Source organism: Eschscholzia californica, unplaced genomic scaffold, assembly GCF_041429995.1.
Source record: "Eschscholzia californica isolate CP2 unplaced genomic scaffold, dmEscCali1.0.p SCAF_4, whole genome shotgun sequence".
NCBI classification, from domain to species: domain Eukaryota; kingdom Viridiplantae; phylum Streptophyta; class Magnoliopsida; order Ranunculales; family Papaveraceae; genus Eschscholzia; species Eschscholzia californica.
In genome coordinates this window covers 45,852,123-45,919,828 of record NW_028238461.1, presented here as the reverse complement: position 1 = coordinate 45,919,828, position 67,706 = coordinate 45,852,123, and the positions used below count along the sequence as shown (strand labels likewise).

The window sequence follows — 67,706 nt, the reverse complement described above, 5'->3', positions numbered from 1 at the left end:
CGAGACTAGGGTACACAATAGGCAGATAAGACATAAGACAACAGATTTATAAGGATAACAAACCAGTTATGTGATTATATTTAAGATCGTTAAGCTCAAATTTTGTGTACATTTACATATACGGCCAACACGAAACGATCCGTAGTATGATTTCTTGGGAGGGTATTGCATTTTCCTCGCATTATTTCAATATGTTTGTGATTATTTCCTTTCTAATTAAATATTTCTAGAAAATGTTCCTCTTTTCAGCTGGACCAAAATTAAGTACCTTACAGTTGGTATTCATAAAGGAGCTACATCAAAAAGGTGGGGTGCCAATGATACAAAACATGCCTTTGAGTTTCGGTTGAGCCTTCGAAGATATACGATTATCAAGAAATGCCAACTAGTTGATTAAAAGGAAATGAGAACCAAGAAATATAAGAACTTTGATATACCTTGCACTTTGATATACCCAGCCAACAAGAATTGCAGGCCATGCTAAGCCTCGAATCTACGAAGAGGACAACAGGCAATTGGTCAATAAACTTCACCAAGTAAAAGAGAAAGCCACAAACTAAGATGTTTGGGTGCCAAAATGTTGAAGAACATAAATAAACTGCATCAGTAGTTTTTCGGTTTCCTTCAATTAATAAGGTAACAAGTACGCCCTCCAAAAGCCATGAGACAAATTTCAAAGTTTTACAGCTGTTTTAGGATATAATCCTTCGCATAAATCATTGGTATATAAGCATAGTACGTCAAAAGAAAATTCGCAACACATACAGTAAAATAAATAAGCAGAGGGTTTACTTGGAGATTAATAAACCTGGACATATGTGTTTGCAGCTGGTACGATATGTAAATTTGTTGGCCCAGTGAAAGCTGAACGGTAGCAACAAAGAAACTCTCAATTACTCATCAGATTTGCTTCTATTTCACAATTTTCTTCAATAACGTCACTAAATCAAGCATTAACGTTTAAGATACATTGTGTAACAAGTGATCGAGAACTCAATATGTATAATCATCTTACCAGCTAATGTCCATTCACCAAAGAGTCTTGTCATCAAAAGCATTCCCACACCACAAGTAAGACCAACAAAGAGCAATATAGATATTGTATGTTGTACTTCACTTTTGTTCTGCAAAAGTATAACCTAAGAAGTCAAAGAATGCCAACATAACATATATAAACGCAAATCTGCAAATATTAGCAGATTGCCAGAACAGACTCCTTATTGTTCCCTAAGACGGAAAAACAGATCAAAGTCAATGGAGCAAGAGATAACATCAAAAGAAGCACAAATTTAACTAATGACACAACTCAAGTTTGAAATCTTTATGGAATATGAGAATAAGATTAAGAAGATCCGCATAAAATCTCACTTTGGTGTTCATATTCTAGAAACTACATGTAAATTATATATATATATATATATATATATATATATATATATATATATATATATATATATAGCTTTTTCTACGTAACTTCTTTTCCTTTTTAAGTTGGTAATCATGGAACAGGTTCAGGGAAGCTAAACTTTAACTTGGAAAGAACTTATGACTTATCATGTGCTCTTAAGGCACAATGTAAAGGGCTCTATATATATATATATATATATATATATATATATAGGAAGTACTACTCTTACTTGATTTATGACTCGATTTGTGACTAAAAACTGATGTTATGACTAAGAACAAGCAAACCAAGAAAAACAACAATGGGAGTCAACAATCACACAAACACAAGAGCTTTAATTGGTTCGGTTGGTGAGACCCACTCCACGGCAAACAACAGCGCGATAATTTTCACTATGAGAGAAAAACAAGATTACAAAGATTTCTCAAGAGTTTTAGTGTTTGTAGCTAACTAAAACTCTCGCACTCAGCCACATCTTAACCCTCTCCCCAAAACCGACTTCTGGATAAACCCTTTAAATTGATAAAAAAAAACCCTTACAAGATTAGGGCAAACATAAGTGAACGAGTCAGGCCGAATTTGGGCCATTAAAACGGTTTTGCAGGTTGCAAAACCAGGTTAGACATCAACCCATATTCAAGACACTTTCAACAACTAATGTGACATTCTTATGTCCATCAATTGTTATTTAGAAATCTCAAAGATTTAAAATCGAAGGTATCAAGTACATATAGGACTTCCGATATATAGATAGAGTGGTAGAACCTGTGTTACAAGAGAAGTGGCAACCATATTGGAGGTAGCAATTGAGAGAAACATGAACACATAACTCATGTAATCACAAACAACAGTTGCTGGACCTGTCAATCAAACAACCAACATACAAACAACTACACTTACAAATACGAATCTAAAAAGAAAAAGAATCAACAACTAACAATTCAAAAAAAAAAAAAAATCTAACTCCCAGAATTCTGTAGTAACAAATGCAACAAGAATCAGTGAAGTTACCTAATGCAGCAAGCTCAACAGAACTCCCCTGTCCAATAATGGCAGTATCAATGAGACTCATAAGTGGAGCACATACCCATAGCCCCACAGCTGGTCCTGCAAATAAAGCAATCTCCTTCATTTGTTTCCAAATGTTACTATACTCCACTTTTCCAGTACTAACAATCTCCACATTTACTTCTTCAATCAAATCCTCACTTTCTAACACTTCCAAACAAGTGGTAGAAACAACTTCTTCGTCATTGTCACTAATCAAATTAGGGTTTTGGTAGAGATTTTGATCGATGGGACTGATGCAAGCTAGTTTAGATAGTCGATTTGTTATCAAAGAAGTAGTTAGAAATGAAGGAGGAACACGAGAAGTAATGATTACATGAGGAAGAAAGGATTGTGGACTGTTAATGTTGTTATTAGGGTTTTGGAAACGGAAGTGAGAAGAGAGGTTTAAGGTTTTGGCATTCATGATGACAATGGTGGACTGAAGAAGGAAATGAGAGGAAGAGAATTAAGAAAGGACTGTTGGTTGACCTGTTAGTTTTCTCAGTTTTTGTGTTACCCAGCAATTTAACATTTTAACCAAAAGAAAAAATAGTGTTACTAGTAAAAAAACAGTTCTATTGAACATAAATACGGTTTTATTTAGCATTTTTGTTTTTTTGTAGCAACACCATTTGAAAGTTTCACAAAATCGGCTTAACTGTAGCATTTATATGATTGCAACTCGAATAGTAGGTTGAGCACGGCTCTTGATTCCAACTCGAATAGTAGGCGGAGTACACCTGAACGGCGACCATTGATTGCAATTGGAATAGTAGGTTGAGTACGCCTGAACGGCGACCATTGATTGCAATTGGAATAGTAGGTTGAGTACGCCTGAACAGCGACCATTGATTGCAATTGGAATAGTAGGTTGAGTACGCCTGAACGGCGACCATTGATTGCAATTGGAATAGTAGGTTGAGTACGCCTGAATGGCGACCATTGATTGCAATTGGAATAGTAGGTTGAGTACGCCTGAATGGCAACCATTGATTGCAATTGGAATAGTAGGTTGAGTACGCCTGAATGGCAACCCTTGGAAGACATTGACTGCAACTCGAATAGTAGGTTGAGTAACGCCTGAATGGAAACCTTTGGAGGAAACAATATCATAATGCTGATGTCTTTATCTAACTTGTAACGAACGGCTTTTGGTGATCTGCACGTGTATGCTCCAGACACATTTTAGGAGTCAGACTAAGTCAGACCAATTGACAATGAGTTGAGAAGTACTAAATTATATTATTGGTCATGGTTTTCTTTGTCTAGGTAGGCAATTATCACATAAAGCAGCCAGAGCCTCTCAGATCTCGTACCACTCGTATCTCGTTCACATATTCTGGAAGCTCTTCGTATCACAAAAGTGAAGCAATAAAAATAATCTGAAATTTTTCTTTGCGATCCAGCCTATCCAATTTCCAACAACTGTGATGAAGAAAACACCAAGAAAATAAACAAAATGTGAACCCACCAAAAAGGGTTTTCTCGTATGTCATCTACCAACAGTACAAGGGGAAAACACCAGTTTTCATCACTCCGAAACCAAATCAATAAATCGAATGTATAACTCACAATGTGACAATCACAAAACCGAAGTGGAAAAAGTATATATATTTTTTTTCTCTCGTAAAACTATAGCAGAAAACACTGCATACCCTCTACTATATAAAGAGAGAAAGTACAAACATACAATTTGCAGGCCTCTTTTACTCCAAACATTCAAACCTCAAAATCTATTGTTAAAACGCCATAGCCATCTTGCTCGCAAGAACACGTTCACGTTTTTCAATGAACCCAACAGGGAACCAACCTGCTTTCCCCTTGCATTCACCTTCTGCCCATCCATTGTTTGCTACCTGCCGTATAAAATACCGAGAAAGATATTAAAATCCAGCTGAAATTACCTTGGGCTTGCCAGGTGTATGAGCAAATAACTAAAATATAACCTCGTGAATGGGAGGAACCAATTATAATAGGTATTATTTTTTTAGTAGCACGGGACATGAGTCAAGGATATGGGTTTCGACACTGAAGTCTGAAAGTGCCATTGATTTCAGGTTTTTTATGCAGCAGTGTCAAAGCCAAGTTGCCAATATCGCGTGAAATAAGAGATTTTAACTTTTAAACAAGACGAATTTAAAGTCCGTAACAACTTAAATCATTAAAGGGGTGGGAAATAAGAGTATATAAAGGAAACAAGAAAAGGAGAACTTCACAAAAGCTAGTATAGTGAGGTGGGAAAGAAAATTATACATAAAGAAATTTAACTAGGTAGTCGTGACATATTGATATAACCCAGAAGATGGACAACTAGGTAAGTTTAACCATGGGGAGGAGAGAAATGTGACATAGAAAGCAATAACCATGTATTTAAAATGACCAGTATGTCGTTTTGAGCAGGATCTTCTAGCTTTACGGGGTAGTACTATTTCAGGAAATTAGATTAGGGTATCCAAGTGAATGCCACTTGGTTGAGTATAACATGCCTCTGCACTAGACATCAGGGTTCAAGTCCTACTGATTCCAACAAAAAATTAGGGTATTCCATTATAAAATGTACACTACCATGGCTTATTAAAAGTGATAAACAGAAAATAAAAAGGAAAGCACCAAAAATATTTATGAAAGCTGCAACCAACCCAAGAAAAAAGAGAAGGGATAATCGGACCTTTCGAACAACCACGTAGTCGCCCACTGACAAATTCAACTCCACATTGGACTCGGCGAGATACGAAAACACAGCCTACAAATTTTAAAGCAAAACCAGTCACGAGAGTTACAAAAAATGAAAAAGAATAAAAAAGCACAAAAAAGAAAAGAAAAGAAAGGAAAAAAGCATGTTTGTGTGAAGAGAAAAGTGGCAGGGGAGGAGCAATTACCTCTCCTAAAAAGTACCCAATGCGGTCTGTTAATCCATCATGAGCGGAAGAAGCAAATGCACCATTTACTTCTTCATACGATGGAGGTGAAGATGTAGTCTTCTCCATCGCCGGGATTGGAGACGCTTCAATTCTTTGTCGCTCAGCTACCATCTGTTCTTCAACAAAAGCGGCAGTTTACCAAGTTAAATCGTCACATAATTGTATTAAATCAAGCTGCCAAAATAATAGTATGGCGTCGTCATAGATATAGAAAGAGAAACTATGACATAGCTCATACCTCGCCTTCAAGTTCATCAAGTATCTGGAGAATTCTGTGATGATAAGTACGCTCAGATTCAACCTTCAAGGAAGGAATATTAGACATAAAAACATATTTCAGGTTAGATTTCCCCAATCTGTGCTATCTTTGACTTAAACTTTTGAGAGATACTATCTCCTTGCAAATGCATTACCATTGAAATAAGTCGCTGGAGTGTTAGCCTTTGTTGCTGAGCCTCCACAGCAGCCATTGCTGCTCCAGCTTCCTTTCCCAATATTGCCACGTTTGCCTTCAAATCTTGCAGCTTCGATTCAGCAGCTTCAAGCTTTAACATACTATCACCACCAACTCCAGACTCCCTCACTTTCGCTTGCCGTTTAGAGACCTCGATAGCCTATCTAGGTCCAAAGTTAAATGTGAAAAGAAAACATAGGAGGTTAAAAAGAAAAGAAATTTATAACAGCAAAATTGGTTATCAAATTTTGTCAAAAGACCAAAGAAAAGATGAATAATTTGATTTGCACATTGAACTTGTGACTCGATGAATACAGTAAAGTCCTTTTACATAAGAGAAAATACAGAAGTATTACCTGGGCTTCAGCTTCTTGTCGCATTCTATCGTATCGTTGAGCCAGATGCCGTGCCTCTTCCAAAGGAGCACCCAACACCATTGTTCTTAATGGTTCAGCAACCTGCAGATTTAATTCATTGGGATTTGAGCATATCACATGATTTTACTATTATAATTGTATGCCAATATTGTGATTTGATTTGGAAGAATGCAACTGAAAACAACTACTAAATTATGATAAATCGATACCGACTTGGAATATGAACAGTTAAAATCACAAAATCAGACAAGCTGGCAAGATGGAAAGAAGAAAAAAAGACCATAAAAGGTATCATACTTGTGTACCAAGGGCCTTTAATAGATTGCCGTGCTCCTTTTCCATTTGACCACGAGCTCGTGAATAACTTAATGCAGCTTTTGACAATGTATTCCCACTGGTACATGTATTTTCAGAACCATATTTCCTGCTATCCTCCGATAACTTAGTACCTGTGAGAAATCATGATTTAAGTAAATTGCATATTTCAACATTCATTTTTTAAACTGGAACATTAAGAAACGGCATCAAATCACCACTTTCTGACCTATTTCAACTTGTTTAGACCCAGTAACAATATAACCTTCCACACCACGAACAATATCCCTTTGAAAATGCTGCAAAACGTAAAAAAACAACAATTATAGACCGAAACAAGAAAATGGCATGATCCCATCATTCCACTAGTAAACTACAGGGAGAAAAATAAGTCCATGAGTAACCTTGGCTGCCCGTGTTGATATATAAAGCTTCTCGAGTTTTTGATGTTGCAGAAGTTCTCCTTCATCAACTAAATTATCAGACCCTCCATAGCCCCCAAATTGCTTGAGGACAGCCTGGAGTAAAATCAAGTAAGAAATAGCTTTAATAAGCACACGAAAAAAAAAATCTCATTACAAAATCTCACCATATGTTATATTTATAGAAGTTAAGGTTAGGGCAGCGAAACTGTCCTACCCAAAACTTGATATGGTTCAAGTTCTTATACCAAAGAAATCAGAGGATATGTCCTTGGGGTGAATATCAAAACCAACTTCAAGCTAATCAAATAGAACAATCTACTTTGAAGTTGATTCATAATCAAATCTTGTCCTAATACTACTTATTAATGAAGCTTTATATCTACTCAGAAAACCCCAATTTTTCCATTGAAGGCATAATGAAACTTCAGCAATATCCAGAATCCAAGTGAAATTGTTCATATGATGGTATAAACGAAACCCAAATGTATGTCAAATCAGCTCGAGGGCTAAGTTGATTAAAAAAAACTTGTAAATTAACGAAACCCTAGATAATATTTGGGCACAAAACAGAACAAAAACTCACACTAGATCAAGTACTATCATCAAGTGATCAATTGACAGAAAAGTTGGGGGAGGCAATATCTATGATACTGTGATTTGACAAATAGCAACGGATCTCTGGGTAGGATTAGAGCAGAAGATTCTGCTCAAAATGAAAAAGGGAAAACAAGAAAAAGCAAATGGGGAAGGAAGATGAAATTGGTTGAGGTTTGATATTGGGAGAAGAAGAGGTACCTGTTGTTGTTTAGCTACTTGATCTCTCAACCTTGTTGCTTGTTTCCTGATTGCATCCATTTAACAGATTGGTAGAGAGAGAAAATAAAAAGGAAAGAGATCTAATGAAGTTTAAGGGGATAGAAGATGAGTCGCCGGCTTTCAAAATAGACTGGCAGTTGGACATCCAAATGAGAGAGGAGAGAGAGAGAGATAGAGATTCTGCCACTGTGAAAACTTTTTGCTCCTGCACTCAAACATTGCTCGAATATCTCGTCAGCTAATATCCCGCCACGTGTAAAATAGTAACTGGAAAGTAAAGCTTGATATTTGTGTAGGGATTAATTTCTTTTTTATCCCCAATTTTGCGACCAACTTACCGTTTTGAGCCTATAAGTGTTCGCAGTTTGTTTGATCTCCAAGAGCCAAAATTTTAATTTTTTCGAAAATACCCTAAAGAGCGAAAATAGAATTGAACCTAACAAAATAAAACATTTATTTAACATCATCTGTCCTTCTGTCCTCCATTTTCATCATTTCTCACTTCCACTTCATTTATCCCTATCCACGGGGGGCGGATCTATGTGTAGACTAGACGGGTCTCGATCCAAACTAAGTTTTCTAGGTTTTCATTTCAACTTATATATATAGGATTGCAGCTTAGTGGTTGGAATCGCGCACTAGAGCTCGCGGGTTCGATCCCACTTCTTCCTTAATTTTTTTCTCTTATCCTCTTTGGGAAGTGTTAAACGCGTCCCATATTTATACGAAAGGCGCCTGTATGAGGCAAAGTTTTGTGATGAAAAAGGGTGCCTCTAAAACCTTTTTTGGAGTGTTTTTAAAACTACACTAGAACTAATTCTATTTTGTCCTTATAATAAAAATGACCCCAAAAAATTAATCAGCTTCTAAAATTAGCCCCTTGTATAACTTTTTTGCTTTTTAAAATTATTTTTCTTTGATACGTCTTATTTAAGTCTGCCCCCGGTAGCTTCAATTCCTGGTTCCGCGGCCTCTGTCCTTATCGCCATCTCATCATTCTTCTTCGGCGAAAGGTTGTCAGATGTTACCTCATCTCTCCTTCTCTACTATATTTCATCACTTCTCATCTTCATTTTATCTCTTCCTCTCGCCATCTCACCGCTTTTCTCCCGCGAAAAGTCGCCCGTCGGCGACCTTAATACTAGTACTTGGTAAAAGTAATCCAATATTTAAGTAATAGAGACTTCAATAAACTCATACTTGTATAATCAAGATTAGCTTCTTACGTATATGACTATTAGAAGTAAAAAAAAAAAAAAAAATGTTTAACTTCCCAATGATTTTTTTTAGTTGAAGAACTGCCAATGAATTTAACCTATAGTAAAATGAGATTCATTTAGTGTTACACGAGGCAATTGTATTTATATGTACTGGTTAAGGTTAAAACTTAAAGAGGCGCAAAAACTCAAACCTAATATAGGTGTGGAGTAGCTTGGAGTTGGTTTGAAGTGGCAATGGCCAATGGGTACCAAAAATGAACTAGAATCAGAAATGTTTAGGTGTGTTTTGAGTCTTCCCTTTTATATAAGAGTTTAATTCAGAGCGGTATTATTCGATAAAATTTCAATACCAAGTGAACATATTCAACAGATACCCCACAAGTGTCCAATACTCGACTTTAATAGGTGAATGGATGATTCTTTAACAAATTTTAAAAGTCTCAACTACTTATTTAATATTAATTATGTTCATTTTTTTTTTTGAGAAATCGACTACTATCTACTTTAGTTGTTACAAGACATTGATACATCATGAAGATGTGATGAGCGCGATAACTGCATAATTTAAACCATAATGAAAGAGGCCTAAAGTCCGACAACATGAAAGAGGCCTAGAATCCGACAAGTTTATTATATTATTTACTATATATTGTCTAAATTACAAGGGATAAATTCTGATGGCAAACTGCTTCCACTGAGACTTGATCCCACGACCTCATGAATTTAAGAGGGGTGTCCAATCGTTGTGCCAAAGAATGGTGGACATATTAATTATGTTCTTATTACGTCATTTGTGATTCACTAAATATAATATTTTTAATTGGTAAAAACATATTTAATGATAAATTTTATAACAACTTGTATTACATAAGAGAGATTTGTGCAAATTTAGTAACAAAATCATCTATCTCTTATTAAAACCATTTCTAATAAACTATTGAATATTTAAGTGAAGTCAATAATTGGTCGCCTAAGTGATCCAGTGGGTTGACATAAACTCCAAAATTCTAAAGGTCACAGGTTCGATTTTCAGAGGAGGCGGTTTCCATGGTTTATCGAACTTTTTTTTTTTGTTAAGTTATGCTTTATTGAATTAGGGTTATTAAGGTATAAATAATATTGTTGTGCTTTAGGTCATAGTTTAGTTGGGATATAAGCTCGTTCTTTGTAAGAGTTTGAACTCGACAATTTCGTGCTTATCACATCTTTGATGTATCAATGCTAATGCAATGACTATCGTAGATTGTAGTCAATTTCCAAAAAGATAATAAATAAATACAAAATATTTAAGTGAAGTATAACATTACTCATTAATAGTAAGAAAATTAAACAACAAGTCCTGAAAAGAGTCAATAAGTGACGAAGACTTTATAGGTTTCCTATCTAGATTCTTTTATTATAGAACCACAAGTCCACCACCCTTTGGTGTAACGGTTGGACACCCCTCTTAAAGACCATGAGGTCGTGGGATCGAGTCTCGCTGGAAGCAGTTGCCATCAAGATTTATCCTATGTAATGTAGGCTATGAATAATGTAATAATTTATCGCGCTTTAGGCCTCTTCGTTGTCGGACTTTAGGCCTCTTTCATTATCAGTTTAAATTAGGCGGTTATCGTGCTCATTACATCTCTATGATGCATCAATGCCTTGTGACGACTAACGTAGACCGTAGTCGAATTCTCAAAAAAAAAAAAAAGGAAAAAAAAAAGAACCACAAATAGAACCAAAATTGTAATTCTTAATAGGTTTTTGGGTCTCAATAGTAAAATATTTGAACCAAAATCAACCTGTTGACAACCCTAGTCTTGGTGTATATGTGCCAAAACAACATTCAAATTTGAATTTCTTCCTATAGAGCCCTCATGCTCTATCAAATCATATACCCAAATACCCAATGGACTTTCAACAAAAAAAATATAATCAATGGACAAGTCAAATACTTCACACAAAAAAAAACAGAAAAAAGAAATGGACAAGTCAAATATAATGCATGAGAGTGGGGTAAGGACAATGACTCCCATAGCCGCCTGCCTTTGATTTTTCTGGTACTAGAAAGCAGTCGGTATGTTATGTATAGGCTTGCGGGTTAACCAGATATCTGATAGCTTCACAAGGTTAACAAGGTGACCCAAATAAACTAAAATTAAGAGTATATAGAGGGTACAACAATTGATACATGTAAATCATGTTATTAGCATTTCTGGTGATCTCAATTTTCTTTTTGTCGTTATTATTGTTGCAAGAGACTCTGAAAGGAAAAATAAATAAAATGAAACACACGTTCTGCGAAAGATTCGAAGCCAACAAAGAACGGTCACAAATTGGGAAGCAAATAGAAATTGAACTGATACAGTTAGTACATATCCAGCTGCAATACTTGTTGTCTTAATGATATTTTTATCAAATGAAATTTGTGGTTCTAGGAAAAGAATAGAAAAGAAATGCCACGGCGGCAAAATCAAAATAGTCTTTTTTATGTTCGTTCTTTTATTTTATTTTCTTATAGAGGTTCTCAACATTCTTGTTATTCAGACAATATGGATTCCAAAAATAGTCTAGGAACAGTCATTGTGTCAGACTGTCAGTAAGTATTAGCTATAAGAGCAACTCCAACCTCAGTCTGTCTTAGGTCGAAAAAAATTATTTTTTCACATAAAAAATTTCAGCCTCAGTTCAACCTAAAAATTTCAACTACAATCTCAGTCTCTCTGAAATTTGTGCACGTGGAAACGCGTGTGTGGATTTTTTGTGAGTGTGCGAAAAGTGTGTGCGATATGTATATGCGAAACACGTGTTTGAACTATTTTCGAAATAATTTTTTTTTTAAACAAAAAAAAAATAATAAGATTTAAAAAAAACAAAAAACAAAAACTTATTAAATTAAAAAATAATAGATTTAAGGATAATATATTTTTAAAATAAATAAATAATTGGACTGTTTGATGTGATCCAACAACCAGATATGACCGTTGGATCACATCCAACAGATAGGATTCATTCCCAACTTCGGGGCCAACCGTCATGTTAGGGACTTCAGCTGACCCTAAACCCTAGATCGGCTGAAGTGGATAGTTGGGGCTCAGCCCCAATCTACCGAGCGTGGACCTCCCGTGAGAAGTTAAAAATTTAAAATTTTAACTTCAGTTGACTAAATTGGAGATGTCTAAAACCTTGGTACACCAAATCACCAATGAAGAACTGATTAAGGTTTTGATAGCAAGACGGGAGGAAAGTACCAAATTTACAAGAGTGTAAATTTATATTTTTGATTTTATCTATTTTTGTTTTTTTGAAAGATAATGTTTTGACACTGAAATGATGGAAAATTCCACCCTTTACTAAAATGATAAATAAATAGTTTTAACCTTTTAATCATGCGTACATCTAATGTAAGAGATGGTGTTGTGATAAACTCACATTGATAGTAGAAGGGACAGGGGAACAACTTTTGTAAATATCTAAAAAATCTTACCTGTTGAGTTAGTTTTAAGGTGATAGAAGCACAATACCATATTGGTTGTGGGCAGGGACTTATCCATGTTAGGGCCAGGAAGGCCCATGGCCCCCCTTGGCCCTTTATAATTGCCACCTATTGCCTTAATGAACTTTTGAATTTTTTACCTTAAAACCTAGTGGCCCCCTTAACCAACCAAACTCAATCTAAACCTACCATACCCAGTCGGATCCAAGGATCTATACAACCTATAATGTCTAAATCAGGGGTGGCAATTTAGTCCGAACCGGCGTTATTTTTCTCAAGCCCGCCCCTAATGGAACGGGTTTTACCGACTCGTTTATTAAACGGTTCGGGTTTGGTATGAAGTTGAAACAAATAATCGGGTTCGGGGCGGGTTTGGTATTAGATAGTAAACTCCGTCCCGAACCGATTAGTACTATGTATATTAAATATATGTTTTATTTATGGTTATGTTTCTAAAACTTTAATCTTATATTATCCATTTTACTATGTTATGTTTTATATTATTTAAGTAGTTGTAGTGTTTATGATTGATAAACTCAAAGTCTTACAAAATTTTGTTAACGATTGTTGTGTTACTTCAAACTAAAAATAACTTTTGTGAAACAAAACACAAAAATATTTTGTTTGAACCCGACCCGACTCATGTTATATTAAACGGGGCGGGGCGGTAATGGTTTAGCAATATTTATTTGGGGCGAGTATGGTAATTGAATATCCGCCCCGATTAATTATTGGGACGGTAATGGTAGAACCCGTTTGCTAACGGGACGGAGTTGGGAAGGGGATGAACCGTCTCAAACCCGCGCCGTTGACATCCCTAGTCTAAATTACTTGACCTTGTCATCAAACTCATCACCATAATTAATCAAGTTTCCAACCCATTCCTAAATCCTTAACAAAAAAATATCAACTTCTAAAACTTCATCTGAATTCTTAGCAAAAGAAAAATTATTTCTAAACTTTTCATCACCCTGAATTCCAAATCAATCTATATTATTTTAATATCTTAATGACTAATTGATTGGATCGCTCTATGTTTCCCTCTCTTATACGTTTCAAATTACTGAATAATTTTATATGTTTTTGTAAGTAGACATTAGTCTACTGTCAAAAAAATTCTCGTAAGTAGGTATAACGAATTAAATGGCTAGTGAAAGGAATCGAATTACTAATGACGGTTCAAAAGTGGCATCGAAAAAAGTTGGCCTTATATTTTTTTTAGTAAAAGCCTTTAATTAAACCAAAATGAAGTTACAAATTCGTCCACAACATAAACAAACGTTAAAAGTTCAACAAAAAAAAAACAAACGTTAAAAGCAAGACTAAATCTACGAAATCTTTATGACTTAATTGTTATTTTTATGTATAATTTTGACCCAAAGTGCTATATAAAATTTTCAAACTAGTTTATGATTAGAATGGTTCGGCCCCCTCCCAACAAAAGTTCTGATTCCGTCCCTAGTTGTGGGAGAGGGTTTTAGCTAGTTTTAAGGTGATAGAAGCACAAGCCCACATTAGTTGTGGGAGGGGTAGGAGTCATAAGTGTGGAAAAAACCTTACTTCTTGAGCTAGCTTTTGGGTTGAGAGAAGTCGAACACCACCTACCTTATTGGACCGAGACTTGTTATACCACGACTTTGATACCGGTGTTGGATGGTCTTCCACTTCTTGAAGCTTAATAGGTAGCTCAAGAGCCAAGAGGCAAAGTTATTTCCACACTTATAAATTCACCTCTATCTCTTCCACTACCAACGTAGGATTATCCCAACAACTAGTAAATAACGTACTACATTGAAATCTTACGTTAATAACATAGTCTCAATCTTACTTTCCTTTAGTGCAACAGCAAGTAGTCTTAAATTCTCAATAATTTCCTATATTTGAATCATCCAACGATTCTTCGAAGTGAGTTAAATACATAGTCTTCTTCTCGGCATTACTATTCTACGTTTGTACGAAAATTTAAATAAAAAACTAAATGTGCAAGCTATGCAATACCTTTAAGTGTCAAGGCAATCAAGCTCGAAGCCATTAAACATGCTCTGTTTTCATCCATTCTGGATCTTGTAGTTAGAGGTTTTACTCTACCACACGACGATGTGATATTTAATCTACCATAACATCGTGCTTTATTACACTATACTCATTTTTTAGATTACCTATTATCACCCCTCCCAAATGTATATATATATAGAAATAAGGGAAGTTTTAATGTCCTAAAAGTGTTAATGGCTTCTCCCTCGAGGCAAATTTGAGGAGAAGTTTGGGAGGGAAGGAGGCTTACTCTAACACATATGGGAGGCACATGTAGAACATATCTAGAAATAATTAGATTAGGTCAAATGTCAAGACTGTTGCGTTTCTTTCGTATTATTTTCTAGTGAAATACATTACAAGTACGTTTGCAAAAAAATTTAGGAGTACATTAGGAGGAATTAGATGAGGTAAAAGATCTTGTCTTGTGTAGGTCAAACCGCAAGCGTAGTAGCCGATGAACCCCACAGGGGGCGGACCCATGTATAGACCATCATGGGTCATTGCTCAAGCTGAAATATGTAAATCTTTTTATAAAGATGTAATGTAAGTGAACAAGTAGCTTATGTTGGAGTGTTTGCAGCGGACATTAGAGGTGAGAGGTTTAAGCTCTCCCCCTCGCTTCTAAGCTAGCCCCTTAGACAACATCTTTTTTGTTATTTTTTTTCTTTGATAGGTCTTATTTAACCTTATGAGATAAAAAGTTACGAGAGGTTTAGTATTATTTATCCTCTTTCCTTTTTTCGTCTCATGTATGAGGTCGCTCGCTTTTATTTCATTCTCCTATTGAAGAAGATGAAACTCGTTTGCAGAGAGAAATTAGTCATTCGTTGGTGAGTGTCATTCTCCCTTATCTCTCTCTTTTTCCCATTTCCTCAAACTACTGTCTACTTTATTCCAAGTAAAGAAACTACCAATATTTATACATATCCCACCTTCACATATTATATACATGTTTAAAAATAGCTGCAAATTCTGGTTCTGCTCCCGACCTTACAGATTTTAACACTTGAACAATGTCCCGCTCGAGTCTATTGAAGTAACCTAATTGTCAAAGGCGAAGGTGTCCGACCAGCCGGTCTAGTGACTAGGCTAGAGTAAAGCTCGACCAACCCGCCTCTAATCAAACTACTCCAAGATAACAAGACTCACAAAAATTTCACCAACCCGACTGAATTTTTAGGGCGGGATTAAGACATTCAATTTTTTATTGAGTGGAAATAAAGAAGTAGAATCCGAAAAGGCGGCCATTAGTGGGCGACTAATAAACTGACTTGTAACGGTAGTAAATTGTAATTATAGACAGAAAGAAGGGCACAAGTAAAAGAAAATTGTAGAAAGTCTTAAGAAAAGGAAAAGTGAAGAGTTAACGTGGGAATTCCGTTTTGGTGGGACGGAATTCAAAATCCTATGGACTAGTAGTTGTGGTCCGAGTCCGACTTCCCCCCAACCCACTCAAAGTTTAGACTTTAGAGAGAGAAAGTTAGAGAGAGAGGGTAAGAAAAAAAGAAAGAGATAAACACTAGGAAAAAAACGGGGCCCCTTGAATCACTCACTGACGCTCGGTGCCCTTATTCAATGCTCCACCAACACTTCACCCTTTCCTTTCCATTCAATCTAACTTTCTCATCCTCTGCAACTTCAACCCTTACTTTTTCTCATCCTTCTTCATCCAAGGTAACAACATAACAAACAAACAAACAAACAAAATTTTAAAGATTTAAACTGTAAATTTTTATAATTTTAAATTAATTTTGGGTTTTATTTGTATTTTATTGGGATTTGAAGTTTGAATTTTGGGTTTCAGGTGAAAGTTGAAATGGAGTGTGTTGAAGCAAAAGCCATGAAAACCAGCTTCTGGCCAGAATTGAATGTTAAATTATGTCAACAACAGCAACAGGAAGAAGGGTTTGTAATTACAGAAGAATTATTAGGTGGAAATGGAACAAATTGTGGTTTAGGAGATGATAATTCTTTTGTTGATGAATTTCTTGATTTCTCCAAAGAAGATGTTGAGAAGGAAGAAGAACAAGAAGAAGAAGAAGATGGGTTTGTTGCAGAAGAAGAAGAAGAAGAGAGAGATTGTTCATCTGTTTCTTCTCAAGAGCAAAATTCTTCTGGGGTTTCTGTTAAAGACGCATTTGGGTCTTCTCCTACTAGTGAACTTTGCGTTCCGGTAAGCCTTTCAACGAGAATCAAAAGAAAAAAAAAATCACTTTTTTTTTCTCTAGGTTGGTTTCTCTGAGATGTTTAAAGAACTCCATTTTTGTTGCAGGTGGATGATTTAGCAGACCTTGAATGGGTATCTCATTTTGTTGATGATTCTTTCTCTGAATTCTCTTTCCCATGTCCAGTCGGAAACCCACCACCCAAAACCCAAACCCCCAAACAGAACAGGTCTTATTCTGGACCAGTTTCTGGAATTTCATCCATGAAATCTTCAAATTTTCCTCCCCAAATTACTACAAAACGTTCAAGAACCAAGCGTAAAAGAACAAATGGAAGAATTTGGTCACTTGGGTCTCCTTTCTCAGAATCTACTTCATCTTCTTCTTCCTCTTCATCTTCTCAAACTTCTTGTTTATTCTTTCCAAACATAACCCAAAACCCAGAATTTCTGTACTTCGTCGGAAACCCGCCGGAAAAGAAGCAGAAAAGAAAACCGGTATCTGAAACTCAACGGCGTTGTAGTCACTGTGGAGTTCAGAAGACTCCACAATGGAGAGCCGGTCCACTAGGTTCAAAAACCCTCTGTAACGCTTGTGGTGTTCGGTATAAGTCGGGTCGACTCTTACCCGAATATCGACCCGCTTGTAGTCCTACTTTTTCAAGTGATGTGCATTCGAATAATCATAGGAAAGTACTTGAGATGCGTAGGAAAAAAGAGATTAGTCCATCCGAATCCGAACTAGTTCCATCTGTTCATAGCTTTTGAAACTTTAATTAGGTTTAAAATGTATGAATAGGGTACGGGTTAAACTCGGTTTGAATCGGAACAATTTCTTACCCGAATGTAAAATTTATTTAGAAGAGTATTGTTGTAGTTGTTGTTGGTAGTTTGTATTGTAACCCATTGTAGGGAGGCTTTTATTATAATCTTTTTTTTATTTTATATCTTAGTGAAATGCGAGTAATGCAATGAATTTTTCGGTAGTTTACAAGGAGGTTGTAAGTTGGATATTTTTGAACTTTTGCTTTTAAGTTGATGTTCGTTAAAAAACAAAAAGGGTGTGCTAAATTTTGAATTTAGATATTACATAATGTGTGCGACGATCTGGTTGGAAGGATGCAGTTCAAATTTTATCTTTTGAGGCGTGAATTTACTTCGTATGCCCTTTAGAAATCCTATCAAAATAGTTAATGACAGTTACGAATACGAGTATATTTGAGATATCAAAATTTATACCATGTGGGATCAATGTGTTGATGGATCAAAGTTTATACCATGTGGGATCATTGTGTATGTATTTTTGTTTGTGTTTTGTTTACTTAAACATTCAATTAGGGTGTTGGAGATGATGGTTACCAATGATGGCTACATTCCCATGTGCTTTTCCATATTGGTTTGAAATCCATATCACAACAACCTATGAACTACTCAGGCCCCACACAGATGAGTGTTAGATATCATAAGAGTTGAATTACAGGTTTACCCTTCACTCCTCCATAATGACTCATCCTTACTTTGATTAGTTCAGGTTGGTTTAGTGATGGTTTTCCTTCATGTCTTTATGCTTGTGCTATTTTGTGTAGTTTGTGATGGGTTGTTTTCATTTGTATTACAAAAAGAACTTACAGGTGCAATCTAGGGAAGAGGCAATGAAACACGGGACATTAATGTGTATTTACTTAAGTTAAATAGGACTAAGTTCTATGTTTGTGCATATAATTTCTTAGAGTCTTATGGGAGTGTGCAACAACCTCCCGATGATTCAGATGATGTTTACAGACTAGCAATCAATATAGAATGAACCAGTTTTTCTTCTGTCTCTATCTCCTTCGCTTGAGTAAGAGAGAGGAGCAAAGTCAGAGATAGGAAAACAAGGGAGAGAGGAAGGAAAACATGAAAGAACAAGGCGAAAGACAGAGATAAAGTGGCCTACTAGTAGATGGTCGACCGGTGAGATATGAAGAAGTGAAAGAGATGGATGTCTATAGGCGCTCCTTTTTGCTATTGGGCCTCCCACTCTCTTACTATGGATTGAGGCAGTCTGATGGCATTCAGACTCGACTTAATCCACTAGTGTGAATGCTCTCAGATTTTCCCTAATCTGAAGCTCACGTGGAGTGTTAAAAAGGAATAGGCGAAGAACAGAAGGACAGAGCTCCTTTAGAAGCACCAGTATCGAATCCATATCACAACAACTATGAACTACTTAGACCCCACACATACATCATAGGAGTGCAATTACAGATGCACCCTTCACTCCATAATGACTCATCCTTACTTTTGGTTAAGGGTTATTTCCCAAATAGCTCCCAACTTTGTGACCAACTTCCTGCCTAGTCCCCTACTTTATCAAAAATATCTAGATGACCCCCTTTTTCAGTTACCGTTATAATTCCGTTAGCTAATCATCACCTCTCTGTCCTCCATCTCATCACCTCTCTCTGCCACTTCACCTTCTCGCCACCTCATTGTCTTCACCGGCGAAGGTCGTCGACCGACCAATTTTTTGGTCTACGACCTTCAAACATAAAATAAAAAAGAATTTCCTCTCTCTTCTCCCTCTCTCTTAATTTTTTTTTTTAACTCTCTCTCTAGATCTTTAAGGTCTGTTCGCTGATCTGGAGAGAGAGAGAGAGAGGAATGTTTTTTTTAATGTTTGAAGGTCGCCGGTGAAGATGATGAGGTGGCGAGAAGGTGAGGTGGCAGAGAGAGGTGATGAGATGGAGGAGAGAGAGGTGATGACTAGTTAACGAAGTTATAACGGTAAATGTAAAGGGGGGTCATCTGGGTATTTTTGATAAAGTAGGGAACTAGGCAGGAAGCTGGTCACAAAGTTGGGGCTATTTGGGAAATAACCCTTTGATTAATTCAGGTTTAGTTTAGTGACGATTTTCTTTTGTGTCTTTATGCTTGTGCTGTTTTATGATGTTTATGATGGGTTGTTTTCAATTGTATTATAGTATAAAAGAAAGAATTAGTTGAGGCCATTCTTGTATTTGCAAGGGTACTTTCTCATATCTCAAATCCCCTAAATTCAAAATAATTATTTGATTATATATATTATCATTGAATTTTTGAAACTTTTTATCTCAAAAAGAGAAAACTTGTTTTGTGTCTTTAAGATGAGGATTAACAAAATTCAAACCTAGAATCTGCACCCTTAGAGATTTCTTGTTTGGAGAAAATTTTTGTATTCATTCATATAGGTTGAGCTTGGAAATTCTTTTGGTACAGTTTAGTATGGCTGCCTATATCAACTATCAAGCACTTGGAAATAACAGTCCAACTCCTTGATATAGACCAGCATACCAAAATTTTTAGTAAAGTTCAAGTATCCCTAATACAAAAATGTTTATAGTATCGCTCACCTCATACTTTCCCCAGCCGTTTGTCCTACGTGAATAATAAAATGGAAGATGTTAAAGACCGATATTGCTCTTGGAAAGGTGTGAAAATACGATATTATTCTTTGTCTTAATCAAAGTTGGGGGTCATTTAGGAAATAACCCAAGAATTTTTTTTTTAAAAGTTTGAAGGTCGCCGACCGGAAATTTGGCGACCCCTGCCGGTGAAGACGATGATGTGACGTGCTCAAATGATGTGGCAGAGAGAGAAAATGAGATGGAGGAGAGAGAGTAATGGAAAGTTAAAGATAACTGAAAAATGAGGCCATATGGATATTTTTGCTAAAGTAGGGGGTCAGGCAGAAAGCTGGTCACAAAGTTGGGGGCCATTTAGGAAATAACCCAATATTCTTCAGCTTGTTATCAAATAACTAATTGTGACCAGTCATGAAGAGCGAAAGTGACTTTTGGTCATCCAACTCAAAACCAATTGGCAATGAGTGGAGAGGACCTACACATTATATTTTTGGTTACTAGTTACTCATTCTCCCATGTGAGACTATTCTCACACGCCCTTCACGTGTGACGTGGTTAGCCTAACATGTGTTTTTTTTTTTGTCTCGAGTGACATGGAGCACGTGTGGGTAGCCTACCACGTGTGGATATAGCTCTGATACCATGTTAAGTTTGTGGTCATCCAACTTAAAACCAATTGGCTTCGAGTTGGATGGCCACAAAACTTAACATGGTATCAGAGCTATGCTCACACGTGATAAGTTTAAAAACTACCCGTGCTCCACATCATTCGAAAAAACACACATGTGTGTTAGGCTAACCACACCACACGTGAGGGCACGTGTAAGAATAGTTTCACATGAGAGAACGGATAATTAGCATCCAAGACTTCAATTTTCCTTACCTTCCGAGGGCCTCTATTGACACAGCTCATTATCTCCTACTTGTATTAAGGAAGCTATTGTTGTTTTTTTGTTGAACCACCAGGCTATTGTTTTTTATAGTCTTTCCCTTCAAGTTCCCTTGGAGAATGAATAAATAGGCATACAACCATTTTTTATAAGCAAAAGTATTCATTGGTTTTTTTTGTTGAAACTTATTCATCGGTTAGTTCAACAGAAAAAAAAAGAAACTTATTCAACGGTTCTTTGGGAAAAGAATCTATTATATAAAACAGAAGGGAAAAACGATGACTGGGACAAACATCCTTATTTAATTATGTATATTGTCTAGGAGTCCTTCTCAAAATTTAAAATATAGTCCTTCGTAGAAATAAAGTTACCTATTTAAAAAACAATAATCTTTTACTTCTTAGAAATAAAATAACTAATTTAAGAAAAAAAAAAATTAATTTTAAGGGTTAAAAAAAAGAAATTAAAATCTCTCTATCTCTCAATAAAATAATAACTAATTTAAGAGAAAAGAAACAAAAAAATAATAACTAATAAAAAATCTTTCTCTCAATAAAATATTACAAAAAGAAGCATTAACAAAAAGTTTAAAGCATTAACAGAAAGTAAATCTTTTGACATGTGAAATCTATATAATAAAACAGAAGGGAAAACGATGACTGGGACAAACATCCTTTTTTAATAAGGGATATTGTCTAGAAGCCCTTCTCAAAATTTAAAATATAGTCCTTCGTAGAAATAAAGTTACCTATTTAAAAAACTAAAATCGTTTCCTTCTTAGAAATAAAATAACTAATTTAAGAAAAAAAGAAAGAAAATGAATTTCAAGAGTTAAAAAAAAAAATTGAAATCTCTCTCTCTCTCTCAATAAAATAATAACTAATTTAAGATAAAAGAAACAAAAAAATAATACAAAAAATAATAACTAATAAAAATCTCTCAATAAAATATAACAATAAATTCCGTGATATAAGTGTCTGTGCCCTAGGGCACGGGATATACCCTAGTTATTTTCTATTTTAGACCTGGTCAATGGTCATGTGGTCTTTTGATTATTTTCGAGTTTTAGATATTTATTTTGTCTTTAAATTTGTAACAACACAATTTTGCAAAGATGGACCAAATCATGTCATGAAAATATGACATATTTAGCAATTGTCTTTCCAAGATTACGTGATCTTGTGGTAAAGCCAATTAAAGTCAAATAGTGAATGTATTTAACTATTTATGCACATCATATTCATTTTCCACAGTATTTTTTTGGAGTATTACTCATGGTTGGTAAAATTTTAATATAGCTCAAATTGGTATTATACCATTGGTATTTAGGTGTCATTGATCTTCAATTGCACTTAATAAGTAAATTTTATAATATTGGAGATCACACACTAATTTGACAACCAAATTTTAAGTTTAACAAATTTGAAAAATTAATATTAATTGGCCAACTTATATGATACCCTAATAAGTATTTGAGATGTGGTTAAAGTATTTATAGGAATTTTTTTTACTAAATACTAATCTATGGTGGAGATAAATAAGACAACTACCAATGCACCTAATTTTATTCTATTATTAAGATGGGGTTTGTTGATATTTGTCTGTTTTGTTTGTTTTCTTATTTTAAGAATTTAACTGGTAGTCCCATGGTTATCTTTTATTTTTGTTGAAAGATCTCATGGTTATCTTAAACTTATTTCGGTTAGGGTCGTAATTTATCTCATTTGTTTTGTGAACAATTGGCGGTCTTGTAGTTAATCTTGCTTATTATTTTAGATTTGATTAATGTTAGAACTTCATCGACTAAAATCAATCATTCAGAAGAGTGAGAAGAACAGGAGAAGTCTAAAAGTGAATATAACCAACCTAATGTCTTAAACCATGGGTCTTTGGTAAACAATATATGATTGTAAATTGTATTAGTCCTTTGCCAAGTTGATTTTTGACCATTCACTAGGAGTGCACTGTGAATCTTCTTAATTAACCACAATTAGAAAAGATATTAATTAAAATTCACCTAAAAGGATAAAAATAATTAGAGATATAAATCATAATTTGTATAGAGAGAGAGAAAGAAATGAAGAAAATCCTCTCTCCAAAGTAGGAAGAAAAAACAATTTCTCCATATCTAAAACAAGGAAATAAAAGAAATATTATTAACTAATAGAAAATGATTAATGATCTTCCATTTTTATAACAATCACTAACGGCACCAAGAAAGCATATAGAAAGGGATAGAGGGATATTTTGGTCTTTTATCTTGCTAAAATGCATCCCTCGATGATCCCGAGGTGATTTCGTGACTCATAAAACAAGAGGTATTCGATTTTTTTGTTGAAAAGACTAAAACACCCTTTGGATTAGGTGGAGGTCGCTCTAGGAGTACTTATATCATTGTTAAATTGAGAAAAAAACATTTGAGAGAGAGAGAGAGAGAAAACTAGAGAAAAACCATGGCTATGGCTATTGATCTTGAATCCTTACCCATGTTACTACTCTTCTTTGTTCTTCCTCTCTTGTTATTGATGGGTTTCTTAATAAGGTCACATAAGAAACTCCCTCATCCACCAGGCCCAAAAGGGTTACCGATTCTTGGTAACATGTTCATGATGGATCAACTCACTCATAGAGGACTCGCTCAACTCGGTAAACAATATGGTGGTATATGTCGTCTTCGAATCGGTTTTCTTAACATGGTAACCGTTTCAACACCCGAAATCGCTCGTCAAGTTCTTCAAGTTCAAGACAGTATTTTCTCAAATCGGCCAGCAAATATTGCTATGAAATATTTATCTTATGATCGTGCTGATATGGCATTTGCTCATTATGGTCCTCTATGGCGTAAGACTCGTAAATTATGTGTCGTAAATCTATTCAGTCGTAAACGAGCCGAGTCATGGGACTCGGTACGTGACGAAGTTGAGTCAATGATTCAAATCATCGATTCAAAACATGGGTCGCAGATAAATATTGGTGAGTTGGTTTTTAACCTTATGAAAAATATAATTTTTCGAGCCGCTTTTGGGACAATATCTCATGAAGGTCAAGAAGAATTTGTTTTAATAATGCAAGAATTTTCGAAATTATTTGGTGCATTTAATATTGCTGATTTCTTTCCTGGGTTTGGTTGGATCGATCCACAAGGGTTTTACAAAAGACTTAAAAATGCTAGAGACTCATTGGATGGGTTTATTGATCATATAATAGATGATCATATGGTGAAAAATTATGAAGAATTAGTTGATACAGATATGGTTGATGAACTTGTTGCTCACTCAAGTGAGAGAAAGAAGAAAGTGGAATCAGATATTGTCCTCACAAGAGATAATATCAAAGCCATCATAATGGTATGTAAATATTTTTAATTTTCGTCCATATTATTTTATTTTTGATATTTTAGTATATAGTTTAAATTTCAAGATTTGTATGTATGGCTCTTGATTCAGTTGACATTGTAGGTTACCCTCCAAAAAACTGTAATTCACTTTAGACCCTCAAATTTTGTCACATCAAACTTAAAGTGACACTATCTCGTACAATGGGGCAAAGAAAAGAGAAGCATGGAGAATAAAATAAAATTGTACAACAGTACAGACAGATTTTGCGTGCTGTGCCTGTATATAACTCTAGAATGAAATTTACTTTTTCCTCTCATTGAAGAAAGAAAAAACATTAGATCTATCAGCTCTGATCATATCTTGTGTTGCCTTCATAGTTGCCAAAAAAGCGATCATGGATAGAGAGATCTAGTAATAAAGAAATAGCTATATCTTTTTTTATCTTGAAAATGTTCTACATTTGAATTTTACAGGACGTGATGTTTGGAGGAACTGAAACGGTTGCATCTGCAATTGAGTGGGCCATGTCTGAGTTAATGAAAAGCCCAGAAGATATGAAAAAGGTCCAACAAGAACTCGATGAAGTCGTGGGCCGAGACAGAAGACTCCAAGAATCGGATCTTGAAAAACTTACATTTTTTAAAGTTGTGATCAAAGAGACACTGCGTTTACACCCACCAATTCCTCTTCTCCTTCATGAGACATCTCGAGATGCTGAGGTGGACGGGTACTTTATTCCAGTGGGTTCCCGGGTCATGATAAATGCATGGGCAATCGGGCGAGACAAGAACCATTGGAAGGATCCGGATACCTTCAACCCTTCAAGATTCTTCGAAGAAGGTGCATTTGATTTCAAGGGAAGTGATTTTGAGTTCATACCATTTGGGTCGGGTCGTCGTTCTTGCCCGGGCATGGGCCTTGGACTATTTGCTTTGGAAATGGCTGTGGCCCATTTGGTTCATTGCTTTTCGTGGGAGTTACCTGATGGAATGAAGCCTAGTGAGTTGGATATGATGGATATGTTTGGACTCACTGCTCCGAGAGCTGTTCGACTCGTTGCCATGCCGAGTCCCCGTCTTAACTGTTCACTGTTCTAGAATCTAGAGGGAGAAAATAATGGGAAAAAGGAGATGCTCTGTTTGTTCTCTACTCTCTGTTTGCTTCTGTTATGGAAAATGAAATGGTCTCAATTGTTATCTTTGCAGTTTACTTTTGAATTTCACAAACATAAAATAATAGTAGCACACAATTAATTTTTATGAAGGCTTTATTACTCAATCCAAAAAAGTTTCACATAAAAACTTGTTTAGGAATTGATATCATGTTGTGATTCTGTTAGAAGGGGTATTGTGATCCTCTTATTCGGTCAAAATCATAGGTTACATAGGGTAGACGAAAAATAATCACCTACGTAAAGAGGCGAAGTAACCTGGGATAGATGTGGATAATTAATGAATGAGTGTGATTTCTGTACAAATTCAAAGCTGAGGACCTCCAGAACAATTCATTCATGGAGTTGAAAGCTTACATTATAACAAACATTTGAAATAAATACATATTCTGTTTCCTTTTAAACAAGGTCATTTTATTTTGATATATCAAGAAAAGATACAAGAAGTAGATAGGGTATATCAATCTTATCATTTTACTTGTGATTTTAACATACACTTGTGTTTAGGTTCACAATGACCTTACTTGGGTGGCCTTCGGTAAGGATATAGTATGTCTTCGAAAGTGTCTTTGACATAGTTGCCTACTCTATGCAAGTTTCTATTCACTCCTGAAGCTACTAGGCCTGCATTTCTCGTAAACCTGTGTTCATATTCAGAAGCTTCAGATGGCTGAGCTGATTCTTTCATCGTTGATATGTTTAATATGCAAATCATTAACATAATAAAAGAGTTAAGTTGAGGTCTTGCCTGCCGAAAAGTTCTTCCCCTATAGTGTGAGGTGGTTTCTGTGGTCGTGGCGGAGGAACCACATGATCGTCTTGAAAAACCAATATGATTTAAGTTAGATACAAAGTTTGTTGGGGAAGATGACAATGGACGATACAAAAAAGACGTTCACAAACGACAATAATAGATAGATAAGTTTAGTAAGTCATTCCACTCTGACACTTGCACAATCTAGGATTACTAATAAAACAGTGAACTCACTTTTTCTCATCTTTCTAGTTCCTTGGTGAGGATGAAAATTTCATTAGTTCCGAGATTTTAAGGCAAAAAAATATTCTCAGATGAAACAATTAAGTCATCGAAGAAATGCAACTTGACCAGGAATGTAACTCTAGTGGAAGCACAAGATAAGAGGTAGTACCTTCCTTGTTGTGAAGATGGACCGGGACATGATCAGTTGAAGGTCGTTTGTCCAGCAAAAGCTGAAATTAGCAGTATTCATGTTAGAGATGCATAAACATGGATTCTGGGAGATGTCTGTTTGGGCTAAACTAATGTTTATTTTTGAGAAATCGACTCCGATCTACGTTAGTCGTTACAAGGCATTGATACATCATTAAGATGTGATAAGCACGATAACCGCCTAAGTTAAACCAATAACTAAAGAGGTCTAAAGCCCGATAACAAAGAGTCTAAATCCCGAGAACATCTACTTTATTTAGTGCCTAAATTACATGGGATAACTCTTGGTGATAAACTGCTTCCACCGAGACTCAATCCCAAGACCTAATGGGCTTAAGAGGGATGTCCTACCACTACACCAAAGGGTGGTGGACTAAACTAAAGTTTATTGTGATCGAAAAACATGTAAAGAAAAAGTTAGGAGAATAACCTCAATACCAACACAGAACGGCAATTCTGCTCGTTTATCTTTAGGATTAGTTAAAGGATCCTTGTTATTCAAGTAGACTGAATACCCAACACAAGCATACTTGAATTCTGTAAGACTGCGTGCATCTTTAGAAGCTTCTTTGTCAGATTCTCCAACTATGTAGTCAGGTACTGGGCGGAAATTTCAAACGTTAGATGCTTCAGTCATAGTTAGTTTAATTAATCGTTAACATGTCGTTTACAAACGAACTACAACAAGTAAGTTGGTAGGATCAAGTAAGGGATGACTACAAGACACCTTATCAGAGATACGAGTCTAAGGATAGGTGAAATATGTAATGCTCTCCAAAGCTTAATATTTAGTTCAAGCATTTGTACCAGAATGAGGAACTGAAAAACATACTGAACATAGAAATTATGATCTGATGTACTAGTATACTACTTACTTATATATGACTAATTAAAAAGTGAGAATGCTTTGATGTCGAGAATCAAAGGTCATAGAATTTCAGCTTATGCATGTTACTTTGTTAGAGTCAAAATTAGCATTCTAAAACTACCACTAAAGTCAAATTTCTGTCAAACCAAACTTGAGCTAGAACATTCAATCACCAAATATTTAAAGTCAATCTCTTAAGTCAGGTTGCTCCCTATCAGCATAAAAATAGTAAAGATGCTTCTTGACAGTGCAACAAGAATATAGGGAAGAAGGGGAGTAGAACGGAAGTAGAACTAAGAAGGACTGAGAGGAGAGTACTTGAAGCAAAAGTAAGTTCATTCATGATCATAAGCTAGAAGTCTCATCCAAAACAGCTGTGAACGTACAAAGAGAAAAAAAAAAACACATTTCACATGATCTCGGAGCTGAGAACATCAATTACCAAAACTCTTGGAAATCCCATATCATCCACTTGCATGAACCTCCTCCTCGGCCACCTCCAGTACAAAAAAGAGAACACTCGGCATCGATTTAGCCTTGTGCTAGCATAGAATCTACACTAAATAGCACTTTCAGACCTAAGGTTCTAGTGTAATTATTTATACCAGGGTATTGATAAGTTGCACTTTGACGAAAGCTCCAAGACATGACGTGTACTGTAATATGTAAGAGAATATGACAAGATAAACTTATTCGAACAGGAAATCAAGACTTCGAGATAACAAGCAATCTGAATTTGTTGAAGAGTGAGTGACGCCTGTATCGGCTCTAATAGATAAAGAGTTTTTGGTACCTCTAGATTGCACAATTTTATATTACTGGATTTGACGTAAGGTTTTCCAATTGATAGGTAAAGTTTCTTCAATTGTCACCTCTCATTGTTATTGATAAATAATACAGCTCACTCTAGCCACGATTGATCAAGGGTAATGAGGAAAATTATCAGCATTTTGTTACAACTTACGTCGCTGTTGTAAGAGTTCAGAAGGTGATTTAGTAAGATTTTTTTCTCATATTTATTGTCTATATATGTGTATTACACTATTACCGAGGGTTTATGTTTTCAAAAAATTTCACCGAAATATGTCTACTTCCAACCTAACTGAAAAAAAATCTTACATGTTATTGTTGCATTATCACTACCAAAATGACCGAAATAACAATTATATGATGTAATCAAATTTCTAACTCATTATCCCCAAATTTTGAGCGAAGCGCATTGTGCTTAGAAATATTTCGTTATTTCAGTCATGTTGATAGAATAATAAAACAAACATGTGAGTAAGATTTCATTTTGGTTGGCTCAAATATGGTAATATTACGGTAATTTTGGTGAAAATTTCGAGAAGTTTAATACCTTGATTGCGTCATACTACGTTAATAATGAGCTCAACATGTTACTCTAAACGTAAATGATATCAGATCACGAACCGACCCATTGGTGGGCATCAAATCTAGTATGGATATGCTATCTCCTAAAATTGTCAGTTGAATATATTAGTAATATGTTTTGTAAAACGTGATTTAACGCATACAAACTAGAACGGGCCCAAAGTCTATAACGAATTAATCAAAATTGAGACATAAAGTAATCACTTTCATTTCAATACATGATTGCTGATTGCACCTAATGATAAATCACTTACTCCTTTCATCATTTCAACTTTTGTTTTGACACAGTATTCACACTTGGGCACTCATTCCATGAATCCCCACTCTACTTTTCTTCATTCCTTCTTCTAAAGTTTTGCAAGAACCAAATAGCATAATTATTTTCTCCTAATTTTCCTTTGATTTATGATTTTTCCCTAAATTTTCTCTTCTCTTCTCTATGTAAGGAGAACTACCCTAAAACTCTATTAGCTTGAGAAGTACAAAACTAATAAGTAGTTTTTCACTCTTAATTATAATTTGAGATTCCTAGTTCTTATTCACTTCCTTCTTATGATCACCTTTTAGCGATTACTATCAAAATGAAGGGGGCAAACAATTCAAAAAATCACATTTTTAAGGGAAAAATGAAATGGATTAAGATCAACAAAAATTGGGAGAATTATAAGATCTAGTAAGAAACCAATATTTAAAAGAGAAAATTGTAGAGAGAGAGAGAGAGACCTTGTTGAAGGGTTCTAGAGACACCAAGACAGAAAGGATTTCGAGTTTTGGATTTGAGAATAGAAGAGTAATAAAGACAACCCTTGCATGATTTTCCCCCTTTCAATCCTTGGACTATCAGTTTTTGATCTTCTCCTCCTCCTTCGTCTTCTTTACCTGTTGAGCTTTCTATACCCCCTTCCATCACTCTCCACCAGATTTGCTTTTTGATTTTGATTTGACCTTCTCTCTTTATCTCTCTACTTTCTCTCTCTTCTGGTTTTTATATATTCTAGGTTGCTGTACGAGTGTACGTCTTCGAATATCTCGGTACTTTTACCCGCCACGTTATTTGACAACCCTAAAAAACGTTACATTTCAATCAATCCCCCAAAGGCCAAGGGTGTTATATACTTATTAGGTGTCCACCGCGTCCGTAGATCCCTTTTGGCTAACGCCTTACGAGACATGAGAACGTTCTCATCAAACTCGAGGGGGCGTGCATATATCCAGATGTTTATACATCGTGGAATTCAATTCGACACCATCCAATATTATACTGGGACTTGTAATTCGCATTTTCTATGCGAATCACAAATCTCGGTATGATTTTAGATGCTTTAGAATTGAGTTCCATGATGTATAAACATCTGGATATATGCACGCCCCCTCGAGTTTGATGAGAACGGTCTCATGTCTCGTAAGGCGTTAGCCAAAAGGGATCTACCGCGTCTGTAGGACGCGGTGGACACCTAGTTTAAGTAATTAGCTGACAAATTTCTTATCAAAATGTATAAATGATGGGTAGTAAACACACAACAAATAACTTTATAGATAATTTCTTAAGGAAAAAGATTACATGAATAAAAGAGATTGATACACTTTTGAAACAAACCAAAAAAAAATATCTTGAGCCAGAGTCGTTCGTTCATTTTTCAAAGACGACGAAAACATATAACTTTATATATAGAGAATCAATTAATAGATCATGAAACTTTGAAGAAATCAATTTAAACAACGGAAGTGCTACATGTACATAGTCTTTGACAAAAATTTTGACTTAATGACTCATTTTCACTAAAAGACAAAAGTTAATCAAAGTTTTTCAAAGTTTGATTTTGATCGAGACCGTTCATTTAGCATTTTGTCAAGAATCTTGTCAAAGATTCTTTGTACATTAAGCATTTCCCTTTAAACAAACAAAAAGGTATTAATCCAAGCAGTTGGCACTTAATTCGAGAGAGACATTGGTTTAAGCTTTACATAGAAGTAGACATTCAAAAAAGACACTACGTGGGAAGTGATTAATTCAAAGTAATCTTTTTCATTCAAAAAAGACAATATGTGGGAAGTAAACATTGGTTTAAGCTTTACATAGAAGTAGACATTCAAAAAAGACATTAAAAAAATTACCTAAAACTGATTGTTAGTACAAAAACTATAGCAAAAATTGTAAGAATAAACTGTATATGAAAAACAATAAGAATATTTCTTTTGTTGATGTCTATAATAAGAAGATTGAGAGAAAAAAGAGAATAAACTCGAAAAGAAGATAAATCTAAAGTTAATTGGTGTTGATGTTTCCTTCTTTGAAATTACAATACCTGTAAAAGCAAATTAAAATTAATTAATAACATAAACATTAATAGTGTTAACATTGAAGAAAAATGAACTTACCGAATTATAAGAAGAAAGCATAGAGAAAGAGATAAATTTATTTTCATGGAGGGAGCAATAGCAGAAGACGTAAATTTAAGAACTACAAATCATGTTGGATTTCTTCAAACTTTGACCCACTTAAGAACGAAGAAGGAGAGAACAACTTGATAAGGAAACTAACTGTAGAAAAGACATACTTAATCATGCAAATATTCGAAAAGAAAAGACTCTTAATTGTCTGTCTCTACGAAGACCCGTATACATTTTAGTTAGATACATATCAAGAATTGAAAAACCTAAATCTAAAAAACCACTACAGCTTCCCACAGTTCTTAATCAGAAATATTTACATTTAAAATGGTTATAGTGGTGAGACATTTGAAAAGGAAAAATTACCTATTGGCTTCTTCTTCTTTATTGGTCGGTTTCCTTAATTAAATAAAAACAGGGCATTCACTCTTCTAAGAATCGCCTGTTGAGTCTTGACCATGGAGGATCCAAGTTGTTACTCTACCAATTAAATCAAACAACCTAGAAACAGAAAATGCAAAGAAATCACAATGAAAACGCAATAGATCTGCAGAGAAAAAAAACAAAATATATATGAATAAGAAAATTCAAACCACAGATTTAAAGAGTGATTAAAGAATACATATTGTTAGTATGAACCACATGTGAGAGAATGTAGGCATTAAAAAGATGAGGAATTAAATCAGTGAGAGAAATGAGGAGTTACAAAACTGATTTTAAAGAGTGGGTTGTTTGTATGCTGTATAGTAACTATAATTGGTAAATTCATTTTTAGAGACGTTGGATTGTGAAGATCGAGATGATCAACGACTAAGAGGGAAGAAAAAAAACTACCAAAAAATGAGGGAGAGATTTTAGAGAAGAGTTTTGGGCAGTTATTTTAGGAAGTTGTCTAATTAGTCGATTTTCTCCACTAATTACTCTTCATCCCATAATTGGAGGTAGTTTTGATTTTCATCCCCACTAAGAGCATCTCCAATGGGACACTCAATATCTAACACTTAAGAGTGTCACATATGACTTTTTGGAATTTTTGTTAAAAAATCATCTCTAGTGGAACACTTTGTTAGACACTCTATTATGAGTTGGACACATTTATTATAGAGTGTCTAGAGAGAGAAACTCTAAAATGAGAGTGTCTACTTGAAACTCTCTAAGTGTTACTTTATAATTTCAACCAATAGAAAACTTTGCTTTTCAACTACTTTTTATCTATTGAATTGAAGAGGGACATGTGTATTAAGTACGAGATTTTAGAGATCTCCATTGGAGACCAAACAAATGTAGAGTGTCTCTATATTGACACTAGGAAAGAGAATCTTTATTTGACACTTGACAACTAGATTCTTAGAGTGTTTATTAGAGTGTCCCATTGGAGATGCTCTAATAAACATCACGTAAATCTACATCTCCACCGTTTCAATAAGTTATGAGATAAACCGAAATTAAATATGTGGCGACATCTCCACCGTTTGATGAGAAGATCTAGCAAGACAATCTGAAGGCTACGAATATCCAAGACATAAATCGACGGTCCTGCTCAAAAAACACCATTGTGCTATATATAATAGATATTAAGGATTATTTCCAAATGGCCCCTAGTTTGTTACCCGTTTCCATCAATCCCCCTATCTGTCATTTCAATACTTTGAATAGAAGAAAACTTTTTTTTTTTTAAAGTGCAATCGTAGTATTATTTATGAAGCAAAACGATTACAACACTTGAAAGAGAGAAAACAGACATGAAGAAACGAAAATTACAATCAATTTTAAACCAGTTTCCTCCATTCTGAGTCTTCGGCAGTTGATCCTTCTCCATAGTACGAGGAAAAGAGAGATACTTCGAAGAACAATATCTTACTATGTTAGAATAGCTGTCTACTATCCGATCCGACAAAGACCACCATCTCAAAACCAAAAAAAGTTCGAACTGCACCAGTAGAACGAGATGGAACCAGAAAATCAAAACTTTAACAAAGTCCTGAGAATTCTGTAAAGCGGAACCCGAAGGTTCCAAGGTTACCCCCCAGTATTCTCTCGATAGAGAAATCATATCCCACCACAATCTAGAAAGATTACAATTGGACACCTGGAAATTAGGGTCGCTGGCGAAGCCCAAGCCAAAAGACTTAGCAAAGCCAACTAGAAGCTGCAGGCGAGCTGCAAAAGGTGATTGGTGAAGTCGAGAACCAAGACTGGTAAAAAGTGATGTCAAAGTTGAGTCTGAAATAGCATAGCTAAACGGAATAGAAGGGACCTGACTCGTTTTTATAAGAGCCAGTAATAGTTTACCGAGATCAAAAGGTTTACACGGAACATATAAGAACCAAACCATTTTTAGTTCTCCCGGGTCAAACGGAGTGCCAACAAAGTAAGCGAACTGATTCCGGCTTAAGGAGTATGTGGGCCCAATGTTATGTAACAAGCCCAGTAAGGGTAAAAGCCCACCACCTGTATTGAGAGGAAGATAACACATGTCAGTAGAAAGTATCATAGGGCCAGACAGCTGGACACGTGTGTTGTTGTCGGAATTCCACCGGCTCTCTCCGTCGGCACCGGAGAAGGCACCCGAGACAGGGAAACTGGAGATCATGGATTCTTGATAATAGTAGTCAAATAAGTGCAAAAAATATGGCTGATCCATTATCTGTCAAGAACTATAAAGCTTGTCTTAGATTTGATGTATAGAAACTGAGTTAGGCAAGAGAAATCAAGGGAAGAAGTGAAGAAGAGATATCTGAGCAACCCACTCAAGAGAGATGAAAGTCATTTAAAGGCATTTAAAGGCATGACTAGCCATTGCTTCCGACTTAACGAAGCTTGATAAACAAATAAACAAGAAAACGAACCAACAAAATTTGATAAACGAAGACTTGCAGCCCTTGAGTTGGAAGGATTAATGATAAGTAGATATTTCTAGCAAATCCTAATGACAAAGATCAAACAAGATTTAGCCTGTTTTTGGTAGAAAAAGTGTAGATCTACTTTCCCCTTTCTAAGATAAAGAGAAAAACTCTTGAATAGAAGAAAACCAATTTTCACTTTCCTAAAGGAGCACTCTTCTTTATTTTATTTTTTTGGAGTTATTTTCTTTTTGGTCCCTTTTTTTAAAAAGTATCTCATTTTCTTTTAAAAGTCGTCAGTTAATTTTTCATTTTTTTTACTTTAGTTATCCTTCCTCTAAAAATTAATTCTCATAATGTCTCTTCTCTTTTATGATTCCCAAGAATTAGTCGACGGTGGTCGTGTGACTGGCCAATCTACCTTCATAAGATTTTTTTTTTTTCGACTGCGATCTACAATAGTCATTACATTGAAATTGATACATCAAAGATGTGATAAGCACGATAACTGTCGAATTCAAACTCCTACAAAGAACGGACCTATTACCCAACTAAACTATAGTCTAAAGCCCAACAACACTATTTATATCTTAATAACTCAAGTTCAATAAACCATGGAGACCACCTTCTCTGAGAATCGAACCTGAGACTTTCAGGATGTTGGAGTTTATCCCAACACATTGGACCACTTGGGCAACCAATTGTTTACTTATTTCTTCTTTCCTCTTTTTCTTCTTCTTCGAATTCTTAAGTGGAGCAAAATGGTTTTGATTTTCTTCACTCAACTCTAAGAAACACATAGGTCTTTGGGCAAAAAAAACACATAGGTTTCTAAAGAGCAAAGATGTATTTATAGCGGAGGGGCTGCTTCGGAAAAAAGGAATATTACCCATATGGTATGGGGTGCTTCCCCTCATAGCTCGGTTGTCCCATGATGAGTCTGAACGTCTAATTCAGAAAATGGTTGAAAGGATCGCTTTGTCGAAAATCTAGATCGCATGTTACTCATCAAAGCGGTCCTTAACAGTATGGTAATTTATTGGGTGGGTGTGCACACGTTTCCAAAGAGTGTAAATACCAAGATTAATACGTACCTAGGCAAATTTTGGAGAGTCGATAACAAGCTAAAGGAAAACAGTCACTTGTATCTAAAACCTTCTTTACTAATCTTATTAGCGATTGTTCACAGTGTTAAAGGAAGATTTTGGAGAGTTGAGAACAAGCTAAATCCTTCATTATTACTCTCTTTAGCGACGAGACGAATACAAAATTATGGGAGGATGTCTAGCACCCTCTAGGCCTTCTACAAGATAGGGTCAATTCGCAACTTCTACATGAACAGTCACTTGTATCTAATTAATGTCATTTGAGATGGGAAATGGATGGTTCCTGATCATGTATCCAGACATCTAAGTGAGATTGGAACACGAGTGAATGAAGTTCCACTAGAGCATGGCAAACAGGATGTTGTAGTTCGGAAACCCAGTATTTCATGTGATTATAATTTGAAGGACAGTTACGAAGCTATTCGGCTGGTTAGGCCTCAGAAAAGCTGGAATCACCTGGTTCGGTTTAGCAATTGCACCCCAAGACACTCATTTATAACCTGGCTGGCTTTGTATCGAGACTATGGAGATTGAGTGTTATCCTACTTTGTTCTTTTTACTAGAGCAAAAGAAACAGACTCCCGTCTGATATTTCAGTAGGATTATGCAAAAATTAAACTTTTGGCGTGAGAAGAGCAGTGGAAGAAGGTCGGATGACTCGCGCCATAATAGATAGGTGGAATCTTGAGCTACCTAAAGCTCTGCTCTGCCAGATTACAAAGCTATCAAATGGCCCGTGGCAAGTACACATAATAAAGGACGGAAATCTTAATTCCTCGTCAGCCATCGTAAGGGACACAAATGGACAAATCTATGCGGCAGGCACAGAGTACATGCCCACAGGAGACTATATATATACATGAGTTACAAGGAGCTGTGTTTAGCTGTGAGTTGGCCAGCAAGTATGGTTTCGAAGAGTGTTGACTTTAGTTAATTTCGATAATGTTCGTCAACTATAGACAGATCAAAATTCTATGGTCCCATGGAGAGCGCGAAGACTTTGGGCGATAATAAAGATTACAGCATTTAGGTTTGAGGATTGTGTTTAACAAAATTTTCTGGAGTCAAATATGTCAGCAGACTACCCGGCAAAAATGAGGGTAAATCAAGGCAAACAGGAGATTAATATTAGGAAACTTCCCATAGAACTCCATTGTCTTGTGCTAGACGATAGAAGAGACGTGTTTAGGAAACACTAGCCATAAGATGTTTGCTAACTGTAACATTGATGTTTTTTTCTTCGTTTATTTGCTTTCTGTTAAGGGTCGGGCTCCAATCCGCTTATCAGTAGAGAAAGAAAACATCATAAACTAGTAAAAATATCTTTTATACTAATGTTGGACATACAATATCTTTTATACTAATGTTGGACATACACCCATTTGGTTCGACCTAGTATATACTTACACCCTCACATGAGGGCAGGTCCAACCCTGCAACCCGCATCCTCATGTGTGCAACTGAGCGTTGAAGGGGCGACACCACTGCGGTCTGATCTTTTCTAGGGCACAAATTTAACTTTGAGCATAGCTAAATGCACGGAGCATATCAAAGTCCTGCAACCACAGATAAGGCATTACTGAGTTTAGTCAGGGCCCTAGGATATGCTGAGATTCACCATCAATCATCCATGTCCAAGACCTAATATCACTGAAGTAACATAGAATTATTTTAGGAGTAAAAGTACAAGAAATGTGAATACATGCTACTTAACTGCACAAGTTTTAACTTGGATCTACTTCTAGTACTAAGGTATTCAGAATATTGTTATTTAAAACTCAGAATGCTGAACCAAAAATAGGAGGAACCGATTCTGTACACACCCACTCCCTCTATTGCTGCTGAATCAGTTCCTCGATTGAAAATTTATGATGGGTGGATATAATCACAGTCAGCTCCCCTTCTGCAAGTTCCACTTTCATAGTATACGCATATTCTTTGCCCCTTCTGAAAAGATCCTCCACCACCACGTTCGCCACTACCACCTCCACCGCCAAAGGACGACTGCCTATTCCATGATTGTCTACCACCACCTCTTTGATTAGACTCTCCACCTCCACCATGGGAGCCACCCCGATCCTGGTGACTGGAATATCTATTCCCGTCCTGTTGTTGTTGGTTCCCCATATTATTCCCAACTGGTGGTCCCCAACGCGACTTGCTGTTAGTTCTCCCCTGCTGCATATTTCCAACATTGGTCGACTGTGGCTGAGGAGGTGGTGGTGTACCCCAAGTTGCCATGTTCATATTTCCTTGTACTGGCATATTTCCTTGTACTGGCATATTTCCTTGTACGGGCATATTTCCTTGTACTGGCATGGGTCCTCCCCAACCCATGTTTGTGTTTCCCTGTGGAGGTCCCCAACCTTGATTGGGTCCAACATTATGTTGTTGCATATGTTGAACCCCAGGAATAGGAGCTGTCTGCATCTGTGGAACGGTCACAAAAGAAGGCAGCTGCATTTGTGGAGCTACAGGCATGGAAGGAGAAGGCTGAACGTTCGGATTTGGTGCAACCTGAGAAGGTTGCACATTCTGAATTGTTCCCCACGGGTTGATACTTTGTGTGTTGGGTGTTGGAGACCAATTAACAAAAGGTTGCTGTGCTGAGTTTGAAACTGGAAAGTTAGGATTCAGATAATTTCCAGCTTGTGCTGGCATAGTAGCATTTGGACCATGTATTTCTTGTTGCTGAGATGAAGGTCCCCATTCTTGTTGGGGTATTGCCACCCCAAGTCTAGGATCTATTGTATTTGGCATCTGATGAGCTGAATCAGGAAGCTGATTATAACCATTGCCTGAAGAATTCCATGTGGCCATGTTCACATTAGAAGGCACAGGAGATGATTGCACAAATCCCTTGATATCCACTGAATTATTATTAAGTGGATTTGATCCTTGGAGATTGGTATTTTGTGCCGCAATTGTTGGACCCAGATGGTATTCTGCCTCACTTGGCTTGACCGGTGGCGAAATGGAAGTAAAGACCGAACCAGAGTCATGCCCCCCAGAAGCTGGAGTAGGAGAGTATTCACGCCATTCAACAGCATCTTTCATCGGTCCAACCACTGATTGCTGAACCACATTGACCCCAAAATTTGGAGATTGTCCAACCAATCCGACATTTCTCCAACTCCCACCACTGGTAGGGGTAGTAGGGGTAGGCGGATTTTGAAAATCAATTCTATCAGGCTTGACTATCTGCTGAAGTAAATTACCATTCAAGTTACTAACCCTGGTAATATCAGATCCAGATGTAACTTTCTGAGATTGCAAAAGGTTATTGTCCCTTTGTGGTGCCTCCTTTTGGAACTTCCCATTCAATGCATCAGTTAAAGGTATAGAGTCTTCTTCCCTTTCTGTAGTTCTCCATATTCTTAGATTAGTCGGGAAATACCCAGTTGTGCTCCATTTACGAAGCTGTACCACTGAAAAGGGTCCTTGGATTTTGCCAGATGGGTCTTTATAATGCCAAATTTTCTCCGCCTCAGAGATACTAGAAGATGCTACTGTCCCTGTTGACAGAGATGGTGGTGTAATTTGAGAAGATTGTTCAGTTTTTACAACTCCTTGACCACTCCAGGAATCGGATCCCAAAGCAGTTGTCTGGGTACGACTTCTTGATTTCTCCTGACTGCTCGATTGTGGTGAATCTCTTCCTTGATTCCATGTGGAAACATTTGTTCCCTCAACTCCACCCCTCTTTTCCCAACTACCTCTTGTGGAAGTATTTCTGCTTGGTTCCCAGGAAGTACTTGAATTCTTCCTTGATCCACTCCACGTATCACTCACATTCGAACCTCCTTTTCCTGGTGATATTGGATCCCTTCCTTTCCTACTAAACCCAGCATCTCTTGGGCGATAGTTATCTGCAGACGATATCGAGCAACCAATTGAGTACTCAAGAAATGGCTTAGAAGAAAATGAAAAACTAAAAAGAAATGAAAGAGAAAAAAAAGGTTAAAACTTAGTACCTTGTAGTTTATCATCTGGCTCTGGTTCTTCCTCTTCAGACTCATAACTTGGATCCATATTTGGGTCAGTGTGTATTTCTGGAAATTCCTGTAGTCTACGTAGACGTTCCTCAGGTGTGTTGAGAATCTGCAACTTTTCTACACATTCTCTGAGCGTAGAGAGAAAAGGTCAAGGACTACTTAAAAGAACTAAACAAGTTTTGCTACTTTACCAAACTTTATTGCAGATAACAGGGGTCAGATATATAGACTATTGGCACAATCAGAACCAACTTTAAGAAAAAGTTCCTTCTCGTTTGCCAACATATCTCGTATAATGATTGACTCTTCTTCTACCTCTTATTTCTCTTACTAACACTTTCCCCCTTTCCCTCTCCTAAGCAACGTCTCTCTAGACACAAAGATCTACGCGAACTGAATATATATCTAATTTCTCTTCCAACGAATAAATATCTCTCTATTTCATACTTACTATTACTTTGTTGGAAACCAAAAGATTATAAACTAGTGTTAGTAAATAGTAGATCTTGTATGTGTCTACTATCAAAGGAAGCACGAACTATTTAAGAGTGAAAAAACGGTATAGGAGTAGGAGATTAATTACAATTCATAAAATCTATGTTAAGTAGTCAAACGATAGCAAAATAATGAGAAAGAATTCTTATAAAGCTCATGGTACTAAATGATGATATTTGAAAAGTCAAAGTTACGTATAGAAAATGCAATTCGGCTATATTATCGAAGGATATTCTTTTCTTCTTCCAGTATCACTTGCTCTATCACGAAGATGACTAAGACGTAACTTTTCCGCTTCCAGCAACTGCACCAGAACATGATATTATGCACAGAAAAAACCAAAGCTTGTTAAAGAACACCTATGGGACACTTAGAAATTATATAGGAACTCTTTTTTGATATGTTGAATACATTTATTGCTTAAATAGTTATCTCTTTTCAGATGTTATTAACATATTCAGATTTATGTGGAACATATCCATCAGAATAGAATCAGTATAAGAAACTCACATCAGTAACTCTCGCTGCCTGAAGGGCCATTGCTTTATCCTGAATATCGCCCTACAAACCACCAAGCGCAAATTGTCATAAATTAAAAGCTGGCTCTATAATTTTCTTGAAAGTTGAAACAATTTTGATGTAATATGTAACATTACCACTGTCAATGGGGCAATGAAACCACATTTTATGCTCTGCCGTAAACGTTTGCACTCGTCCTGCAAAGATAACAGTTACAAATTCAAGAAAGGATTTGAGCAATTATCAAAGCAAAAATATTTTGCTTTGATAAACACCAGTTTCAAAATATTTTATTGCAATTATCAAAGCAATTATATGTGCAAAGAAGAATAAGCAAATAAACACCAGTTTCAAATACAAATACCTGCATTCTGACACTAAAAGCTAGTTTACATACAAACGCGCAGACATGACACTAGAAATGTTGATGTTTTGATTACTGTAAGACTTCAGAGTGATTCGTCACAATTTAAACATCATTAAGTAGACAACATACAATCAAGGAGACAAGGACGACATGAAAATATAAGGGTAACACTTGATGGTGCAGAAGTGCAGAACCAACCACAGGGATAGGGGGAATGAGAAGAGGAAATTCAATATAAGGAGCATAGACCTTCAACAAATATAGAACAAAAAGTAAGAACTCCACAAAATGGTATGGAAGTAATACACTGTAAATACAAAAGCAAGGGTAGTCTCATTTTCAGGCTGACAAAGAAATCATTTGCCGCAATCATTCTTCAAAGTAGCTGCAAGTGAAGATCGAAAAAGAAAAAAAAATGCATGGTCTTGTAAGTTTCTTACCTCAGAGAAATCTTGACTTGAAATTCTATCTATTGTTTCAACTTCTGTTTTATTTAAGTTCAAGATTTCCAGCGTAACATCAGTTGCCTTTTTACTAGTTTCATAGGGCTTCATCGCCTTTCCAGTACCTGTATTAAAATTCATAAAAAAAAATCTATCATACACATGGTATTAAGTGTCCACATAGGCACATACTTCAGTCGAAATGACTAAAATGTTTCAGTATCATTCACCACTACCAATGAAATTTAACAGACAACGTCAATAATGATAACTTAAGCCGAAATCACTGCTTATTATGACATAAATATTTGATTTCATGATTGTTGATGAAGACCTGACAACGAAAACATTTCACCTGACATATTTTGAAATTTGATTATAAAAATGGAGACATTTTTTTAAGAATAATTTAGCTGATTTTGGATCTATGTTCACGAGGTGAACAGAATGCTACTGTTGGTTCCCATATAGTTTGCCAACTCTCTTTCAAAAATTTCCACAAGTTTCCACACCGGAACTGATTTCTTTTTAATAGTTCGCATGAATATATAAAAAAAACCTTGTTTAAATGAAATTGGACTTGATACACAAGTATCAAACATGAAGAACAGAATAAATAGCATTGATAAATTACCTACTACTTGAACTAGTCTGTACATGTCTTGCTTTTGTCCTGCACCTGTAATCTTTATTCTAACAAAAGACCCGACAACCTTGTCCTTAAAAGTATCCATATCTTCGAGCAAATCTTCCAACAAGCTCCTTTTCAAGTAAATTAAGCTAATGTTGTGCACATCAATAGCTGCATAATCTTCAACATTAGTCTGTAGTCCTCTCTCAGCTTTCTTACGTGATTTTCGTTTCTTATCTGTTCCAGCTTTTGTTGAGACTTCAGTATCAAACTGACTAGCTTCAGTATCTGCATTTACCTCTTGGTCGTCAACCTGAGCATCTTCCTTCAAAAAAAAGTGTGATTCAAGAAGCTTTAACATTTCAAAATGTCCAACACGAGGTTTCCCGAACAAATTTTTTAGTCTTGCATCACATATAATTTGACTTTTCCGACGGGGATCACGAAGATTATTCTGTTTTATATAATCTAGCAGGAGAGCCTGGACATCAAACTGTGACAGAATGGATGTATCACCATTTTTCATGTGAGAAACAAACTCCAATAGCTCCTTAGAAGCCCACTCAGTTCCATTTGCCGTAGAGGTGCCATCGCTATAAGCTGATATTGCAGCGCTTGACGAAACCTCCTCCTTAGTAGACGCCTTTGATTTTCTTTTAGCCTTTTTTCTTTTTGAGCTATTTACTTCAATATGTTCGGTACCACTATCTGAATCAGAACCTTGATCATTGTTAACATTATACTCATCAGAAGATTCCCCCTTACGAGCGGAGACACCAGATCCCTTTGAAGGATTTCTAGCCTGAGTGAGCTCGTCTAGTGTTAACGATAGCTTCCCTTTCAAATCGAGATAGTAATCCTTGAAAAGATACTCCCAGCTACTTTTGTCATCAAAATTAACTTTACTCTGAACATGTAAATTAAAAGGGAGAAACCATCAGAAAATTATCATAGTATATTTTATTACGAAGTAGAGGAGTCGTATATTTTACATTGAAATAATTCTCAACAAAATAATGCTTAGCATCATTGCATACCGTTTCTTTGTTTTTGTGCCCCTTTGTTTCAATCAGCATAACTGTTCCCATGCATGTTTGGCAGAAGCCTTTGTTTCCTCTAACACACGAAAATTCAGCTACTTTGGTGCAACCCTTGCACAAGGAATATGTACATGTATAGCACATATATCGGGCAGCCTTTTCACAGTTGCTACATAAATGCCAACCTGAATCACATGACAATCAGAACTTGGAGAAACTGAATGAAAAGAACCAAGAGAACAAGTGTATTTTTAACAGTATCTAACCAATGATAGAAAACTGCCGCAGAAATGCATCAATTGATATATTTAAAGTTATCTTGGAAACAGTACATGCTTTAGAAATAATTGTGACCATATAAAATTTATCACATGTACTCAGTCATCAAATCAAATGATTTCTTTCAATTGATTAAACATGAGATGGAAAAGAAAAAAGCAAAGGAAACCCCAAAATATATTTCATGCAAAAACAAAGACAGTCATACACAATAGTTACTAGTTAACGATCAAGTGCTTCACAGTTCACACACAATCTATGTCAAACAGAAATCCTCGAAAGTCACATAGAGAATCACAAGATAAAGAGCAAGCAGAGAAAAATGAAAATGTAAACGTATCAGGACACTATCAACCTATCTCCAAGTCACCAGTCAATCTGGTGTGCATCTGTTTCTCGACTCAACTCCTCTACGGCTTGTTCATTAGAGGGAAGAATATGTTCTCTTGCTTCCATCGGATTACTGCCCCCTACTTTTAGATCAATCAAACCTGTATAATTCAAAAGACCTGAAGGGCAGATGATCAACTGGAACTCATAGAGGAGCAACAACTTATCACTTCTTTTTTCTTCATATACCAGCTCCAATGAAGAAACCAAGAGATATTCTCCAAACAAAACATTGGTTGAAATGAATGGAAAGAAGTTGACCAAAAAACAGCAACCCAATATGGATTACAGTTAGTGTATAGACATTTGAAAGGTTTTATTCCTTCCCTTTCAAATAGACTGCTAAATAGGTAGTGTTGATATTTTTTTCCCGACGTGTGCACCCTTTTTCTAATCAATCATTCTAATCACCATTCTACTAGGTGGGGGAAGTACATGGAATTAGTACCCATTCAAATGTATGGAATTTCTGACTTTAATAGTAACTCACAAGGGATCACAGATTATTAACCGACATCCAAAGAAAGTCTCAAAGTGAAAGCATAAACTCAAAGATACATTCCTTATCTGCCATCACATTCAAACAAATGCTCAAGTGAGATACATATGCTAAAGCTATCATGTTGGACTCTTCCTAGCCTTGCAACCATCTCATATGCACCATCATCTTCCTCTTTCCTCTATCAGAGAGAAAAGGTAATCCAAAGTTTCATTCTCCCGATTTTAACGTATTTCCAGTCATGGTCCAGATAATTCATTCCATTAATGTTACACAGTACAATGGTGACCCCCACTGTTAAGTATATAATGTACTTGGCATTTGCAGACATAGTACAGCTTCCGATAAGCAACAACTAAGATTCCTTAATGTAATGTGCTTCATCAATTTGTCAATTCAATAATCTCCTTTTTATTGTTCTAGATCACAAGACCTTTTCTTCCAAATTTGTGCCAGGTCAATAAGATTCTTCACAAGATAAAGGTTTGTGGATCTTGCTCAGATTAGTACTCGTCAGAATAGTGATTGAGTGCACAAATGCCCATAGCTCGTGAAAATAACTAATCTGGTGGAAACCAACCTAGAAAAGGGGTACTGCATTACTCTCTGCAAGAACGGTGAGTAGCAGACATGCATTGCTGACACTCTTCTTAATTTCAAGTTGGCTGGTAAAAGAAGCATGAACGACACGATAAAAACGACCATTATAACTCAAAGCGTATAAGAGAAGTATGTAAGCAAGACTTAATACTAATAGTTTTCCTATGATTCAGAAGTTGTTCGCAAATGTCAGGAGAATGAACTTCTTTTATACTGAAACACGAACATAATATTGTTCACTAGGTCCATTTGTACACAAAATTATAACAAATCATAATTCACTAAATGTTGAAGATGGCCTATGAATACAACACAGGTTCTTTCTTTTCTTTCACAACTTCCCCGATATCAACATTCCTGGTTTGCTACAAAATATTCTCAACAAAACCTTTAGTGTGATGCTAGAACTCGGATAAAATCATAGAAGTACAAGATGCCCCAAATTTTACAATATCAATCAAATGATATTAAATGAATCCTCATTCCTCAGATCCTAAAGTGTTGACGCGTGAGCACCATAGAGAAGCAGCACACTCTTTGACGTATCCTTGCAAGCCAGTGATGCAACCCGAGCAAACTATATGTAGATAATGTTTTAAAATTCACGAAGATACTATGAAGTTAGAAACCAAACACTCGGCAGCTTCAAGAAATACCACTGATAGGGACATAATAACTCCTTCAATTGCCAATCTCAAGCAATGCTTTGAGTGATATTGCAAGTGGAACTTCATGTTCCTTAGTGTTTGTTTCCTTGCCACTCGCTCTTCAGTAACTACAGCTCTTGTTTAAAAAGACTCTTGAACCTTTTAGAGGAAAAAGAAAAATGCACCATAATATTTAGAAGTTCTCATAAAATAGGAACTAATAACTGAAAAAAATGTATTGGTAACCTCGAAAAGTGGTGATTGTTTTTAGTTAGTACTACCTTTACTAAACCTATTTTGCTATACCCCTGTACTTCAATTTGTCCTTCCAACCTTACCGGGGTAGACCACCCAACACAGTACATAAACACAATCTATAAACCATGAAAAGACAACGACATTCACAGTTACAGTGTCAGAATTAAAAGGAAATATGAAACTGCATTTGTGCTTGCAGTTGAGAAACGCGAACATACCACAATTCCAGCGTCCCTTAGAGCGAAAGAATGCCTCGTCTCGGTTAACACAAACAGGATGGTAAGCCTTTGGACAGCCCCTAATTATCACAATAACACTCTTATCAATTGTCACCACAAACTAACTAAAAACAATTAAATGAAATAACCACTAAACATTAAAGTAGGAAAAACATGAAATTCTTACTTGAGAGATCGAAAAAGATTACCTTCGATCACAGAGTACAAGATCACCTCCATCGAAGCAAATGAAACAAACATCCTCCTCTGTCTTCTTCCTTATGGTGGTTCTCACTGGAGCCTTTGCTGACCGGCCTCGCCTCCGTTTCTGACCACCTTTTGTAGTCTCTGCAACATCTGTCTCCTCCTCCATATCCACCACCTCCTCTAATGGTGTAGCTTCGCTTCCAACAATTGAAGGATCGTCTACAACTGGGGAACCTCCAACCACCTCGGAATCATCCATGTCGGGTATATCTGCCGAAACTCCAGCCACCTCAGAGTCATCCATTTTCCGTATATCTGAAGAACCTCCATCTAACTGAGAACCATCCATGCCTACAATGTCCGCACTGTCCCCATTGAGCTCGGAATTATCCTTCTTTGTCAAGTCTTCAACTTTCTGCGGATTGGTACTGATTGAAACTGCATTTGGGTCGCCAACTAACTCTGAGTTATCCTTGTCTGCAACAACAGGAGAATTTCTAACTAGCTGTGAATCTTCCATGCCCGAATCACCATTAGGGCCTTCAATTAACTTCGAATCATCCTCGCCTGCGGCAATGGGGAGGTTTGGGAGGTTTTCAATTTGCTGTGATTTGTCCGTGCCTGCTACAACATTAGGTCCACCAATTGACTGTGAATCCTCCATTTGTGCTGCATCAACAGAAGGGTTTTCGACTACCTGCAAATCCTCTGTACCAGAAACAACATTAGGGTTACCAACTAACTTTGAATCATCCATGTTTGCTACAAGAGGAAGATTCCCAACTAGCTGAGAAACTTCCATGCTTACAACTACATTTTGACCTTCAATTAACTTAGAATTGTTAGTATCTTCAACAACTGGAGGGTTTTCAATTAGGTGGGAATTTTCCATGTCTGTATCAACTAACATCAAATCTTCCATGTCTTCAACAGCAAGAGGTTTCTCAAGTAGCTGAAAATCGTCCATGCCATCAACACTTTCATTGCCTTCCACCGAATCATCCACGCCCGGAGGGTTTCCAACTTCCTGCAACTCATCCGCGTTCTCAACAATTTTAGGGCCTTCAAGATTAACCGACGAGGTTCCAACTAACTGAGAATGAGAATCGTCCATGCCTGGAACAATTTTTGATTCTTCAATTAACTTCGATTCATCCTCCATCTCAGTAACTACCTCAATTTCTTGGGAGTTCGATAACACAGTATCGTTCATCTTTTCTTTCTTTTCTTCTTCGACATCGTTTGAATGTTCGATTGGTTGAGGTCGACCAAGAACGAAACTTTCTTCTTCATCATCCATGGTTAATCAAACCCTAGAAACGAGAAAATGAAAAACCCTAGATTTTATGTTATTATTGTGGAGTGATTTTCTGAAGAGAGAGAGAGAGAGAAAGGGGGGAAGTGATAAATTTGGTTGCTTTGGGTTTTATTTCTTCTTGCTTGGGTTTGGGTTGGTTGTTGTTCTTGTGAGAGGAACCCAAAATAAAACGCACCAACACGACGGACGCCCTGTAAGCGATGAAATGTTACTGCACCCCCTAAACTCTTTTTGAAGATGACTTCATCGGAAAGAGAAGCGAGTACCTAGCTAGCTACACTTTTCAAAAGACGTCATTGCCCGTGTATTATCGTCTAAATACCGAAATTAACCTTTCGTTCACTAGAAGTACGATTGGGGCGCCGGGTGGGGGAAAGACAAACTTCTTAGCAAAATGGTAACTACTCTATCTAATTTGAGAAATGTTATAGGCAATGTCCGATGTTGTTAAAGACAATATCGCTACAGACAATCCTTAACTTGGTTAAAGGCAATGAGTGATCATGAGGTAATGCTTAATCAAAGTTTGAACTGAGGGCGTCAAGTCGTCGGCCGGCAACCTCCGGTCGGCCACCTAACATGAAAAAAAAAAAAACTTTTTCTCTCTCTTCTTCTTCCTTCTTTTCTTTTACTCTTTACTCTCTCCTCCGGCTTCAAACCAGATTTGTATCTGAAGAACAAATCTCAAACTTAGATCAGTCGCATTTGGTGCTTCTCTTATTGGAGGTGTTTTTGGTCATGTAACTAACCAAGACTCCATTAATATAGTTCGTGAAGCTCTTCGTCTTGGTATCAATTTCTTCGATACTTCTTCATACGTTCTTCACACTTTAATTCTGCAATTTACTTTTTCTTTGTTTTTTTAGGGGTTGAACCAGGTTTTTGTGAATTGGTGATTTGGGTTTATGTATTATGGTAGTATTAAATCAGAAACGATGCTTGGGAAATGTCTGAAAGCAGTTGGAGTTCCTAGGGAAGAGTTCATTATTTCAACAAAGTGTGGTCGTTATGGAGATGGTTTTGATTGCAACTTGAATATGCTGATATGTTGCAATGCCCATGATATTGATTTTGGAGATATTGATTTTGGAGATCTTGATATGGTAATACTAACTATTCAATTAGGGTTTTCTTTTCCCTCTTTCACTTTGATGTTCTGGTTCTAATCTGAGAGTTTAACCAATCAAAACCCACATTTCATGATAATGATTCTTACTTCATGAATTATTGCGAACAAACAAACCCTTTGGTTAGTTCTTTGTTCTGATCTATGATGAAGATTTTAAATTGTTCTAAAGTTGTAACATATAGTAAATAAAACAATTCCCTAGCTTCAGAAGTTGAAGAAAGAAGGGAAGACCTGATTCATCGGTATTACTGGACTTCCTTTGGAGGTATTTAGTTATGTTCTAGATCGGGTGCCTGCTGGAAACGTGGGCATGATCCTACCATACAATCATTATTCCATCAAAGAAGAAGAAGAAGACGAGGAAGAAGAGAGAGAAAAGTTTTTTTTCACGTCGCTTGCTCGACGATCTTTGAATTTCCTGCCGGCAGGTTTTGACGGAGAATAAAGAAGATGGCATTGCCTCTAACTAAACTTAGTCAACTTGTTTTGACTAAATATTGAAGGCAAAACACTTTGCTTTTAACAAAAAACACATTGCCTTTATAATTTCCCATCTAATTTTACTCAAGTATCTCTCCAATGCAAAACTCAAATTTATGTGTCGAGTCATATGGACGCGAGAGATCCCTCTTGGCCTTAACATTCTCAAATTCTTCTTACAAATTAAAAACTTCGATAATTTTAGAGAATTGCAGAGAATAGAGAGAAAAAAATAATCCTATAGATATTGTAATTATTTAGTGGAAAGATCCCAACAGACTAATTTAGTGGGAAGATTTGTTGGAGAAATCGTGAGAGAGAAAAGTAGAACGAGAAGAAAGTGGGGCAGTAGTTATTTTAGAGATATCCTAAATGTATTTTTTTTTAATTAATGACCCTATTACCCTTCCCTTTTGAGTCTATTTACATAAAGAGGGATTTATATCAGCCGTCGGATGTGATCTTTATCAAACTCCCAACAAAAATGGACGGCCAGATTTATCCCTCTCCTAACCGACTGAGCTGTTTTATTACAATAGATTATCTTTTTTATATGGCTAAATTGAATGTCTCTAACTTCAAGTCATTCTCCAATGTAACACTAAAAAAGTTCTAATTGTTACATATGTCACACATACATTTAATAGGAAAAAATAGTTGAGAGGAACAAACTTTGTATTGGTCCTAAACTTAAATTTGATGACTAGAATACAGTGAGTACTTAAGATATAAAAAGAGGTCCCAAAGTGGAGTTTGTAATTGAGACATAATAAATTTAAATGCTTCCACATCATTTTTAAGATCTCAATTTAGTTTTGCAATCGAGAGGTTTTTCAAAAAAATAAAATCTCTAAAGTCCTAGGTGGCACTTGAGAACTTGGCTAAATGGCTCTCAGCCAAAGAATATTAGTTTCATTTAGGTCAATTTCATTTGACCCACATTTTCTATTCCCGCTCAGAATTGATGTTAGATTTTCTCCACCCTCATATTCTCTTTCATTTGTGTCTTTCTTCCACTCTCGTCTTCTCTTTCACTCAAGCGCTCTATATAGATTTCTCTCTCTCAAACCCCTCTCTCTCTCGCTTTCTCTTTATCTGTTCATCTACTTCTAGAGTCTATCTCTTTCACTTCTTTGTCTCTCTAATTTTTATCTTTGTTATTCTAATTTTTTTTTTGCTCTCGATGGTTTCTCGAGCTAGTTTGATATGAGAACCCTAAGGAACTTTCATATCGTCACTGAAAGTCAACAGAAGGTTGTCGGATCAACCCCACCGTATCGAAGTTATCTTTTAGACTTAATCAGACGGCATTTCGTTTTACTACTAATGTAATTTTCATTACAAATGGACAAATATTCTTCTGTTGCGATCTATTCGATTATGGAATTCGTCTTGATATGAATGTGGGGTATCCACGGTAGGATCGACAACTCAAATTAAATCCACGAAACAAGTAGTTGGCAAATCAAAATTAAAACTGGCTCACTTGGAGATGGGTTACACAATTAAATCCACTTAGTAGAGTTAGTTTGTCTCATAATGGGTTACCCAATTCTTCCCTAAAGCAATAGGGGATTAACCAATTCTTCAAGATGTGTAGAAAAACTCTTGGATAACAACTCTTCATCAAAATTATGGTGGATAAACTGAACAAATCCTAGATTACCAAAGGCTGAAGAAGATAACCACAAACTAAATTGCTTCACAAGATTAATAATCTTCTTTTCTTCAAACCAGTATTCTTCTCTTTGTTCTGGAAGCTGTTGTAAATAATCTCTTCCCTTTCATTCCTTATTATAATGACAAATAGGGAGGTCTACCTATAGGAATTCCTTAACTACCTACTGTTGACTAAACATGGTTAGACTCGTTCACTCGCACAAGGAACCCTATCTCAAAAGCCCGAGATACCCGAGTTCAAATATCGACGAAGTGATTCTCTAGTATCATTTATTTTTTATTCTTTACTTATGAGCGACGATGCCCAGATATTCAGCAAAGAATTAAAATCTTTCCTTCGATTCTCCTAATCAAAATTCCCAATCTCCCTATCAGCTGAATTTCTTCTCAGATTTGTAGTGTTCTTGGGTTAAATCTCCTTCTCCCTCGAGTTCAAGACTACGGACTACTATCCTAAAGAACTCCAGTAAGAATATATCTCTGTCTTCTTTTCAATTGAACTTGTGAATCTTTCTGTGTTACCTTACGCAAAAAAACTAGGGTTTGTGTCAGATAGTATTTTATTTTGGTAATTTTCTTGTTCTCTTCTCAGTTAAATGATTTCTTGTTTTATTGTCGTTGGTGACGATGAATCTGTTAATTTGTACCTTCACCCATGATTATTTGACCTATTCTTTTGCTCAGAATTTGTGCTTGTTGTTAGTAACTTAATTGTATGAATGAAAATTTTTTTTTTTTTTTGGCAAGAATTTTCTTCACCTAAGGAAGAATAATCACTATTGAGAGGGGGTTTTGATTTGTTTTCAAGAAATTTAAGTAGTCTGGTATCTTGCGTTTCCATCAAATAAGTTTCATGTCTAAATTGCTCGACAAGCTAAGCATTTGTTTACGACTGTGGAGCGAATTACCTGAATTCAGTTTTGTTGTTGGATACTTGGATTATAGGATTCTTATTGAGATCATATTGAAGTATTTGTAGAACAAATTAGTTGTTAGGTTAACCTCTTTGTTGACTCAGTAGATAACTTAGGTCTTCTTTTTTTCCCATGTTATGGTCAAATTCTCCTGGTCAAGCGCCACTGAGGCAGTGAGTACATGTCTAATATGTGGTTCGGACTTCAGAGCCCTAGTTAAGCAAGCAATTTTCTCTTTACTTGTGGCTATGCAATACTACAACACCGATAGACTGCCCGAAAAGTTGAGCAAAATTTGGTCGGAATCCGACTAAGACGGCCATATTTCACCCAACAGAGTTAAACGAGAGAAGCAAGGGACAAAATCTGGCTGTTTACGTCGGGTTCCACTTCCAGCCAAATTCCATCTTATTTTTCCGGGCATTCAATCATTTTTTGTAATTCTGGTATAGGTCGTGTGATGGAGTTGGACTCTAGATAGGGCGCAGCAGGTTCTTCAAGGTCTAAGGGACTAGAGAGATAATATTCAAACTTTTATAGCTCTAGGGAGTTCTTCATAAACCTGAAACCACTAGGGTTTATGAATCGTTCATGTATTCTGTATAAAATTTGGTATTACCTGATGACTGGGTTAATTATTGAATGTTGTGGATTTTGGGGGTTTTCTTATCCATGGACTGCTTCAATCACTTGGAGTTTGACTCAGAGTCTCACTCAATGCATTTTTGACGTTACAATATGTACCATTGATTTTGCATCATTGAGATTTTCCGAAAATAGCTGACGAGAGTAAATGGTCAGGAAGATGCCACATTGGCTTCTGTATCAAACTCCGAGTAAGACTCTGAGGGATCTCTTTGTCAGTCCATAAGTCAATAGGTTTTTAGTTCATTTAGCTCTGATATATGTTCTCTAGATTTGTTTAATATTTTTTCTTCCTAATCTGCCTATTCTTCTTTTTGTATTAACTTCAGCAAATAAGAAGGCATGGCAATAGAAGGTGATATTTGGCAACAATTGGTTAAGTCTCCTATCTCCAACTCTGAAGAGGTTAACCAAAGCGAAGATGTGCTCTCACCAGAAGATTCAGCTTGGATTGATTCTTGCCTGGTTAATGATCTTGAAGTATTCGCTGATAATTGGGATGATTTCAACGATGCCTTACTAGACACTGTCAGTCTCCAACCAACTTCAAGTTACAGGTTTTCAGTTTCTGAAGGCAAAGGAATTTCAAGAAGAGTTTATGACGAACATGTTCCAATGAACGTAGAGGCAGGATCTTCGAAATATTCTGAAACTGTCGACAGTAATCTTGATTCAATTAGTGAAAATTCAGACTTTGCAGAATTTTTTGAAGCAACAGGTTGTAATCTACTTCAAATGGGAGTTTACGATGAACATGACCCGATGACTGAAAAGATAGGAGCTTCAGAATATCTAAAACATCCCAATGGTGATCTTTTTTCGTCAAGTGAAAATGCCGAATTTCTTGGAGCAACACAGAATAATCTATTTCCAGGAGTAGCTAATGACGGAATTTTTCAAATGAACGAAGAGGCAGAATCTTCAAGCAGCAAAAATGCAGAGTCTCTTAGATTGCCAGAAGAAATTATGATTGAGATTGCTAAAAAGAAAGGAATTCAACAGTTTGAGCAGTACTTGAAGGAAGGGTTCTCGTCGGATTTCTGTGGTTTAGAAGATAAAGAAGATAACAATGTTGAAGAAGAAGAAGATACTGATAAGGAGATGAAGTTCTCGCGGGAGGATATCTTCAAGGTCTGGGATTTGGATTCATGTACAGAGGAAGATGAGCTTGAGGACGAATTTGAGAAAGTACTTGCAAAGGGGTGCACAACTCTTGATGATTCTTTCGATGAATCTGGCAAAGAAAAGTATAATGAACTCATCTCTGGAATAGCTAATCTCTCTTTGCTTCCATCCTCTGATTGAATATGGGTCTCTCTCTCTCTCTCTCCACACACACAAACATATATAATCATTTACAGAGAAACAAACACTTAGGTACTCTTAACTTTTTCTTCTTCATCGTTGTTTCAGCAATAACAGCAAATTAGAGGCAATTTAGGTAATATAACTCTGTAGTTTGGTAGAGCTAATTCATGTAAATCATCTTTTCTATGTGTTCTTTTTCGATCTCGAGGTACATATAGTACTGATGAATTTGTTGTTAGTGGTGATGGATTTATAAATTCTGTCAATGGTCTTGGGTTTTAATTCTATATGTGATATTTATTGAAGCAAGAAACGAATATTGAAATGTGAATTTTTTTATGAGACGGAAGAGTGATGTGTATTTTACCATCTTCTGCAACATAATCTTAAAGAAGGAATAGAGTTATTTATTACTTTTTCGTCTGAATGTAGAAAATATAAAAAACATTCCGTTGCCGGGACTTGAACCCGGGTCTCTCGGGTGAGAGCCGAGTATCCTGACCAACTAGACTACAACGGATGGGTACTAATAATTTCAACAATAACTTACTACTTTGAAAACATAAAAGGGATCTGATAAAATAACCCAAAAAATCGTAAGGCTAGATAGCTAAGAATAAAATTCGCAAGTTTGGATAGCTCAAGCGATAAACCGACATCCTCAAAAATCGTAAGACTAGATAACCCAAACGATAACCTGGTAGACCTAAATACGTAAGCCCAGATAGCCAAGCGATAACTCGGTAGACTAAAAAATTGTAAGCTCAGATAGCCCACGCGATAATCCGACAACCTAAAAATAAGACCTGCTTGTCAGGCGCCCTCAAGTCCTGGTAGGTCTAGTCCTGACTAGACACGAGTAAGTCATTACTCTAAAAATCCGGGTTCACTCAATAATCAATTATTTTACTACAAAGACAATCTGACTGCCTTGAGAGTTAGGGATGTTTCGGAGTTCCTTATAGGTTTCACTCCCAGATCGTGAAGATCATAGCGGAATTCGATGTAGTAGTCTCATAATTCCGACAGATTATAGTAAGACAAATTTCGACATCAACAACTTCCATGACTATTGTTTGGCAGACTTTGCATCTTTTTCTTTTCGTTCATTTATTTTTCTTGTTTCATTTCCGTAGGGAATTCTTATTGGTCTTCGATATCTCACTTTAAGCTCGATGTCGATATGTGTCAAAGAGCCTTCTGAACCCTGAGTGGTTATGCTCACTTTTGTTGCCATGAACCTCTGAATCCATCGCGATTGGCTTAACGAAGAATGCGTCAACGAGTCGTCTCATCAAGTTATTTCCCAAATTAGACTTTGACTGGAACTTCCGTTCAATTGCTGGAGGGTAAGAAAAGTAAATGTGAGACTGAAATCAAATATTCCTACACAAGATACAAGTCAGAGGATCTTCAAAATACAAACACACTAGAACACATTTAGTCCCCCTAATATTAATATAAGATTTTAAGCCAAAATAATAATTATAATAGATATTTAGTCCAAATTAGTTAAAGTATGTCTAGACTTCAAAGTTACAGTATTTTTCTGTATAAAAGTTCTTGTTTTGTTTCATAAATTACCTGTAATTTATTGTTAAAGTTTCATACTTTATTTCATGTTTTCCATACTTTATTTCATTTTTTTTATATGTGTCATACATAACACGTTATTTATCAACAATGTTTCTTCCAAAACGAAAAGGACTAAAAACCTATTTTCTGGGAAGATTGGACCTTAAACTTTTTTTGAACTTTATTTTGGACTTAACACCCATGGACCCTTAGAATTATTTATATATTTACGTTATTTGTTTCTCTCTGTTATAATACTACCATGTTGTAAATACGGGAATGCTCCCAAAATTTTTGAAGGATGTTTCTCATGAAATGATGTGGCAATCCATTTTTGAAAAGTTGACCAAATTTGGGCCGTTAGTTTGTTAATGACGTGGTAATGCTTAGAGTAAGGGACGGTGGAAATAGTAATCTTTCTTCTCCTTCTACTTTTTTCTCTCACTTTCTCTCTCTAAACCTCCATTAAAACTCTGTCTAAACACCATATCTCACCTGAAATTCATCAAACGACAAATACAAATCAATATTATACATTTTTTTTCTTCCAATCTCAAATATTACTAATTTCATCTTTGACCAAATTATATGAATTGAATTATGAGATCTACCAAGATCAACTTGAAACAATCTTAATTTGGACCTAGGCAAACCAATTCTTCAACATGTGTTATGGGATCAATCAAATTCTGATTCTGATATTGTATTTCAATATGAAAAACCCTTTAGTCCAAAAAATCTTAAACTTTAAAATCAATAGAAAAAATCCTAATATCATTAGCACAAAACTCTAATAGGTTTAAATCAATAGCAAAAAAACACTGAAATAAGTTTAAGAACATAAATTTAGTAAAAAAAGAATCTCAAAAGCATATAAAGGTTAAGGGTTAAAAGAAGGAAAATAAAGTTACAAAAAGTTTTGACAAAAAAAAGTTCTCAGCTGATGTGGTTGTTGTGATTTGAAATTTCTTTTGTCAAGATCTTTTGTAACTCTAGCATCTCTCAAAATGGGTTACAACTTGGTGCCTTGTATGACAAAGAGAATCAATCTGGGCGGTTTTGTGTCAATGGCTGGATTTGGTCAACTTTTCAAAAGGCATGCCACATCATTCCTTAAGAACTATTCATCAAATTGTTTCGGTAACTTAGCATATTCTAATATGTATCTTCCAAAATAGAGATGCACTAGAATTATAATTGTTCCTATATTTAGGTATTTGTTTCTATCTGTTATGATACTAATCTATTATAAAATCTAAATCTTTCCTGCACTATTTAGCTTCCAACAGAGTTGTTTCTTAAATTTATAGCTAATGGCAACTCAGGGAAACAACCAGCAGTCGGTACTCTCAGGCCAAATCCAACCAAAGCTAGAGATCAACCATCGTGAGATCAACCATCGTGCTATAATCGATGCCCTCCGTGGTCGTCTAATTCGTTTTGGAGTTCCTCCCGGATGCTTCAACAGAGATGAATCATACCTTCTAGGTTATACTGATTCTCAAGTTGTCCAACTTTTTGTTCCAATTGCAAATGTGATAGATGATTCAAAGCTAAAAACCATTCTCAAACTCCACAGTCCTAATAATACATCAACAGTGAAACAGTTCTTTGAATATCTTGAATGGTTACGTAGTCCTTTAGGGCAAAAAGAACTGAAGTGGATAGACTACTTTGATCGTCTTCACCGGCGTGGAAAAGGGGTTCTTACTGCACATGAAATGGGTTTGATTTATCTGTTTGAATGTCAAAAGGAAGAATATATTGAGTCCGTTGTGAATCTTGTGAAGCAATTGAGAAGCTCTAGTTCCGCCATTGGAGCGAAACTAGCTGCTGTAAGTGATCAATTTGAACCTTCCAGTTATTATAAGGGTTTGAACAAGGATGAATTGAAGAGAGCTTGTTGGGAAGCTTATAGGATTGAATGTCAAGCAATTGGGGTTGTTCCAGTTGAGATGAATGAGACTAGTTTGACTATGGCAGTTCATTGTCACGGAGAATTCTTCCGGCAGAAGGATTATTTGGCTTACCTTCAAGACAGTCGAAGGATAAAAAAACTTACGAATTATTTTGATGAGAAAATCTACCAAGTTGCGGAAAAGGCTGAATCGCTATGGACCCTACTAATGGCGATGGTTGAAGATCAAGATGATTACTAGGATGAAGGAGCCTGTGAAGAAATAGTAATGCTGTATTAATATTAAGTGTTTTTTTTCCTTAAATCAGTTATACCAGGAAATCTAAATAGATTATAAACAAATTTTAAAATGTTTTTTATTGAAAGAAGTTTGATCTTTCTAGTTTACCTCTTTTAATTAGTTATATACGTTTGGGAAAGTCTTATTTATCGGATGAGCTTTAATATTGGTGCAAAATTTTGAGGGGAGTTTATTTCCCTCTACCACAAGTTGCTATGTTCGGCGTGAACTTTAATAGTACTCCATATTTATTTTTCTTTTGAGATATTTTTCTCTACAATTCTCGACATTTTTTTTGTTTCTTCTGTTAATGATAAATTCTGGAGACTCTTGAGGGTGTCTTTAAGTCGTCCTTGAAGGGTTCAGACCCTCTATCAAGTGTTTATTGGTCGGTCAACCACGAGACCAGACTCATACATCTTGTAGTCGACTGCCCACAAGATGTAGCGTATACATTGCGTGGTTGACCCGACCACGAAACATCTCGTGGTCGAACAACACCAAAATCCTCCAGCGAGGGTTTGAGTAGTCTTGATTTTTGGCGCATTTTTTTATTTGAGATAGATTTTTAACCCAACCCTCTCAAGTTGCTTCAAAAAAAAAAAAAAAAATAGAAAAAATTAAAGGCGCCTCTGTTTGTGTCAAAGACGCCTCCTTTAGTGTTAGAGACACCTCCTGCCTTTACAAACTTTTTCTCAAATTTATCTCGAGAGAGACACCATTAGCACTTACAAAGGGTATCTTTAAACACATTTTTGGTCGACCATCACAAAACATTTGTTCCCGCTTGACCTCGAGTTTTATGTGCCTGATCTCGTGCCACAAAACCATCCTCGAGGATTTCAGATACTCGATCATTATTTATTTATTTTCCCCATAATTTTTTGGCAATGAATATAGATGAGTTATAAAAAATAAAAACGAAAAAAAAAATTCCGTTGCCGGGACTTGAACCCGGGTCTCTCGGGTGAGAGCCGAGTATCCTGACCAACTAGACTACAACGGATCCGTATACAAAATCGTTTACAATTGCTATATATTTCCCTCCAAACTGTTTCCAAGAAATCAATGAATGGGATATCTCACTCTCATTCCCTTTCCCTTCTCATCTTCTTCTGTAAATCTTCCATTAAACACTCTTCACCTTCTAATCTTAACAAATCATGATTTCAGTCCATCATCATCATCAACTTCCTTATAACCCTAGACATGAAACTTTCCACCATCACAACTTCTTCACCACTCCCCCAACTCCTCCTCCATCAAACAGATATTCGAACACTAGCCAACCATTACGCAGCTCAACTTCAATTCTGCTGTACCAAAAACCCTATCATCTCCTCCACCCTTGCCCAATCCGTTCATGCTCATATTATAACCTCTGGGTTTAACCCTCGTGGTCATATTCTCAATCGTTTGATCGATATTTATTGTAAATCTAAAAACATTATTTATGCACGTCATCTGTTTGATAAAATACCCCAACCAGATATTATCTCTAGAACGACTTTGATTTCAGCTTACTCTGAGTTAGGAGATGTTAAATTTGCAAAAGAAATATTTGATCGAACATCGTTTGATATTCGTGATACTGTTTCTTATAATGCTATGATTACTGGGTATTCGCATAATGGTGATGGTTGTAGTGCTGTTAAGATATTTGGGGAGATGAGAAAAGATGGGTTTAAACCAGATAATTTTACATTTACTAGTGTTTTAAGTGCGTTAACGCTTATAGCCCACTGCACAAGAGATTGTCAGCAGTTACATAGTAATGTTGTGAAATTAGGGATGGAGTCGTTTGTTTCAGTTTTGAATGCACTGGTTTCTCTTTATGTCAAGTGTGGGTTATCGTCGGAATCATCAATGGGCAATGCTAGGAGAGTGTTTGATGAAATGTCGAAGAGAGATGAGTTATCGTGGATGGTTATGATCACTGGTTATGTTAGGAATGGTGAACTTGAGGCTGCTAGGAAACTATTTGATAGTATGGATGAGAAACTACAGGTTGCTTATAACGCAATGATTTCGGGTTATGTGCATCATGGATGCATTTTAGAGGCTTTGGAGATGTTTAAGAGTATGTATTGGGAGGAAGTTCCTCTTGATGAGTTTACATATACGAGTATAATAAGTGGTTGTGCTAATTCTGGTCTGTTTGGTACCGGAAAGCAAATTCATGGTTATATTGTTCGGACAGAGGGGAAACCAGCATCTAAGTTTGCATTACCCGTGAACAATGCTTTGGTTACATTGTACTGGAAATGTGGTAAAGTTGATCAGGCTCGTTGTATATTTGAATCAATGTTGGAGAAAGATCATGTGTCGTGGAATGCTATCTTGTCGGGTTATGTTAGTGTTGGGCGAATAGGCGATGCTAAAAGATTGTTTGAGGAGATGCCTGAGCGTGGTCTTTTGACTTGGACGGTGATGATTTCAGGATTAGCACAGAGTGGCTATGGAGAAGATGGACTTAAATATTTCAACCGAATGCGGATGGAGGGCATTGAACCGTGTGATTACACTTTTGCAGGTGCAATTCTTTCTAAAATTTCGTTTAAAAGGTACAGAAACAATCTCGAGAGATAAGAAGAAGACTCAAAAAGAAAATAAGAAAATTAAGGCAACTTAAGGAAGGCATAATGCCATCAGACAAAACAAACACTAATGCTAAAACTTCTAACCAAGCAATGTTCTCCCAAGGAATTCTCGGAGAAAGTTATCCAAGGAAACAAATAATCTTCAAAATTCATAGACACAGAAACGAAAGCAAATGATGCCTTGTTATAGACAGTTATATGATCATTTTGAAGTTTAAAACTTCGTAAAACGAAAATAAGTTCTCCAAGGAAAAGCAAATTTATTGAGCCTGACATGACCCAAAAATTAAATTTAGTTCTTGTAGTCACGGAACCTTTCAAGCCCGTGAGACTCAGTTCTCTGAAGAAAATGCTATATCATGGAATGTGTGCACCCGTAGAATTGAGCCCGAAAGAACAGACCCCTTTAACTGGTTAACTTAGTTACCATAAGAACTTCTTTAATTAATATTGATTTATTTCCATTTGCAGGTGCAATAACTGCCTGTGCAGCTCTTGGAGCACTTGAACATGGGCGCCAGCTCCATGCTCAGCTCATTCGATTTGGGTTCAATTCAAGCCTCTCATCAGGAAATGCATTAATAACAATGTACGCAAGATGTGGGGTTATCGAGTCAAGCCAGGATGTGTTTCTTACGATGTCTTATGTTGACTCTGTATCTTGGAATGCCATGATTGCAGCTCTTGGACAACATGGCAATGGAGTCAAGGCACTCGAGTTTTTTGACCAGATGTTGAAACAAAACATAAAACCAGATCGAATCACTTTCCTAATGGTTCTCTCAGCATGTAGTCATGCAGGTCTAGTCCAAGAAGGATCCAACTATTTTGAGTCAATGGATCAAGTTTACGGAATAACTCCTGATGAAGACCATTACGCCCGTCTTATCGATTTGCTTTGTCGATCTGGGAAAATATCAGAAGCAAAAGATTTGATCAAAAACTTACCTTTTATCCCAGGGGCTCCTATATGGGAAGCACTTCTAGCTGGTTGCAGGAATCATGGAAACATGGAACTTGGAATTGAAGCTGCTGAACGTTTGTTTGAGCTAACGCCAGAACACGACGGAACTTATGTTCTATTAGCTAACATGTATGCTTCTGTAGGCCGATGGAATGACATGGCCAGGGTTCGAAAAGTGATGAGAGAACGAGGGGTGAAGAAAGAGCCTGGTTGTAGTTGGATAGAGCTTGGGAATAGTGTTCACGTGTTCTTGGTGGATGACACAAGACATCCAGAGGTTCAAGAAGTGTATAATTATCTTGAAGAGATAGGAGTGAAAATGAGAGAATTGGGTTATGTTCCTGACACAAAATACGTGTTGCACGATATGGAATCCGAGCAAAAAGAGTATGTTTTATCTACCCATAGTGAGAAACTGGCAGTAGGATTTGGGCTTCTGAAGTTACCTCCTGGAGTTACAGTAAGAGTTCTTAAGAATTTGAGAATATGTGGAGACTGTCACACTGCATTCAAGTTCATGTCGAAGTTAGTCGAGCGAGAGATTGTTGTGAGAGATGGGAAGCGATTTCACCATTTCAAGAATGGTGAATGTTCTTGTGGTAATTACTGGTAAATATAGAAGCAGTCATGATCTCAAACTATGCAGCTTTGGGAAGGTGATTTTTATCCAACCAAGATATGGCAAGATAAGGAGTTCTGATTATTGATGGGTTTTTGTAACATAGTCCTGATTATTGTCATTTAGCTAAACTATTTGAGTTTACCAGTGAAATGGAGTTGAAAAAAATTGTCTCAAGTTGCAGATTGAGGATTCTTCTAGTTGGCTGATTGTGGTTGGATTGCTATAGAATAATGAAATGTTGAAGAAATTTGAGTCCTTTCTTTCTTTTTCTACTTCAGTTTTGGTTCCATGTTCTTTATCAAGTATTTCAAACATTTTTAATAACAAGTCTAACATTTTCCGTTCAATCTGTTCTAATATTAACTGAAGTCATAGAGGAGGAAAAGTCTTATTTGCATCCTTTCAACCTATTGCCGTCTCGACAACAATATTCATGTGAAGTAAGTATTCCACCAGTCTATCACTTCTGATGAGCAAATTATTTTACTTGTACTGTCTGTTCTTCTCTTACTTGAGTTAAATCTTAGATATGTGGATTGGAAGAATAAGTATGGTAATTAATAGAATTATATACCTAGTGGGGGCAAAAAAAGGAGAAGGATAACAAATACCAACCTCACATATATCCCAGAAATACATCAATGTGGATATTATGCTGACATCTTAAAATTTGTTTGTCTGTTTCTATCAAGTGGTACCAGAATTTGATCACTCCTGTTAACTTTTTCATAACAATTTTTCCTGGCTTAAGACATTGAACAGAACTCAACCATGAATTCAGCCCATTTTTTCCTTTTACTAGGTTCAAGTGTTTCAATACATACCAACCAAGAAATGCAGTATATGCCACATAAGCAAGTTATCGTCCACTTGGCAGTCGTTAATTCGGTAACATGTTTCAGCCTCTAATATTCCATCTTTGTTACAATGTAGAACTGTATGTGAAAAGATAAAATGGGGTAATAAAAAGAAGACACAGAGCAGTTTGTAGGATAAGACTTGAAGTCAGAGACAGAGAGAAAGAGAAAGAAAGGTTTGGAAATCCTACCATCTACAGGACTAACCATGGCTTCTACATCTCTCTTCAAATCGTCTCTGGTTCTCGAGAAATCAGACTGGTTGAAGGGTCAGTCACTTCGCCAGCCTTCTGCTTCTGTTGCTAGGCGTAACGCCAATGCTCCTTCTGTTCTCACCATTAAAGCCGGTTCTTATGCAGATGAGCTCATCAAAACTGCAGTATGTGTTATATTGTTGTACTCTTAAACTATATAGACACATTTTAACGATATAATATCTTCAACAATATAAGTACATCACTGTCTGTGTTTCAATTTCCATTACTGATTTCAGAATCTCAACCTAGTCTCTGTACTCAATCAAATAAGTATAAGTGAACAATAGTTTGTGACTAGCAAATGAAATCTTTGTTAATTTCTATGAGATATTGAAATACCCATAACTGGAAAGTGGTTCTAATTCTAATAATTACAGTTCTAGAATGAGATCTTTGATACCAGATATTGTTTATATGAGCAGAAAACAATTGCAACACCTGGACGTGGGATCTTGGCCATGGACGAATCAAACGCGACCTGTGGGAAGCGTCTTGCATCAATTGGGTTGGAGAATACCGAAGCGAACCGTCAGGCATATAGGACACTCCTTGTTAGTGCACCAGGCCTGGGCAACTATATCTCTGGTGCTATTCTCTTTGAGGAAACACTCTACCAATCAACAGTTGATGGTAAGAAGATAGTCGATGTCCTCGCTGAACAGAAGATTGTTCCGGGTATCAAGACAGACAAGGTAATAATTGCCCTTTCCCTTTCAGATTTCAATCACTCCATACATGGATAGAATTAGAAGTACAAAAAAAAGATTCTTTAAACTAGTTCATTATTTCTAATGGTGTTTGGATTTATGATGAGAACAACAGGGTTTGGTGCCCTTAGCGGGCTCGAACAATGAGTCGTGGTGCCAGGGTCTCGATGGCCTTGCCTCTCGCTCGGCTGCTTACTATCAGCAGGGAGCTCGATTTGCCAAATGGTAAAAAAAATCTAACACTACATAAGAGTTTTATATGGGTTTCAAATTTATTAAACTGACTAGAGAAAAAAAAAACAGGCGTACTGTTGTGAGCATTCCAAATGGACCATCAGCTCTTGCAGTAAAGGAAGCAGCTTGGGGTCTTGCTCGTTATGCTGCAATTTCTCAAGTAATAAAGTAACTTAAAGATTATTACTAAGATAGTAAGATGTAATAGAAACCCCCTAAAATTTGATTGATATTCTTTTTTTAGGACAATGGTTTGGTCCCAATTGTCGAGCCAGAGATTTTGCTCGATGGTGAACACGGAATTGACAGAACTTTCGAGGTTGCACAGCAGGTTTGGTCAGAAGTCTTCTTCTACCTAGCACAAAACAATGTCTTGTTTGAAGGTATCCTCCTCAAGCCTAGCATGGTTACTCCTGGAGCCGAGTGCAAGGAGAGAGCCACACCTGAACAAGTTGCTGACTACACCCTCAAGCTTCTTCGCCGAAGAGTTCCCTCAGCTGTCCCTGGAATCATGGCAAGTGCATATATTTATATTGTATCTTATGTTAGCTCAATCTGCTTCAGAATATCACATACTCATCAAAATCGTAAAATTGTTTGATTTTGAGCAGTTCTTGTCTGGTGGGCAATCAGAAGTTGAAGCAACATTGAACCTGAATGCAATGAACCAAGCTCCTAACCCATGGCACGTGTCGTTCTCATATGCACGAGCACTCCAGAACACTTGTTTGAAGACATGGGGAGGAAGTCCCGAAAATGTGAAGGCAGCTCAGGACACCTTGCTCCTTCGTGCCAAGGCCAACTCTCAAGCTCAGCTCGGTAAGTACACTGGAGAGGGAGAATCAGAGGAATCCAAGAAAGGAATGTTCGTCAAGGGTTATACTTACTAGATTCGTTTAGTATCAAAACGTTTCATTTTCAATCAAGAAAAAGAACATATGGAGTAAGAGTGAAAGGTTTTCTCACTTTATTATGGGTATAGTTGTAATGACTATTTTTGTTCATTTACTGTACTTTTCACCCATTTAATAAGTTTATTCTTTATGAGATTAGTTAGGTCGGATTGCATTACTTTTGTTGTAGTAACCAAGACTGAATATTTCATATGTAAAACCTAGCCCCCCCTCCCCCCCTCCCCCGAAAACAAGTTTGGTATTGTCTTCAATCGGGCGCCATAACATGGTTCATGGTTTTGTTTTGGACACTGAGCCCAAAACGATCCTAAGAGGCCATACATTGGCGAAAGCGCACTCATCCGTACTGATTGAGCACAAGGTGTAACAAATGGTACTAGAGCCAGAGGGCACATTCTTTCTAAAGGTGGGGGATGTGATAGTCTCACATCAATTGTAGCGTACAAATCCTAATTTATATGTCCGATAATAACGCTTTGGAGTGTACAATGCCTTCCAGGGCACGTGCTGATGCCTAATCAGAGACAATATCACACAAGTAGCTAGGGCTGGTTGTCGTCTTATCTTGAAGATCGTTTTCATACTTTTTTTCAACTAAAGTCAGAGGTGGATTTTCTCATATTCAACTGGAAATAGAATTAGAACTTTGTCCTCAAAGCCATGATAAGACTTTAAAGCAACTCACAATAAGCTCAAAGAAATGGGCCAAATGAAGTGCTACAGGAGCCCAACTAAACCAGCCCAAGAACGGCCTCTTACAAACAAATTCAAGCACGCCCCTGAAGTTTGAAGCCCATGAAAACCAACTCAAGAACAGCCATGAAGCCCATGAAAACGAACTCAAGAACTGCCTTTACTTTCCAGTTGACTACAAAAGTCATTACAAGACATTGATATATCAAAATGTGAGAAGCACAATAACGACCAAATTTCAAACTGTTATAGGACTGGGCTCGAAGCCCAATTAAACTACGACCTAAAGGCAATTAAACTTCTTTATTTATATGTTTAATAACCCAAGTTCAATAACCATGAATTCTACTTCCTCTCGGAATTGAACTTAGGACTTCCAAGATATTGGAGTTTACGCCAACACTGTTAACTACTCGGGCAACCAAATGTTGACGTTGTTGCGTGAGCTTTGACATGTGTATTATCGATCAAGAAAATTTGTCACTAAATTTATTTCGTCACCGTGGGTACAAGAACTTGAGAGATGACTTGAAGTCATACATGTATTTTCAAAAAGAGAATGTTTATTATTTCGACTTGATTGAGTTATGTTTCAGTACTGTAGTGTTTCTCATCTCATGATTAATTTCGTCACTTAATTAAAGGTTATTTTCAAAAAACAATGAAGGATAAGGTGTATATGCAAAGTCATTAGTAGGAAGGAAAAGGAAAAATGAAGATAAAAAAAATTTATTCAAATGTTGAATCACACCTTCATAGAATTTCCCTAATTAAACACCCAAAATTTGCGAAATGTACACCTTACAAAATTCAAATCTTCTTCACCAAATCACACACAAATATTAATAATACATATACATAGACATATGAATATAATGATACATATTTCACACAAATTCAATATGAATTGATTTTCTAATCAAACCTAAAGCTTCAAATGAGATGAAAGAAACAGTTAATTATAAGGCCAATTTCTGGCCCAGCCTTCACCTACTCCTGGCCAAGTTGAGGCAAAGCATAGTCCCATCTTTCGAATCATATTGTGATATTAATCATATCTGCAACTAGATTATCCATCATTCGCGTTTCCATCTCTGCTGCTCGAACAGATTTTACGTAAGACAATGATGAGCTTCTAGTCACTGCAGGATTAAACAAAATCTTCTATTAGTAAAAATTAGTAGATAATTATAAAAAGCTAAATTTTATCTAATGAGTTTCTTAATTTGTTTCTGTTTTTCACTAATTGACTAGAAGGAACACCAAGAAAGAGGTTTTAGCAACAGTTCTACCACCATTACAAAAAACGAAAGATGTTTTAGCAACAGTTCCTCCATCGTTACAAAAAGATTAGGTACCGTTGTATAAGGTAATTTACTCTCGCATATCAATAGCAACACCTTTTCTTAGTGTGACAAAAAGGTACTTTAAGTTATCCCACTATTTCACCAAATATAAGACGAGGTAAAACATTGACTTGAACAATAATTAGGATCCACATTAGGTTTTTCTAAAGACATTATATAATATGAAATTAGGGTTATCTTACCGTTTATGTTGGAATTATATGACGAAGACTTTTTGATGGGACAAGCTGAGAGAGGAAGAACTGGAAGATTTTCACAGTTGCAAATTTCGATCATATAACCATCTGGATCATGGAAAAACAACTGATCTACTTTGATGCCTCCTTCTTCGACGATGGCTGTCTCATACTTCATCCCAATTTCTTCAAGTTTTCTCTTCACAAAAGCTATATCTGTGCACTATAAATAACAAAAAAAAAGAAAGTAGAGATTAATTAATTAGTCTCATATTAAGAAACTTAAATATAATTAACTTCACAAAATGAAGAATATATGGTTAGTAATCTTACTTGGAAAGATATGTGATTATCTTTTGGATTAATGACTAATGGCTTTTCCCTAAAGTCCTTAGCAGAATTACACTGTAACAAGTGTATCCCAATTCCATAATTAAATAACCTGCAGAAAATCACATCAAAATTACTATCAAAATCATCACAAATTTGTAGGAATTTATTTAGGGAGAAACAGAGAAGACAAAGTTAATTAAGATCTAATACTAACTAATTATGACTAATTAATGGGAAAGCAGGTTAATTAATTACTATATATAATTTAATTAAGAATAAACTTACCAAGCTCCTTCAAATTTGAAAGAAGATGGTCTCTTAATTAGTACAAAGCCAAGAACTTCTTGATAGAATTTAGCTGATTCTGTGACTGATTTACAAACATAAGAGACATGGTTTAGTGATAATAATGGAAGGGAAAGGGTTGGACTAGAAGGCTCTTCTATTTGAAGAATTCCCATTTCTCTCTCTCTCTTTTCTAAACTAAAGTGATTAATGAACAAAATGATCTCTCTTTAGCTAGGTGCTTCTAGCTATTTTAGAGAATTATGATTTTGGTAAAGGAAATGGGGACTTAGAGAGTCTATTTATAAGGGTGAAAATATAAGTTGTGATCCCTCTCTCTTTAAAAAAAACATGTTAATAAAAAAAAAAATTTGTCAATAATCCTAATAACATTAGATCATCTGCTGGATCCTAGTCATTGCAATTATTTCTTCCAAATATTTATCAAAATGTTTTTAATGATAAAAATTCTATTTGGCCCGAGCCAAGAGCCTCAACTGGGCCCAAACTACTAATATGACTCGACAAGTTAGACGCTCTAGGGGAATTTGGCCAAAACTCCCTAAGAAATTATGACTTTGGTTAAAAAGGATTCATCAAAGTTTTTTAGGCTTCACCTCCCT

At 36.2% G+C, this 67,706-nt stretch overlaps 10 protein-coding genes and 2 non-coding genes across 19 annotated transcripts in view; 5 read left to right on the top strand and 7 right to left on the bottom strand.

Moving 5' to 3' along the window:
- LOC147545189 (MATE efflux family protein) overlaps positions 1-3,093 on the bottom strand; it is an 8,387-nt gene extending 5,294 nt beyond the window's left edge. For all 5 annotated transcript variants that reach the window (XM_086632259.1, XM_086632262.1, XM_086632263.1 and 2 more), the window contains exons 1-6: positions 2,420-3,093; positions 2,174-2,268; positions 1,016-1,124; positions 809-864; positions 438-493; positions 1-5 (exon numbers count right to left, since the gene is read on the bottom strand). The exon at positions 1-5 is cut by the window's left edge and continues 134 nt beyond it. In XM_086632259.1, the coding sequence (XP_086488385.1) occupies positions 1-5; positions 438-493; positions 809-864; positions 1,016-1,124; positions 2,174-2,268; positions 2,420-2,882 (784 nt within the window). In that variant the 5' untranslated portion in view covers positions 2,883-3,093. The remainder of the gene's footprint in view (positions 6-437; positions 494-808; positions 865-1,015; positions 1,125-2,173; positions 2,269-2,419) is intronic.
- An 890-nt stretch (positions 3,094-3,983) lies between these two features.
- LOC147545188 (SH3 domain-containing protein 2-like) lies at positions 3,984-7,999 on the bottom strand. Its single transcript, XM_086632257.1, has 10 exons — positions 7,746-7,999; positions 6,930-7,043; positions 6,755-6,824; positions 6,508-6,659; positions 6,190-6,291; positions 5,793-5,993; positions 5,618-5,680; positions 5,338-5,490; positions 5,127-5,201; positions 3,984-4,314 (listed from the first exon to the last, which is right to left on the bottom strand). Exons 1-10 carry the CDS (start codon positions 7,803-7,805, stop codon positions 4,198-4,200), a joined length of 1,107 nt encoding a protein of 368 aa, XP_086488383.1. The 5' UTR covers positions 7,806-7,999; the 3' UTR covers positions 3,984-4,197.
- A 7,851-nt stretch (positions 8,000-15,850) lies between these two features.
- On the top strand, positions 15,851-17,662 carry LOC147545187 (GATA transcription factor 5-like). The gene is made up of 3 exons (XM_086636951.1): positions 15,851-16,178; positions 16,309-16,677; positions 16,777-17,662. Exons 1-3 carry the CDS (start codon positions 16,080-16,082, stop codon positions 17,434-17,436), a joined length of 1,128 nt encoding a protein of 375 aa, XP_086493077.1. The 5' UTR covers positions 15,851-16,079; the 3' UTR covers positions 17,437-17,662.
- A 5,692-nt stretch (positions 17,663-23,354) lies between these two features.
- On the top strand, positions 23,355-25,580 carry LOC147545186 (cytochrome P450 84A1-like). Its single transcript, XM_086633930.1, has 2 exons — positions 23,355-24,288; positions 24,753-25,580. Exons 1-2 carry the CDS (start codon positions 23,395-23,397, stop codon positions 25,374-25,376), a joined length of 1,518 nt encoding a protein of 505 aa, XP_086490056.1. The 5' UTR covers positions 23,355-23,394; the 3' UTR covers positions 25,377-25,580.
- A 164-nt stretch (positions 25,581-25,744) lies between these two features.
- LOC147545185 (uncharacterized) lies at positions 25,745-29,993 on the bottom strand. Its single transcript, XM_086633931.1, has 5 exons — positions 29,623-29,993; positions 27,070-27,239; positions 26,599-26,659; positions 26,199-26,268; positions 25,745-26,091 (listed from the first exon to the last, which is right to left on the bottom strand). Exons 1-5 carry the CDS (start codon positions 29,804-29,806, stop codon positions 25,971-25,973), a joined length of 606 nt encoding a protein of 201 aa, XP_086490057.1. The 5' UTR covers positions 29,807-29,993; the 3' UTR covers positions 25,745-25,970.
- Positions 29,994-36,545: 6,552 nt separating this feature from the next.
- Positions 36,546-47,429, bottom strand: LOC147545184 (zinc finger CCCH domain-containing protein 19-like). 3 transcript variants are annotated; one of them, XR_015223703.1, is made up of 11 exons: positions 45,830-47,429; positions 45,621-45,700; positions 42,727-42,914; positions 41,693-42,596; positions 41,056-41,183; positions 40,386-40,445; positions 40,240-40,290; positions 39,963-40,033; positions 39,214-39,368; positions 36,954-39,108; positions 36,546-36,795 (listed from the first exon to the last, which is right to left on the bottom strand). XR_015223703.1 is itself a non-coding variant. In XM_086636390.1 (11 exons), exons 1-11 carry the CDS (start codon positions 47,125-47,127, stop codon positions 37,483-37,485), a joined length of 4,506 nt encoding a protein of 1,501 aa, XP_086492516.1. In that variant the 5' UTR covers positions 47,128-47,429; the 3' UTR covers positions 36,887-37,482. The 3 variants fall into 3 exon arrangements, 2 of the variants coding, with proteins under 2 accessions (XP_086492516.1, XP_086492515.1); XM_086636390.1 differs by lacking the exon at positions 36,546-36,795 and having other exon boundaries at positions 36,887-37,497; positions 37,553-39,108; XM_086636389.1 differs by lacking the exon at positions 36,546-36,795 and having other exon boundaries at positions 36,887-39,108.
- Positions 47,430-50,295: 2,866 nt separating this feature from the next.
- LOC147545183 (uncharacterized) lies at positions 50,296-53,614 on the top strand. Of its 2 annotated transcripts, XM_086637776.1 has the most exons (3): positions 50,296-50,519; positions 50,620-50,900; positions 52,323-53,614. In XM_086637776.1, the coding sequence occupies exon 3, from the start codon at positions 52,336-52,338 to the stop codon at positions 53,296-53,298; it is 963 nt and encodes a 320-aa protein (XP_086493902.1). In that variant the 5' UTR covers positions 50,296-50,519; positions 50,620-50,900; positions 52,323-52,335; the 3' UTR covers positions 53,299-53,614. The 2 variants fall into 2 exon arrangements, with proteins under 2 accessions (XP_086493902.1, XP_086493903.1); XM_086637777.1 differs by lacking the exon at positions 50,296-50,519 and having other exon boundaries at positions 50,577-51,658; positions 51,703-53,614.
- Positions 53,615-53,748: 134 nt separating this feature from the next.
- Positions 53,749-53,821, bottom strand: TRNAE-CUC (transfer RNA glutamic acid (anticodon CUC)). Its single transcript has one exon. It is a non-coding gene; the product is annotated as a tRNA-Glu (tRNA).
- A 4,186-nt stretch (positions 53,822-58,007) lies between these two features.
- Positions 58,008-58,080, bottom strand: TRNAE-CUC (transfer RNA glutamic acid (anticodon CUC)). Its single transcript has one exon. It is a non-coding gene; the product is annotated as a tRNA-Glu (tRNA).
- Positions 58,012-62,496, top strand: LOC147545180 (pentatricopeptide repeat-containing protein At1g25360-like). The gene is made up of 3 exons (XM_086636386.1): positions 58,012-59,607; positions 60,146-61,700; positions 62,194-62,496. The coding sequence occupies exons 1-2, from the start codon at positions 58,284-58,286 to the stop codon at positions 61,249-61,251; spliced, it is 2,430 nt and encodes an 809-aa protein (XP_086492512.1). The 5' UTR covers positions 58,012-58,283; the 3' UTR covers positions 61,252-61,700; positions 62,194-62,496.
- On the top strand, positions 62,238-64,371 carry FBA1 (fructose-bisphosphate aldolase 1). Its single transcript, XM_086636387.1, has 6 exons — positions 62,238-62,496; positions 62,797-63,066; positions 63,197-63,306; positions 63,385-63,475; positions 63,560-63,829; positions 63,927-64,371. The coding sequence occupies exons 1-6, from the start codon at positions 62,326-62,328 to the stop codon at positions 64,203-64,205; spliced, it is 1,191 nt and encodes a 396-aa protein (XP_086492513.1). The 5' UTR covers positions 62,238-62,325; the 3' UTR covers positions 64,206-64,371.
- A 1,264-nt stretch (positions 64,372-65,635) lies between these two features.
- LOC147545178 (glyoxylase I 4-like) lies at positions 65,636-67,500 on the bottom strand. Its single transcript, XM_086638048.1, has 4 exons — positions 67,084-67,500; positions 66,799-66,907; positions 66,472-66,688; positions 65,636-66,064 (listed from the first exon to the last, which is right to left on the bottom strand). The coding sequence occupies exons 1-4, from the start codon at positions 67,257-67,259 to the stop codon at positions 65,958-65,960; spliced, it is 609 nt and encodes a 202-aa protein (XP_086494174.1). The 5' UTR covers positions 67,260-67,500; the 3' UTR covers positions 65,636-65,957.
- Positions 67,501-67,706: the final 206 nt, after the last annotated feature.

Bases quoted from the DNA above. Each gene is read 5' to 3' on its own strand.
- LOC147545185 (XM_086633931.1), bottom strand. From the start codon at position 29,806: ATGGAAGGGGGTATAGAAAGCTCAACAGGTAAAGAAGACGAAGGAGGA. The intron at 27,240-29,622 runs GTCTCTCTCTCT...ATTTCCGCCCAG, and splicing joins CTCTAGAACCCTTCAACAAG to TACCTGACTACATAGTTGGA. The intron at 26,269-26,598 runs GTACTACCTCTT...TGGTTTTTCAAG, and splicing joins CCATCTTCACAACAAGGAAG to ACGATCATGTGGTTCCTCCG.
- LOC147545180 (XM_086636386.1), top strand. From the start codon at position 58,284: ATGAAACTTTCCACCATCACAACTTCTTCACCACTCCCCCAACTCCTC. The intron at 59,608-60,145 runs GTGCAATTCTTT...TTCCATTTGCAG, and splicing joins GTGTGATTACACTTTTGCAG to GTGCAATAACTGCCTGTGCA.
- LOC147545183 (XM_086637776.1), top strand. From the start codon at position 52,336: ATGGCAATAGAAGGTGATATTTGGCAACAATTGGTTAAGTCTCCTATC.
- FBA1 (XM_086636387.1), top strand. From the start codon at position 62,326: ATGGCTTCTACATCTCTCTTCAAATCGTCTCTGGTTCTCGAGAAATCA. The intron at 62,497-62,796 runs GTATGTGTTATA...TTATATGAGCAG, and splicing joins ATGAGCTCATCAAAACTGCA to AAAACAATTGCAACACCTGG. The intron at 63,476-63,559 runs GTAATAAAGTAA...TTCTTTTTTTAG, and splicing joins GTTATGCTGCAATTTCTCAA to GACAATGGTTTGGTCCCAAT.
- LOC147545178 (XM_086638048.1), bottom strand. From the start codon at position 67,259: ATGGGAATTCTTCAAATAGAAGAGCCTTCTAGTCCAACCCTTTCCCTT. The intron at 66,908-67,083 runs GTAAGTTTATTC...GATTTTCTGCAG, and splicing joins TTCAAATTTGAAGGAGCTTG to GTTATTTAATTATGGAATTG. The intron at 66,065-66,471 runs GTAAGATAACCC...TTAATCCTGCAG, and splicing joins ATATAATTCCAACATAAACG to TGACTAGAAGCTCATCATTG.
- LOC147545186 (XM_086633930.1), top strand. From the start codon at position 23,395: ATGGCTATGGCTATTGATCTTGAATCCTTACCCATGTTACTACTCTTC. The intron at 24,289-24,752 runs GTATGTAAATAT...TGAATTTTACAG, and splicing joins ATATCAAAGCCATCATAATG to GACGTGATGTTTGGAGGAAC.
- LOC147545187 (XM_086636951.1), top strand. From the start codon at position 16,080: ATGCTCCACCAACACTTCACCCTTTCCTTTCCATTCAATCTAACTTTC. The intron at 16,179-16,308 runs GTAACAACATAA...TTTGGGTTTCAG, and splicing joins CTCATCCTTCTTCATCCAAG to GTGAAAGTTGAAATGGAGTG. The intron at 16,678-16,776 runs GTAAGCCTTTCA...TTTTTGTTGCAG, and splicing joins CTAGTGAACTTTGCGTTCCG to GTGGATGATTTAGCAGACCT.
- LOC147545188 (XM_086632257.1), bottom strand. From the start codon at position 7,805: ATGGATGCAATCAGGAAACAAGCAACAAGGTTGAGAGATCAAGTAGCT. The intron at 5,994-6,189 runs GTAATACTTCTG...GGACCTAGATAG, and splicing joins GACAAGAAGCTGAAGCCCAG to GCTATCGAGGTCTCTAAACG. The intron at 5,202-5,337 runs GTAATTGCTCCT...TAAAATTTGTAG, and splicing joins TTGGGTACTTTTTAGGAGAG to GCTGTGTTTTCGTATCTCGC.
- LOC147545184 (XM_086636389.1), bottom strand. From the start codon at position 47,127: ATGGATGATGAAGAAGAAAGTTTCGTTCTTGGTCGACCTCAACCAATC. The intron at 40,291-40,385 runs GTAATGTTACAT...GGTGGTTTGTAG, and splicing joins TCATTGCCCCATTGACAGTG to GGCGATATTCAGGATAAAGC. The intron at 39,109-39,213 runs GTACTAAGTTTT...TATCGTCTGCAG, and splicing joins GCCAGATGATAAACTACAAG to ATAACTATCGCCCAAGAGAT.